Source organism: Acipenser ruthenus, chromosome 5 (assembly GCF_902713425.1).
Source record: "Acipenser ruthenus chromosome 5, fAciRut3.2 maternal haplotype, whole genome shotgun sequence".
Lineage (NCBI taxonomy): Eukaryota > Metazoa > Chordata > Actinopteri > Acipenseriformes > Acipenseridae > Acipenser > Acipenser ruthenus.
In genome coordinates this window covers 13,133,563-13,205,651 of record NC_081193.1, presented here as the reverse complement: position 1 = coordinate 13,205,651, position 72,089 = coordinate 13,133,563, and the positions used below count along the sequence as shown (strand labels likewise).

Genomic DNA, 72,089 nt, shown 5'->3' with positions numbered 1-72,089 from the left:
CAGAAGGATTGTGGCTTGTCAATATGCATTTCAACAAATTCCAGTCTGGCTTTTTTATGTTTTTCTTTCAAAAGTGGAGTCCTCCTGGGTCTTCTTCCATGGAGCCCACTTTCGCTCAAAAAGCGATGGATGGCGCGATCAGAAACTGACGTACCTTCACCTTGGAGTTCAGCTTGTATCTCTTTGGCAGTTATCCTTGGTTCTTTTTCTACCATTCACACAATCCTTCTGTTCAATCTGGGGTCGATTTTCCTCTTGCGACTGCGCCCAGGGAGGTTGGCTACAGTTCCATGGACCTTAAACTTCTTAATAATATTTGCAACTGTTGTCACAGGAACATCAAGCTGCTTGGAGATGGTCTTGTAGCCTTTACCTTTACCATGCTTGTCTATTATTTTCTTTCTGATCTCCTCAGACAACTCTCTCCTTTGCTTTCTCTGGTCCATGTTCAGTGTGGTGCACACAATGATACCAAACAGCACAGTGACTACTTTTCTCCATTTAAATAGGCTGAATGACTGATTACAAAATTGGAGACATGTGTGATACTAATCAAAGAAACTAATTAGTTTGAAATATTACTATAATCCAATTATTTATTATATTTTCTAAGGGGTACCAACAAATGTGTCCAGGCCATTTTAGAATATCTTTGTAGAATAAGCAATAATTCATCTCTTTTCACAGCTTCTTTGCTTTATTCTATGACATACCAAAGGCATGCAAGTATACATGATAAAATAGCTTTTAATTTCATCACTTTTCAGGAGGAATGAAGCATTATTTCAATGAGCTGTAAGGGTACCAACAAATTTGAGCACGTCTGTATATATATATATAACAGTATTAAAATAGGTCAAATGAAGACAAAACAAAATGCATTGTACAGATGACGTTTACATTTAAAAGAAAAAATGTTATTTTGATTATTGCACCCTTGCATGTATAGGCGTTATCCTTCGGGCACCCACTGCTGCAGCAAACCACAACTCAACTCCCACTATTTATTTGAACAATGTCGCATGACTCTCACAATCCTAGAGATCTCGCTGAGAAGACACAACAAATATTTAAATTAGTATATAGCAGCTCTTTTCATGAACATATATTGGGTGGCAGGGAAGGAGTTAAAAAAAAAAAAAAAAAAAAAAAAGTGTTTTGGAGTTAATGTTGGTGCTGGAGAGAGGGTATGTGTTGTTCGTGTTCTGTGCTGTGACATTCATCTGTGTGTGTTTACGTGCGTGACTTTTGTATAGACCTTTTGTTTTTTGTGCCTGTTATTTTGTTATTGTGTTTTGTTTGGTTTATTATTTACAATTAAACAAAGCGCATTTGCGACTCCCCCATAGTACCGTGTCTGCGTTTACTCTTTTCTCTGTGACGTCACTAGACCATCCTGTCACAGACCTTTTTTATGTTTCGATTCCATTTAGTATACAGTAGTACAGCAGACACCAAGTTAAGATTCCGGAGCAGTGAATGAACAATTAATTTAAGAGGCAATAAATATATTCCTGCTGAAGAACTGAGTGTTCATACTATGCATTGCATGTTTTTCTTTTCTTTTAAGGAAATGACTCATCCTGATTAAGGTAGACTGGTTAAAGTGATTAAATGCTTACTGCATCTAGTTCTACCATCTAATCACTTAATGAACAGTTAAGTCTAATGGCACTTTTGTCAGTAGTATTTGTAGTTTTTTTTTTTTACTTATAACCCAGAAAAAAAAACAAAAGATTATAGTCCTGATTTACACAATACACAATACCTGTGAAAAGGTAACTAATAAACTTTAACAATATTACTAAAAATATCCCCCACGTATATAGATGTTTCTTCTAAACTGTCAGAATACCAAAAAATAAATACTTAAATGGAGTTCCTTTATTGTTAATTTGTTCATATTTTTATGTTTTGCTTCTATGAATTACAGCTGGGGTTTCAGATGATACTAAAAAGCTAGCGCTGGTACAGATCTGTTGATAAGAGTGTCTGTTCAGTTCACAGAGTGAACAGGAAGGGGACAGCTCAGTGTTCCTACAGCTGAAACTATACTTTTTTGGAGAATAAAACTGAACATGTTAGTGGGCAATACCTAATGATGATGTCCTCTTTATTTTGCAGGGTCCTGTAGTAGGAGGATGGTACAAGGTCCTTGATCGACTTGTTCCTGGAGGAAACAAAACTGTGTGGCTTTAAAGAAGATGCTGCTTGATCAGGGCAGTCGCGCTGACCTATTGTTCACATTAGCTTTACAATATTGAATATTGATGTTGAAAATGTAGCATTTAAAATATGGGGGTGAATTACATTAAATTCAATATGCTGGATCATGCTCAAAGTCACATCTAAGTATTCCAGCTCTGCCAGATCATTCTCACCCATGCAGGCAAGACCCACATCTCTCAAGAGATAATTCATCTTATCCTCACTAGGGAGAATGTGTTATCCTACTTTATTAAGAATTATTAGTATTTTTCACACTGCACTGAAAATAATTATGCTTAAGTAGAGAAAACAGCTGCTAATTACTGATAGTCAACAGAAGATACACTAAAATCTGTTTAAGAATATGTATTAGGTAATTTCCAAAATTAGCAGTTTGTATGCATTCATGTGTTTGAGTAGTTATTGCTTTTTATCATATTATGCCCTACAGGGCTGGTATAATGTCACTTTTGACTTGGGGTGTACCCACACATGCCGTGGCTTATCAAGTTGATACAGTGTGCAGCATTTTGGTATTGGCACAGAAAAAGCCTTGGGAAGACAGTGATGGAACAAAAAACTACCCACAGGGGGTGAAGTTGAAATACATATGTGCTTATTACAGGGTTGCTTAACTCCTTTGTTTCACTCTGTTAACAAACAGTATGAACCATGTGGTATGGTCTTCAGCAGTGCGTCATTGTGTGATCTTGATTCTATGCCAGTACCAAAATCAGCACTCAACATGAAAATCAATGAACGTGAAACACCTTCATGAGAGGAACACTGGATCTAAACCAATATGATGCAGACATTAAAACAAAGTATTTAGCTATATACATATATAATGAGAGAAAACCCTTGAAATCATATAGAGATCAAAGAAATGTGCTTCAGTAAATGTAAGCTCCTTGCCCACATTTACACCTCCAGTGAAAACTTCCTTGCCATGTCATGTGTTCATTATATTGATAGGTGTGTAGACTAACTGGGGTTTGGGATTATATGTGAACATTATGCGTTGAATACACAGGATTGAAAATCAACCTTTCAAAACAAACAGCACTCTATTATTGACAAGGGAAGGATTACTTGAAAATAGCTTTTTAACTGTTAGGCAGAATTTTGCTTGGTTCATAGTTTGTATAATGGGATTCAAGATTATTTTGCTTTTAGTCCACAAGCTAATTTTAGAACCATGCCTTTCTTTACATTATTCAAAAGCAGCTTTTAATTTATGAAATGTGGTCTTTCCCTATACTTTCTGGCATAAGGACACTGTGGGGTTCTGGCTGGTGTGATGTAACTGGAGCCAGAATCCAGGCAATAAAACTGGTCTTGGGTGTACAGGAGGTGTCAGTAGTGAAGACTCCATTGATTTGTGGAAGATTTCATGGCCACTGAGCTGTAAAGCCGTTGGGGTGTAAAGCTGATTAATCTGCTAGAGGAAAACAAGGCATCTCTACAAAATAATTCAATCAGCAAGACTAAGGAGACTCATGGGTGAAGAGATCACACCAAGAACTGGGATGGGTGGCACTAACGCTGTCAGAGTCATGGTCTTGTACATTGGTTTTATTGCTATTGCAGCACTGCTTATCATTCTGTCTGTGATCTTTTCAGTCAACCAGGGACAATCTTGTAAATGTCCTGCTTAAAATAAAAATAAAAAACTGAGCCATTGCAAAGCTGTCAAGTAGCTCACAAATTAGGAAATAATGTTTGTATAACTTTAAACTTTGAATCAATTTTTCTAGCTTGTCCCATTTTACCTTGTAACCTTGTCCGATTTGATGGTGCAAGGTCATTTAATGCATTATAAGTTAAAAGCAACACCTTAAAATCTATCCTGAATCAGACTGGAAGCCAGTGCAGAGCTGCTAGCACAGGAGTAATGTGATCTGGTCTCTTAGTCCTGGTTAAAATTCTAGCTGCAGCTCCTGAGTGGCGCATCCGGTAAAGGCACTGCGTGGTACAGGATGCGCCCTATAGCCTGGAGATTGCTGGTTTGAGTCCAGGCTATTCCACTGCCACAATTGGTCGAGCGCCACCCGGGTGGGGAGGGCTTAGGTCGGCCAGGGTGCCCTCAGCTCACCGCGCATCAGCGACCCCTGTAGACTGGCCGGGCGCTTTCGGGCCTGCCTGTAAGTTGCCCAGAGCTGCATGGTCCTCCAACGCTGTTGCTCTGAGGTGGCTGCATGGCGGGCCTGCAGAGTGAAAAGAACCGGACGGCTGACGACTCACGTTTCAGAGGACACGTGTGTCCATCTTCGTCTCTCCCAAGTCAGCGCAGGGGTGGTAGCGGTGAGCTGGATTGAAATAAAAAAATAATTGGGCTTTCCAAATTTGGGAGAAAAAATGAGAAAAAATAATTGCAGATTCCAACTTAAAAAGAAGAAAAAAATTCTAGCTGCAGCATTTTGTATAATTGCAGTTGAGATATAACATGGCTGTGAGTACTAGAGAATAGGGCATTACAATAATCAATTCTAGAAGCATGCATCAATCTCTCAGTATTTGAGTGGGAAAGAATACTTCTCAATTTGGCGATATTTCTTAGATAAAAATACATTTTAGTAATATTCCTGATGTGTGTCTGTGGCGGAGTGTCCCGCCCCTATATATATATATTATTATTTGTATTTTTGTTTGCGGTGCAGATCAAAGCGCCGTGTATTTGTTATTGTTTTTATAATTTAAAAACCCCATGAGGATGCGTGACTGATCAGCTAGTGATTTATTTAGCTAGCTGACAGTCACGCATCCTTACTAAACTCATGCAGACTGTGGCCGAGGGGTAATAAGATAATTAACAGCTAGTTAACCCCTCGGCCAGAATATAAGAACCTGCAGCTGTCCGCACTGGAGGGGAGAGTGTCAGACTCAGAGGCGTTTTGAGAGAGAGAGGAGAATAAGATAAACAACTGCAAAGTATCGTGCTCGGGTAAAACCAGCACGCTTATTTGTTTATTTCTATTTGTTTGGCCAACGTGCCCTTTTGTTTTGTTGTTTGTTTAAATCTTTTGTTTTGATTTATTATTTAATAAAACACTGAGCACCGTTGCGTTCAGCTTCACCATCGCCATTCATTGCCTTTGTTTACTACTCCTTCCTGGTCCATGACGTCACCACAGCAACAGCTCGACCACAGTGTCTCAAAAGAAAGATTTGGGTCGAAGATCACATTTCGTCTGCAAGTTCATAAGACAAGCCACCAAAGAGTAAATCAGACGTATTACTTTGTTGCTTCTGAGATCTCAGAATCATCACTTCTGTTTTATCTGAGTTTAGCATTAAAACGTTTTCAAGGATCCATTTTTTTATCTTAGCACGGCACGTACACAAAATATTTACAGCCGAGGTGTCACCCTGTTTCAGGGATAGATATAGCCGATTATCATCAGTGTACCAATTAATATTAATCCCATAGCTACGCATAATATTGCCCAGAGGCAGCATATACAAAGAGTTGGGCCAGGAATTGAGCTCTGTGGGACCCTGCATGAAACAAAAAAGAGGTCTCCTCTGTTTTAACAAATTGTGACCTGTTCGAGCGAAAGGATCGAAACCAAGACAGAACCTGACAGTCCTACCAGATTATCAAGGCGATCAATTAAAACAGAATGTCAATTGTGTCAAACGCAGCACTTCAATCTAATAGTATAAGAAGGTGTGTCTGTGTCAGAGGATGCAGAGGAACAGCATGTCATTAACCACAAATAAGTGCTGTTTTGGTGCTATGATAAGCCCGAAACCCAGACTGAAATTTCTTATATATGTTATGAACTGCAAGAAATCTGTTAAGTTGCTCGGCAACTACTCTTTCTAAAACTTTAGACAGAAATGGAAGATTTGAAATAGGCCTGTAGTTATTAGAACATTGTGATCTAAGGTTGATTTCTTGAGCAGTGGTTTTAGTATTGCAGTCTTGAAAGAGTTAGGAACAATACTTGATGAAAGGGAGCTATTAACAATATGTAATGCCGTGATATTTATTTTGGAGAATACTTTAAAAAGTGGAGTAGGGATAGGATCTAACACACATGTAGTGGATTTCATCTTCTTAACTATATTAGCCAGATCCATTTGACTAATCGAAGAAATATGCTCAAAAATGTGGATTGGTGTAGTGCAAGTGGCATAGTTTGATGACACATCTAAACTTGGTACGCTGTTGAATATTTGATTCCTAATGCCAGTAATTTTTTTATTAAAGTGATTAATGAAGTCATTACAACTTACAGAGTGTTTGATTGGACAGACACTGGAGGAGGATTAGTAAACTTAGCTGTAGACTGAAATAGAAATGTAGGATTATTTGATTGAGATTTGAATAATACACTGATCTTGCTGAGGATAGTGCAGCCCTATATTTCAAAATATTATCTTTCCAAATTAAATAATGGACCTGAAGTCTAGTAACTCTCCATCTTCGTTCTAGTTTGCGACACATGCATTTATTCATATGTGTCATTAAACCATGGGGAGAATCATTTTATACCCACTTTCTTAATTTTATAAGGTGCAATAGTATCTAAGGTGTTTGTTAGAATATCGTTATAATTTTCCAACTAGCTCTTCAACTGATCCTGACTGAGTAAAATATGAAGCGGACAATGCTTCCAAGAACTTGTCAGTAGTTGATGAATAGAGAGATCAAGTTTTAATGCATCGTGCCAGGAGTTATATAGAACCGGGTATTAATACTTCAAAAATAATGGCAAAGTCATCTGAAACGGTAAAATCAGCGATGGCCAAGTTCTGAATGTTTAGGCCACAAGAGCTAACTAAATCTAGATGGCCATGAATATGACTAGGGCCAGTAACATGATGAGTGAAAACGAGGGACTCAAGCAGTATCATAAAATCTCTTCCAAGGGGATCTCGTTCTGCATCAACATGTACGTTAAAATCACCTAACACCACAATCTTATCATGGTTAACATCAAGTGTCAATAAAAGTTCACCAAATTTAGATAAAAAAAGACAATTAAATGTTGGAGGAAGATATATAACTACAATCTGAATAGGAATTTGGCTACAAACCACAAACGCTACAATTTCGAATGATGAATAACCGTCCATATTCTCATTGTTAAGAGCAAACTCCTGACCAAAAATGGCAGGAAGACAAATGCTCAGGGTCACAGCGGATGAAATCTGTGCAACAGAAAATGGCTGCAATCACTTTATAACACGCCCCTATAATGACATCATTTAAGACCCTTCCCCACTACCTGTGTACGTGGCAAGTTTCCAAGACTCAAACATTCCTTTGCATCTGTTATCTCTGAGATTCTCCCATCCCCCCATGCAACCAAACAGAGCAGAGCTGTAAAACACCCTTCTCAAATGCCCATAAATGGTCATATTTGCTCTCCCTCTAGTCAGTCTGCAATTTATTGAGACAGACCCTGCATTCCAAAATACCCCACCTAAACTCTGCTCAATATCTCTCCATTGAAAGTACCATACATTCCAAATATTCTAACAATATGAATATGAACTATCACATTTCCTTACAGTGGTGTTATTATGTATTGCCAAATATAGCAGAAATACTGGTCGAAGGACTTCTTCAATATCTTGCCTTGCAGTTAGGGGTCGGCAAATGACCTGCAAATGTGTACGCTGGTGGTAGCACTACAACAACATTGCACTCCTATAGCGCCTTTAAAGACCAGGTCCTCCTATACCGCTGAACACATTTTAGCAAAACAAATAGGATTAAAAACTTGAGTTGTTAACCAGCTATTTAATGTAAATTCAAAACCCAATTTAAAACCCAGAGGCAATGTACCAAGAAATGCCTTTTCAAAGAGGTATGTTTTTAAATGAGATTTAAAAACAGGAACAGTATCTGCTTGTCTGACCAAAGGTGGTAAGCAATTCCAAAGGCTAGGAGCGAGGTAAGAGAATGTCCTTTCACCCCAGGTATGCATTTTAAACCATGGAAGTCTCAACAGACTGGCATCATGTGAGTGTAGTGTATGGCCAGGGATGTAGGAAGACAATAATTCAGTGAGATAAAACATCTCTCCCTGTTAAGGTAAAGGTTTCCAAAACCCCTGTGGTGACAATGACGGACTGTTCTGTGTCTGTCATCAACAGACTGGTAACTTAGACTTAGGGTTACACTTTATTCAGTCATGCATGACCTATTGGTGCAGCTAATGTATTACAGGAAATTAGATTTCAGTAATAAGATGATGCTGAATGAAAAGCTCATATACCAAAATTAATTGATCATATTGTGCCCTATATCTCGCACATTTCTTTTTGTTTTTTGGTCAGTATATTGTTGCTGATAATATTTAAAAGATGAAGCTGTTTGGATGAATACATTTACCCCATGCTGATTTTTTTTTTTTTTTCTTACACAGTTATAAATACACAGCCTGAGTCACATTCACTGTTAACAGCTGTGCTATCTAATTTATGGGTTATGTGGTATGCTTAACCTTAAGAAAGCAGTCACATCTCCTAACTCCATAATGTAGCTTTTATCTATATAAATTGCTCTGGTGAACAGTATGGAGACCTGTAATTATATCACTTTAGACTATTCTTTTTTATCACCCTTTTGTCTAAAAAGCTAGGCTGTGCACACAAAGAATACCAGTCAATCTGTGTTCAGTAAGCAGTTTAAATAAATTCATCCCCATCCCCAATAGCTGTGGTTATTTCAAATACAGTTCAGTATGTAAAGTCTGTGGACTATATGTTGGTAGGATAAACAATATTTCTGAAATGACATTGGCACAAAGGTGGTGGAAATATTAGACCTGTGCATATTGCAATACACCCACAACTTTTTGGAGATAGAACATATATTTCTGAAATGCCTAATTAGGTGTGAATGGCCTTTACTACACCGCAAACCATTGTTTGAGGTTAACAGAGGGCAGGGTAAAGCCTCAGTGGAATATAATGGAATATCTATCAGTGAAGGCTATCTTTTATTTATCTGTTTTTCTATGAACATCCCACTTCTGATACATTGCATGCCTTAGGTACCATAACACACTTGAGACATGTGGGGACCCCTCTAGCAGACAGGGTCGGGAATGTTTCAGCGCCAAAATACAGCATTTTTTGTGGCCTTGTACATGTATAATAATGTATGCATACAATAAGGCACTGAATGGTGTCAATTTTTATTGACTTGATTTGGTTCTGCAGACAAATGTCAAATACTTCCTATCAAAACTCTACGAAAGTAAAATATAGTAGAATATCTGAATTTGAAGCTCAATACTCTTTAGAACATACTTACAGAATGCACATTCGGTTGCTAACCCAGCCAATAGTATAGAGAAGACAATAAATAAGAGTGTGTGTGTTTTTCCCCACAGTGAATGGACTGACGATGGAGGAAAACTGGAACAAGTTAAAGAGGGTAAGCTTGTTCATTTTTAATATTATTTTTATATCAAGATGTAATGCTAATTGAGATTCAAAAAGACCATTGTGTTTTCTCAACATTCCCTTGTTGGCAACTTGGTGGTTTTAACTAAGCTCTGTGACAAGCAGAAACTAAAGATTTAAGTGTTTCCTGGTATGTAAAGCATTGTTATGTTTCACACATTTGCACTACTCCACCATACAACTCCCTGGCAATCTTTCTTGCTTTGTCAGACACATTGTTAGACACATTGTCTGTTGCAATTGTGAAAGCAAAGGTGCCTCCTGAGCAATCCAGCTATGTACTTTGTATAAATTGGCAAACCGTATTGAAGAGCCTGCATTGAGATTAGATTGACAAGAATAGGAAGGGATCAATAAAGCAGTGTGTAGCATCAAGTATAAGGTATAAAGTACCTTAAGTGTATAGACTCTGGAGGACTGGGCAGCACCACGGCAGGAATCATCTTAACTGCATCACAGCAAAACCTTTGCCAATAAACCTTACCAAGCCGCCTCTGCTCTTTCATCCTTATACTGGCACTCTGCTGGCTCATGCATTTGTCTTTGCTTGTTTTTGGTTTCTAAATGTCATTTTATGGTTTGTTTTATCTGCAATTCATTAAATTGTAGAAGTATTAATACTGTAAAATTCCTTTGGCTGTAGTTTATTTGAAAATACATAATTTACATTTGGCTCTGTACACCTACATTGGGATTGATCATGTTAGAATTACTATTTTAAAAATAAATAAGCAATGACTTGCAACAGGGTGCTTTAAATATGGTCCAATATCCACACACACACACAGGGAGTTTAAATATGGTGCAATATCCACACACAGGGTGTTGTACGTGCCATTTAACAGCCTGTAGCCAGTTGCATAAAACACCTTAAGTTAAATTTCTTCTTAGTTTGTCCCTTAAGTGTTCCTTGAGTTTGTGTGTTGCAGAAGGCAGCTGAACAGATGTAAGTCAATACCCTAGTTAAAAGAAAATGTATCCTTAAGTGTAACACTTAAAGTTGATACTTAAGATGTTTTATGCAACCAGCACCTGTGCATTTAGATATTGTGCCATATCAAATCAACTAGGAACAAAAAAAATCCATTGTTTCATTTAAAAGTTTGATAGCTAGTCATGAGTTACCAGGCCTCCAACACAGTGTTCTTCTTAACAGGACATGGCATACTGATAAATGATCCAATGAATGAAGTGACGACATGTCATTCATAAGCCAAAGATTGAGTCTCGCTGGATCATTTATCAGCATGCATCGGTCTCAAACAGTATATCTTTCTTCGCCCACTCATCTTATTTGTCATGACGAAGTGTTGGGTGCCTGTACTATGGATACTATGGATGAAAGAAAACCAGGACTGACTGAAAAAGGATCCACAAATTGGAAGGGAATATTTTTGAGGACGCAAGTCCTGCTTTGTATGATATATAAAACTAGAATTCCTTCTGCTTTGCAAAAGGTAAAGCAGTTAGAATTTCTCATGCTGAAAGAGGCATTTGGCTACAGATAGTAATACCTTGCTATATAACTTCTAAAACACAGATATGTTATCTAACTGTAGTGGCCTGCATTATGCTCAGCTGTTCTTTAAAGTATACATTATAGCTGGAAATTCTTCAAGCTTATTAAGTAAGGGTGATGCTCCAAATTTATTAATATCACGTAAAGCATTTTTATGTTCCGTTCCATTCACAAGTTATATTATTTCAGCCTCTGGAACATGGTCAGGATATAATTGTAATGTCTGCAGAGTAATGTAGTGGTAATTACTTGGATTGCTAGTGATTTTAGTGTCAGAAATACATCTTCATATGACATTTTAGGAAAGACATGTTCATATAAGGCTCAGTGTACTTCTTAAATTAATACTGTGATGGTAAATTACATTTATAATTAAAGTTTGGGGGAGGGTCAGACACCAATCTCCGCGTCACCAAATTGAATCATTCAATTTACACATTAGCTAATTAAGCTTGTTAGCACTATAAATACCCTCTTCACTTTTTGATTTCATCGTAAATGCACGCATCATGGTCAGTATTCTGGATTTTGTCCGGATAATGAGTGTCTTTTCTTCTCCTTGCCTTGGCACTTCCTGTCAACAGAGCGGTTTTCTGACCTGCTTGTACACTGGACAGCTCGCCTCCAGCCCACATACTTTTGGCCTCCAATTGGCCAGCGCAGTGCCTTCTCCCCAAGGGCTCTCCTGCTAGTCCACACGGTACCATTTTGTACTACTGGCCACACCTCCATCAAGCCATTCCCGCCAACTGTTAATCAATTGTGCTATTGACATAATAGGTTTTTGATATCAGTGTAGCCTGCAGCACCTGAGTGTCTGACCTTCCCAAGATGGCCAACACAACCAGACTCTGTACTTAAGGTATTCTCCATCTTGGTGAGGTCACACAGGTTCCTCCCTCTAGCGCAGTGGTGCACAACTCGGTCCTGGAGGGCCGGTGTCCCTGCAGGTTTTTATTCCAACTGCACCCTAAAGTACTTTTATTGGACCTTATTAGAAGCTTAATTGGACCAATTAACTAATTTAGGGTATGGTTAGAACAAAAACCAGGAGGGACACTGGCCCTCCATGATCTGAGTTGTGCACCACTGCTCTAGCGTCTCCACCTGTCAGGAGGCCAAATTTGACTCCTTACATCACCCTTCACCTTGCCACGACGACTTTTTTAGACTTGTAATGGTAACTTGATTGGTCAGATGCATTGCCCTGTGTCCTGGATTAGTAAATGTGTTCACTTCTGTTTTTGAATTGCTCATTGTTAAAATAGCTGTCAGTTTAATCCCATGGTTGTTGAGAACTCCAGCAGAGTTAAGGTTTTAAATGACAGTACCGGTAACAGTGGGAGATCTGCCAGTTTAAAGATCAAATGTCTGATCATTTTCATTCTTCATTTAAAAATGTTTGCACTAGGATTGACCATTAAAACTCAGTATCATCATTTGCAAGGCAGCAACAGGAAACAACAAGTTAAATGTTCAGTCACACGAACAAGATATTTACTTAAAAATGTAACAGCAGCATCTCAAAATATTTGTTTAAAATATCTGTGAACATCTGCAAATTTGGCAGACATGCAGAATGTTCCAGGTGGAGGGAGGAGGTGAGGTCGATTGAATGTAAAAGTGTCTACAAATGTATTTTTCTACCCCTAGTAAATCAATTGTAGGGGCAGTGTAATGTGTGTGGGGAATATTGGGTCAGCAGGGAAGGAGTAAAATTCCTCCCGTAACACGTGGGAATGTGGCTGGAGTCGTAAATTGAATAAGTGATAATTAATTAGGCTCCAGTCACAGGTGTATAAAAATGGTAATCACAGGTGTTAATTTTAGAATTAATGTTGGTGTCAGAGTGGGTGTAGGTATTGTTGAAGTGTGCTGCGTGTTATGTGTCGTAATTTTGTGTATAAACCTTTTATTTTGGCCCTTGTGCCTATTTGTTTTGTAGTGTTAGTTTTTCTGGAAGCTTGGGAGCACATTGGTCAATATGCAATATCCAATGTCACCATTGGATGTCTTTCTGTCCATTGCAGAATTTTTCCTTTAAAGACTGGATGGACAGATTATGTTGTTAGCCTAAGGATGAATGCTAGCTTGGGGCATGATATTTTGCACTAAGAGTGTCCAGGGTCTCATGCTGTTTGTAGCTATTGGATGATATATATACACAGATTAAGGTGAGTTTAATTATTTGTCTTTTTAAAGAAAATATCTGGCCAAACTCACTGATTTCACTTACACACAGTACTGCACACACACACACTCTTCTCAGTTCAGCCATTCGTATGATTCATTTTAATCATTCAGAGCACTGCTGTATTATGACTCATAATGAGCATGTTACTTAGCAGGATCGCAGGACAAGAAGACACTGTCAGGTAGAGAAGCGAGAGTGATGATTTATCACTCCAAAACCTGCAACACCACAAACCACTGACATACCTTAGCAATCAGCCAAATGGCAGAGAGAAGTACTAACGAAAGGAGGAAGCAGTTATCATGTTTGTTTCAGCCGACAGCTTTTAGAGTGGAAATGCATATTAAAGAGCATGGAAAGTAAGAATGCTTTATTTAGCCAGTGATGTATGTCCTGCTTGTCTGTTCTGCATTTGCCGGGAGGCCAGTAGGTCACCTGAATTTTGCATTAAGAGGGTCCATGGTCTGAATAGCTGCAGTTTGCAGCTATTGATACACACACACGTTGCAGTACTGGCCATGCAATATTCTTTGACTACAGCTTTCCTTGTGATAGAGCTATTATTTGAGCTCTTATTTCACTGGTCAATTTGCAGTTCTGCTGTTGTTTTTGTGGTAAAGGTGACCGGTAAGATATAAAATAACTCTGTTCTTGACCAACTAGTCAATAGCTTTTTTTCCCCTTAATTTATCAGCTGTATCAGTAGGTATTTTTTTCAAAGTTCAATGGTAATTAGCTAGCAAAAGGTTGTGGTCCTTATTTCTACCAGGCTTCCAACAAATGTAATCTATTAGATATAGGAATTCCTCAATTAAGAGCAATATTTGTAATCTGGATCAAAGTGATCCGGATTTTGTAATCCTATGATTTTAAATTCATAATTCTATCAGTATGATAAACAAAAGCTCTAAAATACCTCTGATCTACCCCAGTAATGTATCTGGTGAGGCAGCAGATTTATGTGCAGTTTGTAAACCTGTAATATTGTCAAGACACACTGGGATAACTGTAATTAACACCTGCAAACGCATTGCTTTAACTTTCATTTGAACACACACACAACCTCTTAGATTGCATTGCAGTGTAAAAGCTGAAACAAGCCGTTTGTATGTCAATTTTATTGCCTCCATGTCAAGTTTCATTTCTATTGATCATAAAACCGTGGTGGTGGCCAGTGGGGGCTCTATATTAAGTTATGACCAATTATTTTGGCAGGAAAATAACAAAAGAAGATAAGACCTTTTAAAAATGGTGCGAGTATTGAATTTGTTCATTCAAGATCTGTATTAGCTGATAAAAGGCTGGCAGCCTCATTGTTGGGAGATTAATGAGTGCAGTTTGCCAGGGAGCATCGATAAGATGCTGAGTGGAGCCTCATATTGACACATTCAGTGTGAATGTCCAGCTGAGATTATCAGTCAGTCTATAAAGGACCACATCCTTCAGCTGATGGACCCATTGGCTGTTGTATCTCTTGGGTGTATTCTTCATTCATTAAAACTCAGACAGGAAGTTCTAGCCGTGTAACAATGAAACAATCACAACACTTCCTTTGCATGACAAATCATATCATGGTGGAGGTGTGTATCATGATACAAGATAAAATCACTGCAGTGCATATCTACTGATAGTCGCCCAAACGTTCCTTGAATGAAGAATAAATGTGATTTATACAGTAGTTAGTATGTGTACTGTACAGTACATGCTCTTGCTTAAATTATGCTTTTTAACAAAATAGTCTGTCATTGAGGATCATTTAATTAGATGAAACAGAATCCCCATTGGGACCATAACATAATATCAGATTTTCCCAGATAATATAAAAGCAATACCTAACATACAACAGGGTGATTAAATATTGTCCAATATCCACATGCCCAGGAGTATTGTTTGTTAAACAGCCTAGGCATGTGAATTTTGGACTATATTTAAACACCCTGGAGTGTTAATGCGATTATAAAATGCCCCCCCCCCCCCCCCACACACACACACCCTATCCTACCCTACCCCACACCTCCCAAAGTAAATTGGTGAACGTTCCAAGCTGTGCTGGTATCGTGAAATATCTGTACAGGTTGGAACGCTTGCTAGCCAACGGGATTACTCCCTCTATTCTTGCCATTTTATAAAATATAATATACCAATAATCTCTTACCTGGACTTGCATATTGCGATGCTTATCATACCATGGTCTTAGTGTATTGTTACTCCCCTAGCATATGACTGAGTAAATGACGATGCTCCATTACAATGTGTTGCCAGTCAATGATTATATGAGGGCCCAGAAGGCTTTTTCCAGTAAGGAAACATTTGTAAATGCTTCTTATTAAAATGTCTGCAGCAATATTAATACAGGTGGGAGGCTTTCTGAACGAGGGACTTTCACTTCTATATTCACGGGCTATCAACAGGTGTTATTATGAAAAGGCAATAACCAAGGGACTAAAAGTCTACTTTCTCAGTGTTCCGCGAGTACAGAGATCTGAACCAGTGCAAAGTGTCACGACATTCACATCAAGGGTCAGACTGCAAGGAAATGCCTTGACTTCTTCACCCTCCCTATGGGGTCTTTCAACACTAAATCGATTTAGCTACTGAAATCACACAATTTGTGATGGAGGTGGCAGCTAAGCAATAAAATATCTCTGTTCTTGACTAGCTTTTTCCTTCATTTATCAGCTGTATCAGCTGTCTGGTACTTTAATATACAATAAATGACAGACACAGAGAAACCAGACAGCAGGTTAACAAGCTCCAATTAGACAAGAGGAGCAGACTGATGTTTGCTTTTCAGAATATTGGCTTTTTTTGTAGGCAATAATACTCTATATACACTGAGTGTACAAAACATTAGGAACACCTGCTCTTTCCATGAAATAGACTGACGAGGTGAATCCAGGTGAAAGCTATGATCCCTTAATGATGTAACCTGTTAAATCCACTTCAATCAGTGTAGATGAAGGGGAGACAGGTTAAAGAAGGATTTTTAAGCCTTGACACAATTGAGACATGGATTGTGTATGTGTGCCATTCAGAGGGTAAATGGGCAAGACAAAAGATTTAAGTGCCTTTGAACGGAGTATGGTAGTAGGTGCCAGGCACGCCGGTTTGAGTGTGTCAAGAACTGTAACACTGCAGGGTTTTTCACGCTCAACAGTTTCCCGTGTGTATCAAGGATGGTCCACCACCCAAAGGACTTTCAGCCAATGGCAGGCCAGTGGTCGAAAATGGCTCATTGATGAAAGAGGCCAAAGGAGGCTGACACGAATTGTGCAGAGCAACAGACGGGCTACAGTTAGTCATCTGACAGTCCAGTACAACATTGGTGCCGAAAGACCCATAAAAGAATGCACAACTCGTCGTACCTGGACACGAATGGGGTATGGCAGCCGATGACCTAACAGAGTTCCACTTCTTTAAGCAAAACACAAGAAACTGCGGTTGCAGTGGGCTAAGGAACAAAAACACTGGACACTGGAGGATTGGAAAAACCGGTTCCTGCTGTTTCATGCTGATGGGAAGACTAGGGTATGGAGAAAACCACATGAGTACATGTGTCAACATTGCAGGCTGGTGGTGGTGGTGGTGTGATGGTGTGGGGTCTGTTTTCATGGCACACATTGGGCCCCTTGATAAAAGTGGAGCAACATTTGAATGCCACAGGATATCTGAACATCATTGCCAATCAGGTGCATCCCTTCATGGCAGCAGTGTATCCATCTGCTAATGGATTTTTTCAGCAGGATAATGCCCCATGCCACAAGGCTAGGATTGTCCAGGAATGGTTCCACAAACATGACAGTGAATTCAGCTTACTGCAGTGGCCTGCCCAGTCACCAGATCTCAATCCAATTGAGCATCTGTGGGATGAGATGGAACGAGCTATTTGGAGTAGAGATCAACTACCAGCCAACTTGACACAACTGTGGGAAGCATTGGAGTCAACATGGGCCAACATCCCTGTGGAACGCTTTCGACACCTTGTAGAGTCCATGCCCCGATGAATTGAGGCTGTTCTGAGGGCAAAAGGGGGTGCAACTCAATATTAGGAAGGTGTTCCCAATGTTTTGTACACTCAGTGTGTGTATATATATATATACTGTATATATATACAGTGCCTTGCAAAAGTATTCAGACCCTTGACCAATTCTCTCATATTACTGAATTACAAATGGTACATTGAAATTTCGTTCTGTTTGATATTTTATTTTAAAACACTGAAACTCAAAATCAATTATTGTAAGGTGACATTGGTTTTATGTTGGGAAATATTTTTAAGAAAAATAAAAAACTGAAATATCTTGCTTGCACAAGTATTCAACCCCTGTGCTGTGGAAGCTCCCAATTTACACCGATGAAAGAAATTGCCCTAGCGAGGACACAATTACATTACCATCGGCCTCCACCTGTGAACCATTAAAGTTGCTGTCACATTTTCTGGATAAAAACCCCACTGTTGAAGGATCATTGGTCAGGCTGTGAATCTGAAGGAAAATGAAGACCAAAGAGCATTCTACAGAAGTTAGAGATAAAGTAATACAAATGCATAGATTAGGGAAAGGGTACAAAGTAATATCCAAGTGTTTGGATATCCCAGTGAGCACAGTTGGATCAATAATCAGGAAGTGGAAGCTGCATCACATCACCCAGGCACTGCCAAGAAAAGGCCGTCCCTCAAAACTCAGAGCTCAAACAAGAAGGAGACCTGTGAGAGAAGCCACAGAGAGGCCAACAATCACTTTGAAGGATCTACAGAGTTCAGTGGCTGGGAGTGGAGTAATGGTGCACCAGTCAACCATATCAAGAGCTCTGCATAACACTGGCCTGTATGGGAGGGTGGCAAGAAAGAAGCCGTTACTCAAAAAGTAACATCTGAAAGCACGTCTGGAGTTTGCCAGAAAGCATGAGAGTGACCCAGCTGCGATGTGGGAAAAGGTTTTGTGGTCAGATGAGACCAAGATAGAGCTTTTTGGCCAAAACTCAAAGCACTATGTGTGGTGCAAACCTAACACTGCCCATGCCTCAAGACACACCATCCCTACAGTGAAGTATGGTGGTGGCAGCATCATGCTGTGGGGATGCTTCTCATCAGCAGGGACTGGGCATCTTGTTAAAATTGAAGGAAGAATGGATGGAGCAAAATACAGGGAAATACTGCAAGAGAACCTGCTTCAGTCCGCTAAAAAACTGAAGCTTGGGAGGAAATTCACCTTTCAGCAGGACAATGATCCCAAGCACTTTTGCAGCAAAAGTTGGCTCTACCAAATATGAATGTGTGGGGGTTGAATACTTATGCAAGCAAGATATTTCAGTTTTTTATTTTTCTTAAAAATATTTCCCAACATAAAACCAATGTCACCTTACAATAATTGATTTTGAGTTTCAGTGTTTTAAAATAAAATATCAAACAGAACGAAATTTCAATGTACCATTTGTAATTCAGTAATATGAGGGAATTGGTCAGGGGTCTGAATACTTTTGCAAGGCACTGTATATATATATATATATATATATATATATATATATATATATATATATATATATACATACACACACTGCTGTGCAAAAGTCTTAGACATGTTGCATTTTTCTACTCTGATGCATTATGAGCATCAACAATTTACTCAAAGCCTCCACTAGTATTTTATACTATTATAACAATGTTGACTTGCATAAAGAAGGAAAAACATTGAGTGAAATAGCTCGCATCACTTGATTTTCAAGGTGTCGTATCCAAAGCATAATCAACAAGTACAGAGAAACATCTGTAATTGACAAACCCGGGACTGGAAGACCCAAAAAGCTGTCTAACAAGGATGAGCAATACTTGAAGATAATATCCTTAAGGAATAGAAAGAAGATAAGCGTTGAATTGACAACAGAACTGGCAGAAGGCACAGGTGTCCTTGTCCATCCATCAACAGTCCAAAGCACCTTTGACCATTGTTCCATAGTCCAATTTCTGTGTTCTTGTGCATATTTTAGCCTTTTAGTCGTGTTCCCCTTTCTTAATAGAGGTATTCTTACTGCAACACATCCTTTAAGTCCTGATATTAAGAGTGACCTTTGTACGTTTGATTTGATGGACAAAACGACACCTGTGCCTTCTGCCAGTTTTGTTGGCAATTCAGCGCTTGTCTTCTTTATAGTCCTTAAGGATATTATCTTCAAGTATTGTGCACAGCCTTCTTCAACTCATACCAAAGATTCTCAATCGGAAATAAAGTAACATTTTTCCTTTTTTTATTTTTTTATTATTATTTCTTGCAGGATTTCATTGATGCCTTGATAGCAAGCTATTATGTAAGTTGTATGTTAATAATTTGTGGTTTTGTCATATTATTAATCATGTACAGTAGTTATACAGCTAAATGTGTACCAGTTTTATAGCCATGTACGGTACTACAGCCCCAGATGATCTTGCATTACAGTTGAATTAGATGTTATAGATGTGCAGTGGTGTAGTTCAAACCCAGCACATCTTGTCTATTGTGCCATTTTAAATTAATCAAGTAGCCAAGTATTTCTATTTTATACCACTAAATCACAGGTAAAAAATATGTTTAATTAGATTAAAGCAATTACTATACTGTATCTAGGAGGGGTGTATTTGTGTTTGCATGCACGTTCTTATACAGCATGTTAAATAGTAAGTGGCCTAAAATGTAATTTGAATAGGTTTTTAATACGCCCCTTACTGTTTTATGGAGTTTGCAATCGTTCCACTGCCAAATCATATGACAATGTGACCATTCAATTCTGCCAGCCCCATCAACTCAACATTTACATAGACAGAGAGTAGATGAGACTGGCTGCAAAGACAGATTTAGAGAAAAATGATAAAACTCAATATGGTTAGCTGGAGCATGATTTGGTAATATTTTTAACTTAATTATACTGGACTGGCAAAAGAAATGTGTTATGTGAAACTATGTTGGATTCCTACTGTATACCATGAGTAAAGTTTATAGATATATTCCTCCTTTATGTTACCCAACATTGAAATTAAAAGTGATCCCACTGTCCCGTCCTTTCACTTCTTATTAAAGCCTTGTCCTTTGTGAAAGCAGATTGATGCTTTCATGATTTTCTTTTTGTCTTCTCATTTAGATTGACAGTGCTCCAAGTCATTGCTATAGTGTGGAATACCTACCTCTCTTGGGAGGCCAATAAGATGTAATGGATTTCTTCAGAAACCCTTCTTACCTCATTAACTGAAAAACTCTAACTAACAGCTCTAACGCTTAGTTTGGTCGATAAGTGTTTATTTCTCATTGTTTATTTGCTTCTTTAGGTTTTATTTTTCTTCAATATGGCCACTTCCTACCTATAGGCATTGCTTTTTTAGAAAGGGAGAGTGGGTGTAATAAAGCAAAGATTCGCCAGCTAGTCCTTCCAACTCCCAGTAGTCTTGCTTACTTATTCTAAGAATAGTAAGAATTTGAAATAGAAAACTATTAAATATTTTTACATCCTGATGTTATGGTCATACAATCAACCTGTGTGGGATTTTAAACTGTTGGATAGCTGTCATTGGTTTTACAACCCGATGTACTGTATTTGACTGTTGAATTTACCTACCTTGTACCCGCATTTGCAAGTTTTATTAATACTAAATAAAATGTCTGGCATTCAGGATCATGATCTGGTAGTTTAATGCTGGAGGGCAGGTAGAGTACTCTTATAAAACAACACATAGCGGTCCTTGTGTTTTAATGTTCTGGCCTTTGAAAAAATAGTACACTTCAGCAATCATATGAGTTAAAAAAGATTATTTTTAAACTGTCTGTGTCTCCATTTCTACTACTATTTGTTTTTTAACCTATGCTATACATCTTTAAAACGCAGGCAATTTGCAGTTATTAAAAAAGCTTTATTCTTCTATCATTTTACTTGTTAACCAATATAGATTGTTCAACAAGGGATGGGGTCAGATATGTAGATAAAAGGAGGGGAGGATATCAAGACATTTTTTTCAGGCTGGTTTGAAATGAATACGGTTTCATTTTAGACTCTTATACAGACAGCACCCCATTTTGTATACATACACCCAACACATGATCTGCTTACATTATTCACATACCTATACAGACATTCCAGCCAATGCACTTCATGTCTGTGAATCATTCCTGCATACGGCATGCATCTGAAATTCGTTAACTTATTCAACAGTGCTGATTGCAGAGCAGGAGCTCTGCACCTTTCCAGATGGTGCATCCCCTACACAATGTATTACACCTGTTACAGGGGTCTTGTGATTTTACTATCTCGTGCCAATGATAAGAGATCTCGTCGTAAATATATTGTTAAAAAATAAGGACTGTATAGTCTCTTTAAAGTCCTGTTGGGAAGTTGTAATCTTTTAAGCTGTATGACAGAAAGTAGAACACTTTTCTAAAATCGTCCTTCTTACAATGGAGTTTTTTTATCTACTTGTTTGTAAGAGATTGTGATTTGCCAGCGCTATTTCTGAATCTGAATACTGATAGAGTTGTTTTGTAAATCCCCTCCATAATCTTAGTGATTATCAATAATTTAATGTAGTGTGTTTGTAAAATGATTCAAGGTTTTAATAAAACAATGTAAAACTGCAGCAGCACTGGAAAAGCGCATACATTCTATCTGCGTGTCAATCAAAAGGTTAAGACAATACAGAGTGACTTTAAAATGCCTGTAATTATTACATTTGGAAAATGAGCGCTGTAGTAACGTGTGAGATTTTTCCAAATCTGGGATACTGAGGTAGATTCCCACCTCATTTTTACACATAGATAAATGACTTCTACACAACGTTTGAATACATGAGTTAATTAAAGAATATTAAGTCTGTTTTTATAACCAAAATAAATATATATATATATATATATATATATATATATATATATATATATATATATATATATATATATATATATATATATATATATAACTTATTTAAATTACTAGAAACCATCCACCTTATAAAACGGGAACAATGTAAGTGAGTTTAGTTGGCATGGACTTCCCAAACCTGGTTTCAAGTGACATAAGAACTTGTATCTAAAGAGCCACTTATATGAATTGTGATAAAAGTTACTGAGTATTGGGTAAATATGAAGGAACCTGTACATTTTGACATGTGCTTACAGTGGATTTTAAATATTTATCAAATCTTGCCTTTAGATGAACATTACTCCCTATCAAAGTTATATATTTATTTATTTTTAGAGAGTTGTGATGAGCAGCAGGGTAAACAAGTTGTATAACAATCGAAACTGTGCCTTCAAAATAAAAGTGCCTTGAAAGAAGAAGCCTTGTCTCCCTAATAGTTATTCATAAAGCTCCTCCACAGATTACTGCATTACCTTTACACATGTTTTTCACATGTGCGGCTCATAACTTGGTACCCCCAAAACGTTACTACATTTTAGTCAAAAAGCACACTATTTAAATGCCCTAACTGAAGTGTGTATTTACTGTTCAATTTATCTAGCTAATGTGAAAATGATCAACGAGCATATTATCTGAAAAAAAAATCTTAGAGATCATAGATAATTTGCACGCAATATAATGTAATATCTTCTACTCCTATAGCATTGTATATTACTGATGAATTGCCCTAGATTGCATCCCCCTACAGTAAAAATAAGAGGTTTATGCAATCTGGGGGGATTCCCTGGTGCTTTAAATAAATATCCATCCGGGGGGTATCCCGTCAAGGTATATGTAGGATAATTAAACCAGACCCTATACGTACATTTACAGAAAGACTACCCTAACTTCAAATATTTCTATTACACCATCCTTTCATCTTTTGTCAAATGCTTCCTGTAACCATAAAACGATAGATTACTTAAAGAAAACACAGAACTGTGTATTTATCATTAAAAACTGTGGATACAGTAGTTTTCAGAATGTAAGGATGCATTTTGTTGAAAAGATTTGAACTGTACTTTATATCAGTCCCTTCCAGATGTAAGAGTCCCTGCATTCACCTGCTACTCTGAACCTGTTTCCTCAAGCAAGGGACCTCTCAGTGGGGATTAAGATCTCTGTTGAGAAGAGAAGAGCAGCATGAAATGATACATAGCTTTGCCCTTTTTAACACATGACTGGAGGTATTCATGCGGTTTGCATAATGGAAACAAGACACAGAGATAATGTGTATAAAATGAAATGTTATTTTAGATAGAAGCTAATTTACTATGAAATGCAATTTGGATTTGCTCTCTTGTTCTCTTTTATTATTTATATTATTAATTATTATTTATTTATTAGCAGACACTCTTATCCAGGGTGACTTACAATTGTTACAAGATATCACATTATTTTTACATACAATTACCCATTTATACAGTTGGGTTTTTATTGGAGCAATTTAGGTAAAGCACCTTGCTCAAGGGTACAGCAGTGTCCCCCACCTGGGATTGAACCCACGATCCTCTGGTCAAGAGTCCAGAGCCCTAACCACTACTCCACGCTGCTGCTAGAATACGTGTTTATAAAGTAGCATTAAGTAAGAGATTTATAGTAGCGTTTAACACAAAATTCATTTTTTGTATTTCTTGTATTCATTCAAATCCAATTTCAGACTGACCAGACGAATCACATTGTTCCAAAGTAGGTATCTTAATCAGATGTTTATGTTTTAAAGATGAGAACATCATCTAGTTCAGCAGCTCTTGATTCTATAACATTATAACCCTTTTTGAGGCGGGCTGTTCATTGTTACCAAAGTCCCATTATGCATTGGGCCTTCCTATAAACAGAATACTATTGTATTATTTTCCATTCAATCTTTTTGCCATTGTTGTTTTATAAATGTTTTTGGCTCACACACCCCCACCTATCTAATACAAGTTTATTTTTTTTAATTTGGGCAATCCAATTATGGGACACATCTTAAGCAGATCAATGATCTATAGTAATTGAATAGCCTTGTTTCGAGATCCAAAGAATGGGTAACTGGGGACTATACTGTGCCAAAAATAGAAGCAGTTTGTAACCCATAAAGTTCAAATGAAAATTGTTATGATTAGCCATATTGGTCCTGAGATAAAAACAAAGACACAATGCTCAAGATCATATATTTTAGTAGATCAACATACTGTAGGAGTGGAAATGAAGTATAAATAAATGTATGAGGTGGACAGAAAGCTGAGAAGATTGAGGTGATGCAATGACAAAAGACTTGATCATTTCTGTACAAGCATAAATACACATTTCACATGTCTAATGTCATGTCTAACACACTAGTTACAAATTACTATTTAAAAAAACAATCCCCCAAAATCCCCTACAAAATCCCCCTCATTTATGTTGACTTATTTCTGTCTGGTGCAAGAAATATCAGTATCTTATTTCTTATGTGTGTATCCAAGTGAGCTGGCTAGAAATACACATTAATATATTGTATGGTCATCATAGAAAAAAACTGTATCTGAAAGTTTGCAGAGTACTATTGTTATTCTTTCTTAGCAGATGCCCTGGGCGACTTACAATTGCTACAAGATATCACATTGTTTTTACATACAATTACATTATTTTTTTTTTTTACATACAATTACCCATTTATAGAGTTGGGTTTTTACTGGAGCAATCTAGGTAAAGTACCTTGCTCAAGGGTACAGCAGCAGTGTCCCCCACCTGGGATTGAACCCACAACCCTCTGGTCAAGAATCCAGAGCCCTAACCACTACTCCACACTGCTACACAACTACACATGTTGATTACTCTATCATTTTATTTGCTGGCCTCCCATTTAATCACTTGTCATGGATTGATCCTGACCCAGCTACATCGATAAGGAGGAAGGACTTTTTGGAGCTGGAAAACTGGAGTCAGGAATTGGTATAATAAATGTTTGTCTTAAGGGAATAGAGAAAATAATACACTAAATTGGCTGCCACTTCACTTGTGATGTAAGAAAGTCCATCTGTGCTTTTTACCTGTATGTTGTGACTTTTACAGTCATTTTTTCTCACTCTTGTTGATCTAGATTCCATCTTAAGTTATACAAATGCAACACAAAACTATCTTAAAAATATATGCTTTGTGGATGTACTGTAACTTATTGCCTTCCTGCGCACAAGCATGCATTGACAAATAAAAAAGATACAAATAAGGTATTTATGTTATCTTTAAAACAACCACTAATCCAGTCCTACTGGCGCTCTAATATGGTTTTTCGAACCCAAAAGATTTGAAAACACTTACTTTTAGTCCCCTTCAGAGTCAGATCTACTCATCAATTTGAAGGTTACTGAAACTGTTTTATAACAGGACATGCAGTTTTATACTGTATGTGACAGAATACATGTCATTTTTATTGATAAGTTATGATTGGATCAAACGTTGTTGGGCAAAGGCCACTCTCTGCAGCACAGTCACGATTTTGTAACTGGTGTGCTTTTAGTCCCTCTGGCCACAGTGCGTATTCCAACCCTTCTCCTTGTTATGTATGGGGACTCGTGTTTAGAGCTGTAGGGTCGTTTATGGCTCGAAGTCAACATGACTCATAAAATACAATTTTTTGTGTGTGTGTGAAAATGCGGGTCAAAGAAATCATGAAAAAATAGCAAGTAAAACGAAATTGATTTTCACCAATATGAGTGATGTATTGTAGAAAAGAACAAATATTACATTCATTGAAATGTTATGCGTTTTTTTTTAACCCCACTATAAAGGTTTACTGTTGAAAATCCATTCTGAATGATTTATTGTTGTAACAAGTCATCTTCTAACAGCGTTGTATATTTTTAGCAGCTCAGTTCATTCTTTGGTCAAGTTTTAAAGTCAATTCAAACAGTCTATGAGTGAATGCAAAGTGAGTTATAACATTCTTGTAATATCTCACATGTTCCCATTTCAAACAGAGCATAAACTGCTGCTGCATTCCTTACTTAACTATAATGTGATATTTACTTCAACAACAAAAACAGTTTGTTTTTGGCTACAAACTGAAGTATGGAGTACTGTATAACTTTGACATTAAACTGTGTGGACAGTACACTGACAGTAAAATTACTAAAGGTCATGTTGTGTAAATAAATGTAAATGCTGTGGTAAACATGTGTCACATACACTGCAGTCAGTTCATATCAAATTTACATCTCTTAAACTGCGTTATATATATATATATATATATATATATATATATATATATATATATATATATATATATATATACAGACGTGCTCAAATTTGTTGGTACCCCTCCACAAAAAACGAAGAATGCACAATATTCTCTGAAATAACTTGAAACTGACAAAAGTAATTGGCATCCACCATTGTTTATTCCATATTTAATAGAAATCAGACTTTGCTTTTGATTTTTTATTCAACATAATATTGTAAATAAGAAAACAAATGAAAATGGCATGGACAAAAATGATGGGACCGCTAACCTAATATTTTGTTGCACAACCTTTAGAGGCAATCATTGCAATCAAACGTTTTCTGTAGCTCTCAATGAGACTTCTGCACCTGTTAACAGGTAGTTTGGCCCATTCTTCCTGAGCAAACTGCTCCAGCTGTCTCAGGTTTGATGGGTGCCTTTTCCAGACTGCAAGTTTCAGCTCTTTCCATAGATGTTCGATAGGATTCAGATCAGGACTCATAGAAGGCCACTTCAGAATAGTCCAATGTTTTGTTCTTATCCATTCTTGGGTGCTTTTAGCTGTGTGTTTTGGGTCATTATCCTGTTGGAGGACCCATGACCTGCGACTGAGACAGAGCTTTCTGACACTTGGCAGTACATTTCGCTCCAGAATGCCTTGATAGTCTTGAGATTTCATTGTGCCCTGCACAGATTCAAGGCACCCTGTGCCAGGCGCAGCAAAGCAGCCCCAAAACATAACCGAGCCTCCTCCATGTTTCACTGTAGGTATGGTGTTCTTTTCTTTGAAAGCTTCATTTTTTCGTCTGTGAACATAGAGCTGATGTGACTTGCCAAAAAGCTCCAGTTTTGACTCATCTGTCCAAAGGACATTCTCCCAGAAGGATTGTGGCTTGTCAATATGCATTTTAACAAATTCCAGTCTGGCTTTTTTATGTTTTTCTTTCAAAAGTGGAGTCCTCCTGGGTCTTCTTCCATGGAGCCCACTTTCGCTCAAAAAGCGACGGATGGTGCGATCAGAAACTGACGTACCTTCACCTTGGAGTTCAGCTTGTATCTCTTTGGCAGTTATCCTTGGTTCTTTTTCTACCATTCGCACTATCCTTCTGTTCAATCTGGGGTCGATTTTCCTCTTGCGGCTGCGCCCAGGGAGGTTGGCTACAGTTCCATGGACCTTAAACTTCTTAATAATATTTGCAACTGTTGTCACAGGAACATCAAGCTGCTTGGAGATGGTCTTGTAGCCTTTACCTTTACCATGCTTGTCTATTATTTTCTTTCTGATCTCCTCAGACAACTCTCTCCTTTGCTTTCTCTGGTCCATGTTCAGTGTGGTGCACACAATGATACCAAACAGCACAGTGACTACTTTTCTCCATTTAAATAGGCTGAATGACTGATTACAAGATTGGAGACATGTGTGATACTAATTAAAGAAACTAATTAGTTTGAAATATCACTATAATCCAATTATTTATGATCTTTTCTAAGGGGTACCAACAAATGTGTCCAGGCCATTTTAGAATATCTTTGTAGAATAAGCAATAATTCATCTCTTTTCACAGCTTCTTTGCTTTATTCTATGACATACCAAAGGCATGCAAGTATACATGATAAAATAGCTTTTAATTTCATCACTTTTCAGGAGGAATGAAGCATTATTTCAATGAGCTGTAAGGGTACCAACAAATTTGAGCATGTCTGTATATATATATATATATAGTTTTAAAACACTATGCATTGAAACAGGAACGGTGAACGTGAAATAAATCATTAGACATATTTAAACAGGTCATTTGGATAGCTATCTGTCAGTCAATACTGAATTTGTTAATAAGAAACAATAGGGAGACAATACGTCCAATTATCACATTCACCTTAGGGGCGAATCTACATCTGATCCACAGTCTCAATGTAGCCTAATAATTATGTTCATGCACGCACGTCAAGAAAATGAACAGTTAAACGTGTGTAGATAAGCAATACATGCATGTAACTGACAGCAAAGCAAATACATACATACATACATACATACATACATACATACATACATACATACATACATACATACATACATACATACATACATACATACATACATACATTCAATATAAAATGACTCAATAAAAATAACTTAACCATAAATGGGCTCGCTCTGTTACTAAAATAATGTTATGATAATGAAGGATTATATCATTAGGAAATAGACTGGGAGAGAGGGAAAGCAGGGAGCAGTCCAGAGTGCTGAAGCGGATACTGCACTATCTATTGGGGGGGAAAGTAGTACAGCTTTTTACCATATATATATATATATATATATATATATATATATATATATATATATATATATATATATATATAATCCTTACATTATTATTAGGATTTTTTTAGTGATGCATTTTGTTCTATCAATAGCATGTTTTAACTTATTACAGACTGCCTGTGACTTGACTTTTTCTAGCCCACGGCAAAGTTTTGGATGATTCATTTATTTTTGCCACCCTAACCTTCCAAAAATAACCAATAGCCCATCCCTATTTAACTGTCGTTTTTTGATGGTCCAAGTGTTTGCAACCTCTGATATCACCCTTATTTACGTTGTGTTCAAAAGTACTGTTTCAATTTACAAGCAGTACATGCACTTCCACTGACGTCAATGGAGCTGTCTTGGATGTATATAAACATTCTGCAAGGAGCGATCGAGTCAAATCTCCATCAAGCAGGACTTTTCTGATATTCTGGGTTCTTCCTTCCAAGCTTGTGTGGAAAACGTTGTGATATTCTTCTACGGATAATTTAGTAAGTCGATACTTTCTATTGTGACTCTCTACGAGGTTGAACTTATGTACATTTAGCAGTCTGCAAGAGGGACTTTGTACATAAGTTGTGTTTTAGAAGTCTATAATTTTTTAAAATCGTCAAATACATGTAAATATCAGTTTATAGATATATATATCTCATATTTATTGTATCATGAACACACATCCTAAGCTGGAATGTAAGATTGCTTATAGACTATAATTATCATGATTACATTCCAACCAGTGTGAATTGGTTTATTACATTTGCTTTGTAAAGAATTATAACTTTGAGTTGTTTTAGAAACAACTGTGATTGATGTTTATTAGTTTAAATGATGGCTTTCACCGGGATACTTCATTACAGCAGATGCAGTAAAACGTGTAATGCACTGAAACTAATCCTGTTTCACTTTCAGTGTTTAGTGTTCCCGGATCAGTTTATTGCAATTCTCTAACTGTAGAGTTCTATATATAAACATGTATAATGTATCCTGAATTCTTCTTCTTCTTCTTCTTTTACCTTAATTTTTTTCAGTTTTTAGTATTATTATTAGTGTAAAATACTTTTAAAAATACCTTTAATAATATGGAAATATACACTATAATTAATCTACAAATACAGTTTTATTAAGTCAATATGAAGGTAAATGTACTGGAAATATACAGTAAGAATTTATTTGGACTTGATTCTCAAATTAAAACTTTTATTTAGGCTACATATGTCTGACAGAGGAAGACTCGTATGTTTTATGTTGTTAATTACTGGTCCTCCTGAATAAAGTTTCTACTCTGAAAAGCAATGGGGGATAAGTGTTCCACATTAATACGTCGATATATTATGAACGCTTTCATCTTACCCTGGCTTGCAAACTCTCAGTTAATTTATATTGTAGTTTATAACCAAATTCCGGTCTTTTGCGTTAAATGTTAATTTGCTTTGTGTTTTGCTTTGTTTTCTCTTCAGACCTAGAGTATTTTAAAGCATCCAGCATGAAGACAACTCTTTTGGTTTTGCTAACAGTCAGTATATTACTTGTGTCTCATATTCCACCCAGTGTCTGCCGTCCTATGGGCACGAACACCTTTAACCGTCATGGTTACAGGCTCCAGGACCACCACGTCTTGGTAAATGCTGGTGATAATGCTATGTCCTACCTCGTGGGAGAAAAGCTGCTTAGGTATTTGGAAAAAAACCCTAGATTTCAGAAAAACCTCTCTCAACTACCTCCCGACAACGTTCAGTTTGTGAAAACGCTGTCCACAAAAGGCTTGGCTCATCCCGCGTACAACATACAGGTGGTCGACGGAGGGGAGCCCTCGAGGGAGGAGGTCATCAGCCTCAAAGACTTATCAGAGCTCTCGAAGAGGGCCGAAGACCCTCCCATCTCTATCGATCTCACATTCCACCTCTTGAGAAACATGATCGAGATGGCAAGGATCGAAAATCAGAAGGAACAGGCGGGTCTGAACCGCAAATATTTGAATGAGGTTGGCAAATGATAGCGTCAACATAGGAAAAAAAACGGTTCTCACCAACGAGCGATTAACAACGGCACTGCCATGTACATGCCCATGTTATCAATCAATCAATCTTTATTTTATATAGCGCCTTTCATAGTGGACCACCATCACAAAGCACTTTACAAGATGCAGTAACAACAAGAAAATCCATAATACTTTAAATACAGAGAAATGCATAATACATGATATACAGTAAAATAAAACAATGCATAATACATTAAATACAGTGGAAAGTTCGTAATAGTAGCATAATATATGAAATAGTACATGACATTTCTTCATGTTAACCCTATTACTAAGCCTAACAATTTACACCACGTTCATTACACTAGCTTCACTGAAGCTATTGTGGACATTTGTGTTCACTGGGATGGGCTTTGATTTTGGGGGTGGATGTGAAACACATCTTGTGTTAAATATGTTATTTGGCTTTATTTTAGAGGGGAAAATTGTAGGTTTTATTAAAAACTTAATTATGTAAACATGCATTAGAGGTTACGCTAAGAATTAAGCAACTTGTTTGGCAAGATTTACAATGTTGGAGAATTATAGGTTATGATCCAATGTATGAAATGCAAATAGGCACGTCACACAAAAGTAAAATATGCTCATATGTAAATTAATTAATTAATTACCCTTTTTTGTTGTTTTTTTTTCTTGTCGTAAAGTTTCAATCACTGTAATTGAAAGCTAGCCCCAGGTAGAAAATGCAGTATAAGTAAAATACAAACTACAATACTTTAAATTATAATGTGTATACATTTTCTAGGAAATATGTTACTATCCCATGAAAAATGGTATCCAGACAAGAACATTTTTAGTCTGTATTTTATATACAACTACATAGTAAAAAATGATTTTCCCAGTCCTATAGATGGTAGCTATTGTGAAACTATGTATGTCCTCACTTTTTCTGTTGAATTTTGATTAACAATCCTAACCTTTGCATCTGGTTGTACATTGGAGTATAATTTTGGGCAGGTTTCACAATGTATACACCATATATTTAAGATTGGCTTTCTTTTTAAAGAGTAAAATCATGTTTTAAAACAGCAATACAGTTTCAAGGTGGTGCACACCTATGTAATGGTTCTTTTGTGTTTTCCTTACCCCTCAGTTTTACCTCTCTCTATAGCATACTGTGTACTATAGCATACTGTTTACATATTGGGAGGTGGTATACTTGAAAGATATGTGTTAAAAAGTAAGGACAACAGATGTGCTTTCCTTAATCAAACACACAATGTATACAGAACCTATGAACATTATTCAAGAGGTGGTAGAGTTACAAGACCCTTAATTATTACATTTGTAAAGCGATAACTAAAGGATGTTTAAACACAAATTAAGTAATTTACTGCTTACTACAACCACTGGGCAGCTTGAAAAGTCCTTATTTTGTCATTGCTAACCTCACAGGGTTGCACATTTGGACTGTGGTAAGACTGGACTGAATGCATGGACTGATTCTTTCTAGAAGTGTAAATGGGTATGATGTTCAGCAGTGCGCATGGCTTCTTGGTGAGATATATTTTTCTTGAACAAATTAATTTCAAATTCCACATCCATCCCTTTGCCCTAAGCCACTACCTTTCCACCAAACCAATACACTATTCAGATGTCTTTAAAAGCATGCTAGTATAAAAAAAGTTGTACAATTTGTGAATTGTTTTACTGAAACACAATAAACATTCATAAACAACTGTTTAGCAGTAAAGAAAAGCTTTTTTGCCATTTATATTTTGTAATAAAAAAATCTGAATGAAATGTCTGTCGACTCTGTCAAAATTGCTTATATTGGGGCACTGTAATAAAGATAATTATTTCTGTTTTACTGATCAGGATATATGCATGTCATCTACAAAGCAAATAAAAATGACACATTTCTCTTACAGCTAGTTGAAATTATTATACATGATTAAGATAGCATGTATGATGATTGTTTGGGATCATTAACACTAAGAGTACACAGCACAAATACCTTATTGTGCAACACATCTGTGAATTGTTTAATCTCAATGTCTCATCTTTAATAATAGTGTGTTGATAGGCCAGTATCATGAAAGAGCTTCTCCTTTGCCTCTTATTCTGAATTAAGTGATCTGTCAGAAATTTAGTCTCGCCTGTGACCGGTTAGTTTTACAAAACTGTTCACAAAATGCAGACTATTTGGGTGTTCACAATAGTTATTTGTTTAGTTATGGAAAATGACTGGTTTCTTTGAAAAAAATGAATGGTGCAAACCTTGCACATTTATTGATATTGCGTGTTAAGCACAAGTGTAATTTGCTAGAATGCTGTTTTGGTGTTATCTTTCCTTATATACAGTACCTGTCTGCAGTTTTCAGTGGAGCTCTTTCCTAGCTCTCTATACAGGTCAATAGTGTTCTGGTTAAATGCTCACCTCTACACAGCTGAGCTGTGATGACAAAGACATCACAGCATAGGATTTTTCTTAATTATAAGTCCCAGCAGGCAATAACACCCAAATATCATACTCTGGGTTTTAAAAACGAATAACTGTATGGAGAGTGCTAAGGTGCATGTGCAAGAAGCCACTGTAGGGGAAAAACAGCAGCTTTGTATCCATAGTGTAAGGCAACTAATTTGATGTCTGTCAATGAGTGTGCACGTTACCAATTGCTATGTTGGTAAATTTCCATTTATTGATTCCAGTATTCGCAAGTCATACACTTACAGCTTAAACATTATCGATAGATAAAACAAAATGTAGCAACTTGTTATGAACAGAAATCAGATAGTGATCAATTACCTAATTTTCTGGAAGAAAGCTCAAGTATGGAGGTGGTCTGTTATCAGGAAATGATTCAGGTACTCACTGGCACTAATGAGTGCCTGTCTTATATATCTTGCCTAACTGTGTGTGTGTGTGTGTGTGTGAAGCTGAACTTTGTGAACTCTGCTGACACTTCGTATTTCCTAACAATATCTAAACAACTATCAATTTTATTGCAGACACAGAACATACATCTCTTCTACAGAAGGTCAAATGTACCCCACTTTATCAGCTCCTTGTTCCTCTGTATCCTGTTAGCTGAGTTTGGAAACATCCTTCCACCTTGCAGCTGTGTGGAGCCACAGTGTGCTCACAATATTTGTTTAACCTTTGTTGACCTTTCAATAGCATCTAAAGGGCTCAGCACTTGCCCAACATATCTTGCAGTATGGTTGGCAAGATGATACACATTCACCATTGTGCACATCTTCCGCTTTGTATAACTGAAAGAGTAAGTAGCTTCATATTAAATGTTCTTATTATTTTTCACTGCTCCCTTACATTCTATGACATTTTAGGTGTTTAGGTGCTTGGACTAGGAGTGCTTTCTGTAGGCTAGATGTCTTTATAGAAGTATAGCACCAGCACCATCTAGTGCAAAGCTGTGTATTGCCAGAAAATCAAAAGGATACTTGTGGCAGATGATGACTAGATTCTACTTCAATAAAGACACTTTGGGTGATATTCCAATGTTACATATAATCTATGGCAGGCACCTAGAAGTAAAATTATTGCAAATGATTTGGAACTACGTACTCTTGAAATATCCCAGTTAAATTGTATTTACAAAACAGGTAATGATAGCATCATTTGTTAACATTACTAAATTAAACAAGTCATGTCTTATCATTACAGCACAGTGATCCGACAATGCCAGGATTGGTAGACTTATGTGTGCTGGGTCTAATTGTAATATTTTTTGCCTGTGGTGAGCAAACTCATTTGTTAGCCATTATATAATGACAGGAATGGCAATGTTTTAAGACTTGTCGATGGTTCATTAGGAAGTGCATATGCCTTAAGGATAGGAGGACTCAGTTTAAAAACATTAACTATTGCAATACTTCAGACCTCTGAACTGATGCTCAAAATGGTAAAATGCTAATCTAGGAAAAATAACATCATTCAACACAGTAGATGAGTTATACAGTCTCAGTCCTAGGTTGGGGTTTACCTCTATATCATTTTTGCATGTTTTAATTATTTCCAGACACTGAAACTATTTGCTTATTTAGTTATATAGTGTAGCTTTCCTTCTACTACTGTATCCCAAACCAAAAGAACAAGCACTGTTTGAACCTATAAACTGAAACCCCTCTGCACAACACTTAATATGTTGTTGTACCTGAATGGATATCATTCTACTATGCATGAATAGTAATGCCTATACACTTCTGAAACACTAACCTGTGTAACATTTCATTCTGAAGACTGTTACAAACCCAGCAATGTCAGCAATTGAGTTCTGCTTAAACAAACTCATTAGGCTTCAGTTGTGACTTTGGCGTGATCAGACGTGTACAGCTTTATAGACGGGTGTCTAACCTTAAATACAATCAGATTCATTTATACTAGTCTTGATGGACAAAAATAGCTGGGGTACAACTGCATTTGTAGTACAGGATACTCATTAGAAGGTTTTGTAATGACTGGACAAATGGAAACTGATGGTAATTTGTTAAACATGTCATAACGGCTTATACCCTTGCTTCTCTTAACGGAAGATCTTCTGGTGTATGGTGGAGAATATAGCAGTAATACTTCAAAAGTAGTTGCTGCACACAATGCTTAAGGTTGTCACAGAGCATGTACTGCATTTCACTTTTCTGCAGCATTAAGTAGTCATAGATGCCTGTGCTCTTCCACCTCTCTCTGATCTATTCATGACCTCTTGCTATTATTAAGCACATCTATTTTCCCTGTTTTATTCTAATGTTAACTCACATTATTATTCCTTCACTGGTGTCACACATTTTGCTATGCTTTTACTATGGTACCACAGTTAATGTTTTTAAAGGGTAGGACAAACCAGAAAACAAAAACAAGAGTATAATCTGCACAGAATTTTCTTGAAATGTTTCCCCTTAAAACCAATGTTCAAATGTTGGAGTCAAACACAATAATCTGAAGTGAAGGCAGACAGTCGACTATATTGACCTTTTCAGAATCATAAACCAAAAGACCACATTTCAGGAACAGTTTCACTATAACTGCATGCTAAAGTGTGTCCAAGTCCATCATGAACACAGGAGTCGCTGGGAGGTCACGTTTCAACCCAGACTGGGTTCGGACACCCCAGCTATACAGGATGTAAAAATAATCAGGGTAGCAAAGACAATTATGGACACATAATTCTGTTTTTTTTCAGTTTTTATTTATAACGATTATTTTGTTTTACTATTTTAAAGATATGTACAATTACAGTGTATTCAGAAATAAATGTTGTACATGGAAATCATCAGTATTTTTTGGATGGTTAACATCAAACATGTGAATCAGTGGCTTCTAAACTCAAGAGCATACTGCAGATCACCTTGTTTAAATAAGCACGTGTGCATCATTATAAATAACAGCAAGTGATATAAACCACAAAAAGGGAAGGTAACATGAATAAATAACAAGAACTTCTAAAGCTGGGCAGTGTTTTAGGAGACAGAGACAACCACAGCTTTTTTTTTTCAAACTCTTCAACCTGTTCAATTAACTTTTTTGTTTCTTATCCGTTTCTTTCCAATATCCAACCATTCTGAATCTTTACCTACTAAACCTACCAGCACTTACTGTCTGTTTCAAGCAACACCTGCCCCACCACCACCACCACCAGCATGTGGCAGGTTCTCTCTTTCTGGGAGTTTCACTACCGTATTCTTTAGTCTGCAGTTCTCACCAGCAGACTTTTGAATATGGGTTTCACCAATACCACTTTGGCCAACTCCCTCATATTACATATTGTCAATTCAACTGAACGGGACTTAAACTATTTTCGTACACAATCTTAACCACGCTGGTTGTCTGTGTCCATTAACAACCACTAATGACAGTAAAGATTCAGAATGAGTGGATATTGGAAAGAAACGGATGAGAGTTTACTGTTATTGGTGAAATAATAAACCAATCATGGGTAACTTTTTATACTTATTTGGGATAGAGAATGATAACCCAACAGTTACTATCTCACTCCAGCAAATGATGCTATTCCTTTACAGGTATTTCCTTCAGCTGCCCCTCTGCAGACATGTCTAGAAGAGATTGTACCTGCTCTGCTGGTAAGTATAAAACAGCACAGCAGTTTGAGCTATTTAAACTTATAGAGTGAGCTTAACTAGACACAGCACACAACACAGGTCATATTAACACTGGAATAGGTCAAACTAAGAGATACGAGTGTGAAATTATTACCTGGTATGCCTGGGAAATATGTGTGTGAAAGAGCAGCTTCTGTAAAGTTACACTGCTTTGGCTTTCTAACCTAAAACATCATAATGCCTTTGACAACATACTGTATTCAATTCATAAAATCCAATTGCATGTACAGAATATCACCCATCATCTCTAACATGTTATTAGTTTGTACAGTTGTTGACATCACTGTGAATTGTCCATGTCACAGACCACATATAGAACTGTAACAGTGTCATAATTATGGGTGGGCAAAACCAACTGCAGACTTGCATTGTCTATGCTAATGATAGGTTGCAACTGGGGCTATAAAGCAAACAATCTCTTCTCTTCATTCTTCACTGGACCTGGGCTGAAAAACAATAATTTAATATGCAAATATGACATCTGAATTCACAATATAAATCCAAATTCAATCTGATATCTGGAGGGAAATTGTACAGTTTAAGTAAGAAGTGCACAGGAAGACAAACAAGCATGCACTAATGGAGAGATAAGTAGCTAAACCATTTTCAAGAAAAGACAGTTTAACCACAGTGTACAATTCATTCCAAACATAAGCAGTAATAATTACACATGACTGTCAATCCTAAACAGTAATTAGCAGTAGAGAAGCATTGCTTTCCCCTGAGGCTCACCACAGGCCCGGAGCTGCTTTGTTTTTACAGCTTTGTTTGGGTTCTTGTGATGGCAACAGTTGTTCAATTTGAACTTTTTGGCTTTTCTTCTGAAAGCAAGGTTGGCAAGTTTTAATTAATTCATATAAAACAGCGAAAATGTGATTATAACCAGGAAAACGTTACATGTTCTGGACAACTCAATATGCCTACAGAAGCCCCAGAATATATGTTGTGCATTTGCATATCTGTGCTCTGGGTGCTCATTGAGAATCTTTATTGATTTACAATGTTTCTCTATCAGCAAAATTAAAACACAGCCCTGTTGCTTTGCCCTCACACGGCCCCTGTAAATCAATCAGAGGGTTTCAGAAAAACATGACAAGATCAGACCCTCTCCGCACAGATCTCTCTATATATCCTCAGGAGGAATGGCACAGCCATGTATATTTTTACGATCATGAAGCTTAAGAGAGTGGCGGGAAGCAGCATTAACTAATGAGCAGGTATGGTAACACAGCCCAAGTGTGTGGCAGTGATGGAAGGGAGGCAACAGACTATTAATCAAACAGAGGTCTTATGACCAACTGAGTAATGTGGTTTTGGGTTCAAAAGGTGAAAAAGGCATCCCATAGGCTGTCTATTTTGAGGGTGATTTTTATTCATGGAGACACTTCGCTTTGACTGTCTTATATAAGAAATGAAAGAACTTAACTTACTATTAAATATTACCTGCTTATGCCGTAATGTGGTGTGGCTGCTGACCTTTGGTAAAGGAACAAACACTGCCTCAGACATGAGAGCTACAAAGGTGGTGGGGAGCTTTATTTAATCAGTTTATGCCATATCATAGCAAGATGACACGGAAAAAACTGTCTATCAAATAAATCCTGTGGAACTTGTATGTGTATGACTAATATCGAGGAGTGGGCTAGTGTAGTTTTCACTGGTTTACTGGCTTTCAAATGTAATAATTTGGAAATATATACTGTAACTATAAATTAAGAACATAAGAAAGTTTACAAACGAGAGGAGGCCATTCAGCCCATCTTGCTTGTTTGGTTGTTAGTAGCTTATTGATCCCAGAATCTCATCAAGCAGCTTCTTGAAGGATTCCAGGGTGTCAGCTTCAACATTACTGGGGAGTTGGTTCCAGACTCCCACAATTCTCTGTGTAAAAAAGTGCCTCCTATTTTCTGTTCTGAATGCCCCTTTATCTAATCTTCTTTGTTCAAGACTGAATAGATTAAATTATTTTAGCCTGTCTGCATATGACATGCCTTTTAAACCAGGAATAATTCTGGTTGTTCTTCTTTGCACTCTTTCTAGAGCAGCAATATCCTTTCTGTAGCGAGGTGACCAGAACTGGACACAATATTCTAGATGAGGTCTTACTAATGCATTGTAAAGTTTTAACATTACTTCCCTTGATTTAAATTCAACACTTTTCACTATATATCCAAGCATTTTGTTGGCCTTTTTTTATAGTTTCCTCACATTGTCTAGATGAAGACATTTCTGAATCAACATAAACTCCTAGGTCTTCTTCACAGATTCCTTCTTCAATTTCAGTATCTCCCATATGGTATTTATAATGCACATTTTTATTGCCTGCGTGCAGCACCTTACACTTTTCTCTATTAAATGTAATTTGTGTCTGCCGAGTTGATGGGCATCATCTCAAAGCTGAAAATGCAAACACATCTTTCAGCACATAAAAAAAGTAGTTCTTAGTATTTAACAAAGTTGTTCACAACTGCTTGGTTTTTCCCAGCTTTGGAGGCAGCTGCAACTAAAATGATAACCTAGGGTGTGAGTCACAAAGCTGCCCCACTGTTTACCACCTGCACTCAGCAATTGCATCTGGGGACTGCACCTTTCTGACCCACACACCTGATATTCAATTTATTTGTTTATACAGGGTATTCCACTGGGATTTTACAACCCTCATTACCAGGTACACCCTGCCAGGAAGAGCAGCAGGGTTAACCCATTGTAATACAATTACGTAAAACAATCCCAAATTAACAAATGGAAGAGTGCTATAGCAATCTATTGGAATGGATGATCTTAAATACATGTTCACCATGGTAGCCTAGCCACAGTCGCAGTGGATAACATATTCAGCATTGGCCTCCTACAGATCGGGGGTTAGATTCTTTGGAGAAGGTATTTCATTTAATGACACAGCACAGTGTGCAGAAAACTGACTGCTTTAAATGCAATCATTTTTTTTTTTACTTTTATTAATGGAAGATAGTAGCAGTCCTCAGGTAGCAGTTAATAGAGAATAGAAACTATATAAGATATTACCACATTCTGTTCATTTTTTGTGAATGGTCAATACTGTAAATAACCTATTTATTTAAAATGTTGAGCAAACACAGTTTATATCATTGAAAGGTGGTTACATTTGTTTAAAGATGGCACTGTATTGATGTTTAGCAAATCATTTCAGGCTTAATTTCATAATATCATCCATCACTATTGTTAATGCACAGCTCAGTATATCGCTGGAACTACCCGCAGCCATCAGATTAGCACAACATAAATATATCTGCGAGGCAATGGTAGTCCAGACCCACTCCAGTCTCACTGCATTTCAATCAACATGACCACCATTTCAAACTGCACGCATGCACAGCTTTATATGCAACCAAAACGCTCAATGAAAGAGAGAACAGAGAGCAAGAAGAAACAGCACAACTAGTAACTGGTTCAGAATTAATCAAATAGCACCACTGTATCAGAAAATATTTCCCACTTAGAGCTCACACTATCTATGATCCTCTCCCACCCTCTCATCTTTTTTATTTTTATTGTATTCCCCTCTTGTACCAACGTCTTTATTTCTACGTATTTCTTTTATTTTCTTCCCTTTTGCATTCTTGTCTAAGTGACATACACTCCACACTCCAAATGAGTATATAGTGGAGCTCAAACCATTCCAATATTTGAAGACAATGAAAACAACTTCTCTTTGTCATTGAATTTAAGTTTCTATCAGTATTTCTAAATGTATTTTAGAATCCCTTTTTATTTGTTAATACCATAAATAGTTAATATATTTAAACTAATTAGTAACAGAAAATGCATAGCTGGATAAGGGCATCTGCTAAGAAATAAATAATAATAATAACAGCATTTCTTCATGTATAGCATTTCTTCATGTATAGCATTTCTTAATGTACGTTTGTTGTTAACAGTTAATAAACTAAAAAGGTGGCCCTTAAAAGTGTGACTGAACTCGACACTATTTAGAGCGACTGGAAACATTATGCATGTAATAGAAAGGTAGACGATATCTGAGAGATAACAAGACTTCTGAATGTATTAAGGTTTGATACTAGAGAGGAAAACGGTTGTCTTAAGTACTGCTATTATCACTTTTTGTCAAGATTATAAACAGCTCATGCCCCACCTTTTTGGGGTAGGAGTTAAGCGATCAATATTAGGTCCTGATAGCCTTAGTGCTAGTGTAAAGTCCAAAAAAGAGGAATGTACATTTTTCGAACTATTAATCCACATGTATACACAACCCCCTTGAAGTATTAAGAATCTGTTCAGTAGAGCATACTCAATGAATGTACATGGAGTACAGTACAGAGGTTATTCAGTCGAGTCGAGTGTCCTCACAAGTGTCGTTATAAATAACGTATATGTTTCTTTATAGAAGCTTGTTTTTAATTTATACTGACACATTTTCGACTCACAACCAATGCTGAGCTGTGTTTCATGCTTGTGTTATGCAGCTATGCTTAATTAGAGCTTCCAGTAATGACTCCTGTGTCTGTTCTGTGACAGTCTGCTGTTCGAGAATCACAGCTTCTCACATTAGAAATGTGTTGCCTTATGAGGAAAAAGTTCAAGTAAAAATAAAAAGTTATTCCACAAAGATTTACCTTGTAGATATGAATCTGTTAGTTATTAGTCACTCTCCAAGTTATCTATGTTTTATAACAATTACAAACTTATTCAGGGGTCTATTTAATGATGTAAACAGTGGAGGATATAACTACTGTTGCCTTTTTAAATCCTGATTTTTCACTTACCACATTTCACTGTATTTTTATTGTACACAGTAATGCTATTAAATTGGTCAATCAGCCTGTGGTGGTGGTGGTGGTGGTGGTGGTGAGGGGGGGGGGGGGGATACATCAGCAGGATTAATACAGAGTTAAAAGCCTAGGCGCTTCGTCACTAGGCCATAGACCGCCACTGTTTTGGTCATAGTTCCTATATTTCTATTGCACATGCATTTGTAATGTGTTTTAGTTAGGTACTACGTCCATCAAGTACAGCAAGGTCTGCTTGTCTCACTTTGCTAACCATTGGTGCTTTGCTGGGCCACTTCTTCTTCTTCCTCAGCCTCATATACCGGTTCATTGTCACCTCCCTGGGACACTTAAAAAAAAAACAAAAAAAAAAACAGGACTGATTAAATTGAGAATCAATTCCCACGAAAGCACCAATCATGTTGCCTTCTCAAGTGCACTGTAACTCATTCTAACCAGCAGAGGGCCAACTACATTAATCAGATGCCAATAATTAATTAATTAATTAATTAATTAATTAATTAATTAATTAATTAATTAATTAATTCCAGCAGCAGTTGAAACAGTGCTAGTAGTGATGATTCAACTCAGGTCAACTCAAATTGGACTACTTACACGAAGCACCAACCCAAATCAGCATGATTTACAAGTGTGGCTAAATCTTTACTAACCACCTAATTATCTCCAGGTTAAATGGGGAGCTGTCACACTTTTTTTTTTTTGTAAGCTGCTCAATGAAATTGTGATGGAAACTTGGTGTTTTACTGAGCACACGTTCTTGAAGATTTCAGAATATAGGTTATTGTCACCAAATCAGTAGTAGGTGTGACAAACTCATAGATACTTAATTAGAATATAATGCATAACTGAAGAGTTCTACCAGCTGTCTGTGCTTGTGTGCTGTTGTACCTTGTTGGAAGTCTATGGTTCTCAGCATGCCGCTAACATCTTCAGTGTTGATTATGAAATGATCCATGTTCTCGTACCCTGGCTCAGTCCTCTCCATGTTCGATGCTTTGGCAGTGTCTGTCATCCTGAAGTGGGAACAGCATAATAGTCAGAATCGGACATTGGCAATGAGAGATCAGGGGGACTTTGAAAAGTAATTTACTAAATAAAATAAATCACTTATAAATTATTAAATGAAATTATCTCATTGACACCATTTCTGAAAATCTGCTGACTCGTTTGATAAATGATATTTAGAATTGCAATAAATTACACTCAATTAATAAGAATTACTTGCAGGATAAACATAATATTTTGTAATTATCTGCTTTATATGAGATGTGTTTGTTACTATAAATGTAAAAAAAACACAACAGTGAAACTGTGAAACAAAAGGTTATCAGGGATGTCAGGGAATAAATACTACAAATGGTGCCCTGACAAATCTAAAAAGTCAATACCAGGACACTGTAGACCTGTCACCCAACAGGAAATAGGAATAGAAACGTAATATCAGTGTAGCTAAAAGAAAAGTAAAAAATAAAATGTGATTGGGTGACTGTGGAGTTCACTTACTTTTTAATCAATTCCTTAGCATGCTGTGTGAAATGAGAGAAAAGCAAGTTAAATTCAATGTGTGATTTAAAAACACAAGATAATCTTTATATGCTGCTCTAGAAGCGAGTTTCTGTAGTTAACTAACTGTTAACACAAAATGAACAACTGTTAATGCATTAGTAAACGAGCTGTTAACAGTTAATAAACTGAAAAAGTGTCCATAGAACAAAGCATGACCAACATGGGTCTAAAGAAATTAATAATATGCATTAATGTTCCTTTAAAGCACACTTCAACATTTTAATTGCTTTTAATTGCTGGTCAGTGTTTCATTGCTATGCCCTACATCTCAATGACGTGATCACAGCAAGAGTCTCCATCACTGGTCATTGACCTGATTAAAGGCTCTTACCCTGCCACCTGATCCCATATGTTACTGCCCACTCACTGGCAAGGGCAGGGGGAGTGCAAAATGATCTCCCAGACAGGTCAACTAGCCAATATTTTGAAATATACTGCAGACGCCGAGACATTTGACGAATAAAAATAACAACATACTGATGTAACTCCAACAATATATATATATACACACACAGTACAACATTTTTTGTGAAGGTTTATATGCATGACAAATTTATAGTATGTAAAATAATTCCAAGACAAAATTGAAATATTTAAATCAAAATATTTGAGCAGTGAACACAAAATCAAGCGCAAGAAAAAAATATTTAAGGGGAGAATAAGACTCACCTGTAGGAAAGCGGCCATCTGCTGCTCCTCCATGGACTGGATGCATGTCTCCACCAGCTTGGATGCTCCCTCCAGATAGTCCCCGTACTGCCGGCTCAGAGCCCTGACATGGCCCAGCTTCTCATCCTGCTCCCGGGTAATACACAGCAGGAGCTCCTTCTTCCTCTCCTCCAGCACGCTGTAGAGAGCGTCAAACTTCTCACACAGGTGCTGCTTCTGCCGCTGCCCATTGTCCTGCAATCAAAAACAAAACTGATAAAGGCAAGGGTCAAAATGAAAACTGCAGCAGTCGTCCATTTCAAGTGCTCCTGTTCTGCCATGTTAGATGTTGGTAAGATACCAAACCAGAACCTCTCTTGTCAATTGCCCAAGGCTATGATAAGCCTAAGGCTATGCACACATTAATATAGCATGGAGCAGTCTCAAAAGTAAATAATTTATCGTCCATTTTAAATAACAGACTTCACTACTGATGTCCTCTCCTTGACTTTCATGAAGAGGCACTAATCACTGAGGAATTGGTCACATATGCCTTCAGGACAATTTCACTGATTTGCAGACTTGTCACTTCAAGTCAGGGCTGTCATGGCTGCATTGTGGCACAGCTGCATATTTACAGTGTTCTGGCAGGTGTCTCTTTTTAAATGTTTAACCTCTTTCTGCTGTTTGGTTTGTACATCAGTGATGAACTGCTACATACAGATGTGGTTAGTTGTACATATAGCATGTAGTCTGCTCTGCTTACCTCAATAGTTTTACAAATTCCCTCCAGTTGGGAGATCATAGCCTGGATTCGGTCATTTCCCGCCACCAGCACAGCAATGCCATCACTCAGTTCAGTCTGAAAGGTAAGAATCCCTGGTATTACATTAAAGGTTGTGAGCTTTTCATAATATATCAGAGAGACTGCTGTCTCTACAAGCCTCCAGTCATTCCTTGGCTGAGAGATGTGTGGGCTATAACCTATAAGTCTACATAAACAACAAACACTGACTTTATTAAATATAAGGTTTAAATCCTGTGGCAAAGGTATACAAATCACCCAGTGGCAAAATGCATGATCACAACCTGGTTTCCTATTTCATCTTCTCAAATAACGCTAGCAGAATAGACCAGCTTAGATGCCACAGTTCTGGCTAGGTCTTGATTCACATTTAAGAATAATAGAATTTCCATGAATAGATACTCATCTCCTCTTTAAATATGTGCTAATATCTGAATGTGCAACCTGTCCCAAAAATACAGTGGTACCCCAAAAACCATTTACTGCACAATGACTGGATTTCTGAAATGGGGACTTCTATGACTGGTACAACATTCAGGTTCCTATTCACAAAGGGATTCTTCCAGTGTACAGTTCTTGCCATTATCACATAATAGCTAAAACAATGCTAATGTTACAGATTTAGATTTAGACCGCAATAACTAATAAGGTTCACAAGGAAGCTCTTAAATTAGCCTCCTGAGTTATGTATCTGAAGCTTCTATGAATAACCCTACATTGTCATACCAGTCTTGGTTGTCAGACTCCATGGCAAAACTCATTTCCTGCACCTGTCATACACATCTGTACCTTTTGCTGTTGATAAACGTTCTGTAGAGGAGCCACTTCACAGTCCTTATGAGCTCCGAACACCTTGCACATGGAGCAGGTGGGCGTCTCGCAGGTCAGGCAGTAGATGTTAATCTTCTCTTCCTCATGTTCCTCACACATCAGCTGCTGCTCCAACTTGGTGTGGATGGGCCTGAAAGAGGGGGAATTTATACTATGACAGCTTAATCTGCAGAGCTTTACATCAGACTCAACAAGCCAGGATGGGATGATTCCTGTGTGTTATTTACTTGTTAGGGTTACATACAAGGTGAGTAGAATACTATAGGGTATACCATGGTGTTTTTGAGAGGTCTGTACAGCTATCGTGAAAAGTTTTGCACCACCTAGAACTTTAGGACTGACCCTTTTTTTAAAACTATATGAACATAATTTAGATATTTTATTTAACACCATGTAATGAAAGAAACTACAAAATGATATTGCAAAAGTCTACTGGAAGCCATAATAGTAGTACAATATTTCATGTTAGATTTAAAAATGTCGCATTTTTCAATTTTTGTCAGTTTTTCGTTAAGTATATGGAAAACTACAAAGCACTATGTAAAGTGTTTGCAATAGTGTGTGCCCAGATTCTTTTCATTTTCATTATCATTGTGCATGTTTGTATTTCACTACGCCATGTTCACAAAATACGGCATGCCCACATTGAAGCATGCATTTTCTAGCTTTCAAATGCATTCTAAATATGTCACAGTGTGTCCAGTCATTGCTTCATCCTCTGAATGGTTTACTTTATTGGTCATATCTACAGAAATTAAATTACAGTGCTGTTGTGAATTTTTTTTTTCAAGCTGGAACATACTTGGTTTCTGTTCCTATCAATCAAACATCTCATACAGTGATATTCAAAATAATAAAGCTGAAGTTTCAGATGTCCACAACACAGGTCATTTAGATACAGATTTTATACAGGATTACATATGAACACTATCTGGTGGTTCTCCTTGGAAAGTGCCTGTACAGGTAAGGTTATGGGATTTGTAAAGTCCATGCTTCAAATCCAATCATTCATACCAGTGGCTGCTTAGGATGACTGAAATAATGAACTACTCTTGGACATGGGTAGCTGTTTAATTGGTTGAACTAAACAATTGCGAACATGGGGAGACTACTGGCTGGGCCAACTTTGCCCACTTCTGATTTAATTAATGTATGGGTTAAATTAATGTATGCCCTGTTTTATTTGTTGCCGACAGTATGTTTACTTTTTCATGGAAAAACTCCAAATTGCAGTCTTTCTTGCTGATTTGTATTTCTTCAATAATACATTATTTGCTAATATTTTTATTTTTTGTATGAAAAAAAACACAAATAGAAGATTTTATTTGATATATTTACTATGTTTGTGAGTTCACACCAGAGTCAAATTATTTCAGAAATGCACCACTAGGTGCTTGATTACCAGTGCTCTTCAGATTTCCTGAACTGGAATTTAAGCCAGCCAAAACACAAGCCCTTGTCATCAAGGCAGGAGATATTGGGATCCCGAGAGGCCCTCTCTGACTGACAGCTTGAAAGGTGTTAAGCAATGTGTTTGCTACACACATGGAATGGAGTACAGAAATGCACTGCATGTCTACATAGTTACAGTTGTAACTGGATTCCAAAAGCAGGGCAAAAGTAAACACATGTGTTCTATGGGAGACATCTTGTAAATAGAACCACCACCATTCAAAATGCATTTGTTTGCATCAGCGACGTAGCTATGGGTAAATGAATATGCCGCACTGTACTGTTCTTGTTTCAACAAAATTAGTTAATTGTCTGCATTGGTCTAGCATTTGGTCTTTTTAACACCTTGATATATTGAATAATTTCTGACCCTTAGCTATGTGGCTATGCGATATCCATTCTATGCAATAGCCATACTTTACAAAGTTTTTTTTTTGTTTTTTTTTTTACTTTGATGTAATAAACATTGCTATGCTTTTACCATGTCATTATACGACACTAAACTTGTATAAATGATGTCACAAAGGATATCCTGGTGTGCAATCACAACCAATACAAAACCATAACTGACCTGGAGGACTCCTGTTTGTAGATATCGATGATGTTTTCCACAAGGAGGTTCCTCTGCAGTCCGTAGACACCATGCCGGTCCAGGATCACTTCATGTCGGCAGGAAGGGCAACGGAAACGCCCCCCCGAGGACGCAGTTGTGGAGCCTCGCGACTGCCACAGCGGGTTAGAAGCCTGGGAAGCAGAAAAATAGACGCTAAAAGAGGGGCCTAATAGCCTAAATTACAACGTGTCACTATCATTCTCAGTCCCAACAAGTTGCAGGGTTTCACTTACTGTGCCACCTACTGTACTTAAGCAATAAAATGCTACAAGGTGTGCATTGTTGTGGAACTACTGCACAGCTAGGTGCGTTGTAAGAGACGAGCAGAAGATAAAGAGCCATATTGTCAAATCGTTTCCTCTATTCTTTAATTAACTCCTAGTTTTGTAAGGAGAAAAAAAAAGTTATTGTTACAAAATGAAAAACTAAACACATTGAGAGTGCTAAAGAGGACTTGAAATATATAACTTGTTAGGTTCTATATTTGTAAAATGATCAGGTGTTTTACCTGGAGTCTGGAGTAAACGCTTTGAAAATAAGACCCATGGTCCTTACTGGTAATTGACAGCAAACCATGTGGTAGTACTTTGTAAAAACCTAGATTATAATCCCCTAATACCCACAATGCTTCTGATAAAGAAAGTTCGTAGAACGTTTTTCAGCTATTGGATGAGTGAAAAAATTCAGACTGGCGCTTTCAGTATACTGCCATCAAAAATACGATTTCACATCTATCGGCATATTGTACACTCATAAATACTGTCTATTATGAGTGTCCTATAAAACTAGTTTTGCATCGATAATTTGAACTGTTTATCTAAATCACTTCCCTGTAAACAAAGCCAGCAGGTTATTATCTTATTTAGCATAACATTGTACTACTGGTCAGCCTCTAAGGATGCAGCATCTGAGCCTCTCACTACTGAGTAGTAGAGGAATTATTTGACCTCATAACCTACTAGCATACAGAAAAAGCAGCATCCTATTTATACATTCTGTATACAGGAGACATTCTGCTATTGTTCTTTATAATAATAGAATATTTCTACTGTATACTTGACTTATTTGTTAGTTATGTAATTTGGCTGAAGTATGCAATAGCATGCAGTTGTGCTAAAGTACTTGTTTTGTCTAGGCCATTTGTGATGATGAGGAGTATGTAATGATATGATTTTCATTTCCCGTCATTTTCCAGGTTTGAGAGAAACATACACACTTCATATCTTCCCATGGAAAAAAGATGCAGGCATTCAAGTACCTAGCTTGCTAGGGTAGTGCTAGCATTCAATCATATGTAATACTGTGTAGTAGTGGTATGAAGAGTCTACAGGACATTTTTCCTGGTGTCAAACCAGCTGCTGTGAAAGTGTGGCTCGCTGCTCGGAAATACATCACACTGAATAGAAAAGTCTTTTAACAGTTGGTAAGTTAGAGAAGACCAAGTTAGTTTGACAACCAAAGTGTTAGCATAGGGGTACAGGAATAATTTGTACCCACTGAACTTCCATTACTCTTAATTTTGTATCTGGTGATTCTCCCGTAATGTGTGTTTTAAATCATCATGCACTCATTAGTCAATTTAATACTGACTGCATTGCATCTCAGGCATGCTCAGAGAGGCTACACACCCATACATAAATCAAGTTGTAAACACTATGTTAAAACTAGGCAGTGTGAAAAGTTGTGCAAAACTGAAAACAAAGGCCATTTGGTCTCAGATATAACAAGCAGCAGTGTGAAACTGTAGTTTGGACTGGCAAAAGGAAAATACTTATATTGCCCTATATTGTGGTGCGAGGCAAACTTACATCTAATTCCATGGAGACCCCTCCAATGGTTGTGTCTGCTTTTGACACGAGGAAATATCTCCTGTAGAATACCTCAGACTTCATACCATACTAGCCAAACAACCAAAGCAAAAACAACCTACACCTTTTTCCATGGGCAGATGCAACATATAACTGAGTATGCTTCTGTAATAATATGCAGGTCGTCTTGAACTTTTTGAACCCTCTCTTAGTTATGCCCATCCTGACATCTAGAAGAGATGCAGGGCAATCCTTGAGAGACCGCAGGAAATCTCAATCAAATGTGCTGGTTATTGCTGATTCCAGGCCATTAGATATGCTTTTTATATAATGAGTGACGACAGAGGAAAATGATATCCAATTTTACTACTTGCTATTTTATCTCATTTTTTCAGCTGAGGTTTCATCAATACAAAGTTCTCACTCTGTACCATGACCCACCCTTAAGACCATCAAAAACAATGACAGCTGACTGTAGCCTTGTTCTGAACAAGTACATTCACTGCATTCTGGAAAGAAGAAATTAAAGGTATATAATGGGCTAGTGGACAATATATGATACAACAGGATTAAGTGCATTTTTACAGAAAACTGTGAACCTAGTTGTGTAATTAGATGCAGTAGTGCTAACAGAGTTGAAAGGTAAAAGTACTACACAACATGTAGAATATGTTACAGGCTTATAGATGTGGTTATTTGGTTAAAATTTGAAGCCCTCTAGTTAACGTGTTAGAGGAATAGCACTCCAACTGTTTTTTGCAACACAAGCATACTGCGTTTTATAACATTTTTAGAACAGAAAAAAACTAACGGACCACAGAAGCAGCTCTTTGATTAAAACAGATTCTCAATGCTGAGGGAAGGGCACTCACACTAGTTTGGATGACATTTCAAGTGGTCCGTTATCCCCCCTCCATACACACACGGTTTATTAAACAAACAACAGAAAACATGTTAAAATAACAGTCCAACTGAAAACCTGAATACAAGATGAATGCTGAGTAATATCCAAACATTGATCAGGCAAGTGTATGTGTTCCTAAATCAGCAAGGGATATGATGTCGACCTTGAAAATGTTAAGCAAACAAACAGGCCCCTACCTGGAAGACGTCGTTGGCACACTTCCTGCAGAGATTGTGTTGGCAGGGCAGGATCACCACGGGCTTGGTGAACATCTCCAAGCAGATGGGGCAGATGAGCTGCTTCTCCAGGTTATCCATCGTGTTCGAGTCCCCCAGCATCGGTTTGTAGCCTACTGCAAAGTTCATCCCCTCTTCAGCGCACAGCAAAACTCTTTGAAAGTTGTTAAAATAACAATCTTCCCTTTCTCTCTCTATCTGCTCTCTCCCTTTTCCTCCCTCACACTCTCTAGCCTTCTGCTCTGCTGCTTCTCCCAGGAGCTGCCTCCAGCCGAATGATCCCAGATAATTTTAGCAACACTTTGTTCAGGGTAGAGTTACTGTTATAAACTTCTGATCACACAGGGAATTGGACTGGGGGGGCAGGGGGGCTGCGTGCATTCCTCATTCTATTTATACCTCCTGAAATGTGAGTGATGGGGACCATTTGTCCATACTGGATCAGATGTTCTTTAGTCATAGAGCCATGAAAGACTGCTGGAACTGCAGATGCTGATTACATAGACTGCTAAAACTGTAAACACAGTCAGGACTGCACTGACTAAAACACTGCCTGGGAAACATAAGCAGCACTCCACATTTGGACATTTTTACAATTTAGTCAAATAAAATTATATTAGTATTAACTGTAATTTGTAGAGTACATCTAACAAAGAAACCAAAAAATACCTTCCTGAATTTGCCACTCATCTTGAGCCATGGGGCGCTATTATCCTTGTCAGTATTATTCACTTATATTCAGTGCAAATACAGTATGAGAAACCAAAGGACTAACTATGTTTTCACAAAAAACAGTGCATAACCAAGTATACACTTGGGCACCTAATTGCACAGTACAAATATAGTTTTGTTCAAAGCCATTGGATCTAACAGTGTTGAAATGTAACAACTGTATTTCACAACACTCTGGAATGAGGAAAGACTTGGCAAACAATAAAGGAAACTGATTAAAACTAATAACTGAAGCAACACAATACAGAACCACTGATGCAAACATCAGAAGGCTAGGGACAAAACACCAACAACCTGTTAAGATAAGTGTAACATAGTATTAAAGCAGTGATACCCCTTGCTGTACCATATGAATTTACTGTGTTAGTGTTCTCAATCAAAGTACGGTTCTTTGTAAAAAGTGTTTTGCATTTCAGTTAAATTTGCCCTCACTAGCACTGTTTTTTTTGGTTGCTGTGAAGTTTTATTTTCTTTCATATATATATATATATATATATATATATATATATATATATATATATATATAAATAAATAAAAATCAAGATTGTCTGCTGTAACAATGCAGTGAACTAACCATATTTTTTTTGTGAATCTTTTGCTGGCTTCTTGGTTTAACAGGGCACCAAGCATGCCATTTGAGTGACTCTGCTGAAACATGCCCTGAGTGTGCCAGTTGTACCCTTTCTCAATTGCTTCTGTTCCCCTAGAGCAGTAGTTCCCAACCCTAGTCCTGGGGACCCACTGCTTAGACATTTTTTAAATTGTTTTCAGCTCTTAAACAGTTGCAGAGTTCAAGTTACTTAAAATGTTACAGCTAACTTGAAACATGCAACTGTTAAGAGCTGAAAACAATTTTAAAAAATTTTAATTATGCAAATTATCAGTTCAGTTAAGGGTCTAGTTAAGTAATTGAGAGCTCAGTTGGAATGAAAACCAGCAGACACAGTGGGTCATAAGGACCGGTTTGGGAACCACTGCTCTAGAGGTCAAAACCACCTGTTGCCAGGGTGAAGAAGTTCTCTCCAGTCACTCTATTTTGGCTCTGGTCAAGAACTGTTTTATTGCATCAGTGATGATTTTTATGTTTTGATTATGTAGATTCCATAGTACCTTTCTCTCTCACTCTGTGTGTGTGTAGCACTGGTGAGATCCATTATTTACAGCTTCTGATGGGCTCAAGGATGAGTGGATAATCAGGAAGCTTAAGGATTCATTTATAGTACATGGAGTGGTTGTGTGGAGTTAGGCCATATGAGGGTCAGCTGTGATCCCCCCATGATGTGACATCTTCCTTCACATCAGCTTTGTACTGCACTGAATTCAGACAGTTAGAGACAGCCTTTACTCTTTGGATGTCATCACAGATAACAGCTAGAACTCTGGAAGGCAAGGTTGAAGGTAACTAAAACAAGCCATGTACCCTAAATCCAGGATTGTCTGAAGCAGACAGACCATACAGACCACATTCACCCTCAACCAAAGCTGCTGGTCAGTACCCAGTGGCAATGTTCACACTGAGCTGCTGGGAATCCATCTACTATACTGTAAAAGGGCAACTGGGCTTATTCTAATTAACTTGGCACATGAATGTATATATAGAGTTTAGATCTTGAAGTCTAATTACAAAGACGTCATCCATTATCAGCCAATTGAAGCCTATATATATATATATATATATATATATATATATATATATATATATATATATATACACACACACACTATAGAATGATCATTCATAACTACATATTAAATTCTCAAGCATTTAAACACTCTTGTACTAGCCTACAGATGCCTTGACCAGACTGCACCCAGCTACCTCCAGACCCTCATCTCTCCCTACACCCCCACTCGACCTCTCCGCTCCGCCTGCACTAGAAGACTAGCTCTACCTCTGCTACGCTCCCCTGCCTCCAGAGCCCGCTCCTTCTCCACCCTTGCTCCGCAGTGGTGGAATGACCTTCCTACAGATGTCAGGACTGCCCAGTCCGTGACCACATTCCGGCACCTCCTTAAGACTCACCTCTTCAAAGAGCACCTGTAGAACTCCTCTGTTTGTATCCTGGGACACTATCACCCTTCATGTAAATGTGCTTTATTTTTCTCTTATCTGCCCCTATTTTACTGCATTTAATCCTGTACTTCAGAATACTGTAATCTGCCAAGTGTTTAACCTGCAGTACTTTGTATTTAATCATATCCTGATGTAACTATCACTATTTAATCATACCCTGATGTAACTATCACTATTATCTGCTGTATTATTGAATTGTGGTTTGTCACACTTATACTTTGCTTGAACAAAAGTTATTGTATTTCTTGCTCTTATTGTATTACCTGTATTGTAACACTTGAAATGTATTTGCTTACGATTGTAAGTCGCCCTGGATAAGGGCGTCTGCTAAGAAATAAATAATAATAATAATAATAATATGATATGCAGCAATACAAAAAGAAACTAGTAACATTCTTTGACAAACATTTAAACTAGTCAGTTAGAAGACTTCCTCTTTCGGCTTGTTTCACAGACCGATTAGCACAAATCTGAGAATACTCAATGTTAATTTAGGTAGAGTAATCCAAGATAAGAGCTAATGCGGGTCTGTGAAACTAGCCAACAGAAAGTCTTGGATTGTCAAAGTAAATGTCTTATCCAGGGTTAGAAACTCACACTCATCCTGCATCCAGTCTTTGGTTTCAGAACTCCCCTGGTTCATCTATTGTTGAAATTACCAGGTGCCAGGAATTCAAGCTGTCATGCCTAAATCTACTATAAACGGTTTGCATTTACCACTGCATAAAAATCTACCTAAAATAACCTAATCTAAGATAACAAGATAAGAAAAGTTTGGGAATGAGAAGAGGTCGTTCGGCCCATAAAGACTTATCCTTTATTATCTCATCATTCTAATTTAATAGGACAGAAACTATGTTTCTTAAATGTTCTGTGTTTTAGATCCTACGTCACCTTGCAGGCGATTCCATGCATTTATAACACTGTAAAACAGTGCTTTATTTTAGTCCTTGTCATTTACAGTCGCAGACAAAAGTATTTGGGCAGTTAAAAAATGAAAGAAAAATACAAAGAAAGTGATTTCTGTAATTTCTAATTGTTCTATTGAAAGATATACATTAGAGATTCAGCTTTATAATAAAACAACACATTATTACATAACATGTCTAAAATTAAAAAGAACATGCAAAAACTAATTTCATACTTTGACAAAAGTATTTGGGCACCTTTATATTAGTATTTTGTGTGCCCACCCTTTGCTTCCTTTACAGCTTGCAGTCATTTTATTTTGAAACCAGTTCCTGACATCTTTCTGGAGATATTTTTGCCCATTCAACATGTACAGTTTTGAGTTCTGCAATCGACTTTGGTTTTTCCTTTTTGCAAAAGCAACCTTCAAGTCAATCCACAACATCTCGATGGGATTCAAGTCTGGGGACTGAGATGGCCAATCCATACCTGTAATCTTCCTTTTTTCAGAAATTCCTTTGTAGACCTTGTAGAATGCTTAGGGTCCAATAAGCCAAATTTATTGATATTTTGCAGCATTCATTGATTCTTCTATAATACAAAGGTCGCCAATGCCTGAGGAAGAAAAACAAGCCCATACCATCACACAACCTCCACCATGTTTAACACTGGGCATGAACTTTTCTTTAAATTCTTCTCATCTCTTCCTCCAAACATTGTTGCTTTCTTGGTGAAAAAAGTTATATTTTGGATTTGTCTGGCCATAAAATTTGGTTGAAGAAATCATCAGGCTTCTTCAAGTATTCAGTGGAAAACTCCAAGTTTTTTCTTTTGTGTATTGTTTTTAACAAAGGTTTACATCTTTGTTTTCGCCCATGGATATTCATCTTGTTAAGGTATCGTTGACTTGTTCGCTCGTGAATTTCTTGACTATCTGCTCTCAATTCTTGTGTCAAATCTTTTGCAGTAATCCAAGGATTTTGCAGGGCTGCTCGAAAGATTCTGCTTCCAGATTTTGCAGGAATCTTTCTTGGTCTTCCACACCTGGAGCTAGTTGCAGTGGTTTCTTTTCTTCTGTATTTGTCAATAATAGCCCACACAGTGCTTTTCTGCTATTTTTCTGGTAGTTTCTCCTTTTTAATTTAGTTGTATCACTACCATTTTGAGATTGTTACTGTACTCTTTAGTTTTAACCATTTTTGTTACTTTCTTAAATCACAAATTTTCAATTTATTTTTCAGCACTTGATGATTATGTATTTATTTATTCTATAATTACTGTCTGGTGTTGGTTTTCAATCATATTTGTCAATAATTAGCAACAAATGGGATTAATACGAATTATGTTGATTGTCCAATACGTTTTTGCATGTTATTTTTCATTTTATGCATGTTATGTAATAATTATTTTATTATAAAGCTGAATATCTACTTCAGTTTACACCTTTCAATAGAACAATTAGAAATTATAGAAATCACTTTATGTGTTTTTTCTAATTTTTTTTTTTTTTAACTGCCCAAATACATTGGTCTGCGACTGAATATAAATAAGGAACAGTAAAGGATCACACTGGGATCGTTCAAGAAGCTGCTTGATGAGATTCTGGGATCAATAAGCTACTAACGACCAAACGAGCAAGATGGGCCAAATAGCCTCCTCTCGTTTGTAAACTTTCTTATGTTCTATATACAAACCTTTTTGGTACCGCCCCAGAGCACATCCCCTCAATCTGATTTTACACCTCTCACAATGACTCTCTGCTTTCTGTTTTTTAACCGGTTTTGTATCCAATTAAATGTCCTCCCTGTATTCCTCTTAATTAAAATATATGTCTCACTTTCATGTGGGACCTTATCATAGGCAAATTGTATCGTAATTACTGACATTATCTACATTCGTTGTAACATCCTCCAAGTCAAGTATGCTAGTTAAGTATGACCTCTCTCTTTTGAATCACGCTGGCTATCCCCTAGAATATTGTCAATGTACAAATAGTCTTTAAGGTTACCCTTTAATATTGCTTCCATTATTTTGCATGTTACGTAAGTTTAACCAATAGGTCTATAATTACCTGGGTCCGTCTTACCTGGGACTCTTTATACATCTGCAAGCTTCCAGTCCACAGGTATCTCACGCTTCTATATTGCTTTTTAATGCTCTTTCATTTTACGGACACTAGTAAACTCTGTGCCAGAGAAAAAGTTGATATGCAGAGCATGGTCCTGGGAGTATTTTAGCCAAGTACTGTACAGTATGCAGACTAAGCATTCTGAAAATATCAATGACAGAATGAGAAACAGAACTTGATATAAACTCCCCTTTTTATTATTATTTAGATCTAATGGTTTACAAATATACATGTTTACAGCTAAGTTTTCATCAGAAACATCTTGGAACAAAAAATAAAACAGTAATTTGTAACAAAAGCAAACACTGGTCATTTACAGCAGCCTTAACAAAGAATGATCCACTTACTTTTTAAAAAAGGTTTCACAGTACCTTACCTTAATGACAACGTTTTGTGACTAGGGCAAGATATATTGACTCAGTATTGTTATCAACATAACTGTGGTTAATATCTTTAACCACAAACATGACATTTCTTTATTTTCTATAGTTATATTTTGGCTATGGTCAAAGTTCCAAAACTGTCTATAAACATGTTACATCCATTTAAAAACAAAATATTTATTATGGTAAGCATCAGAATAATAATAAAAAAAAGTACACACTTCATAAAACATTTGTATACACATTAGAATCTGTCAAACAATTATTTTAAATGAAGGGAAGGGAGGAAACACAGTATTTTCTAATCATGGAGTATTTAAAGATATATATAGATTGCTGGTATAAAATAGTGGCCATTTCCTCAAAAAACATAATCTTATTAGTAAGTATTTCATGTTGCACAATGAATGCACCAATTGTAAAAAATAGTTCAGAAGGTATTTTTGTCAGTACAAAATTAGTTAACCTACATTCAGTGATTTGGGGTAGATTCAGTGTGTATTTTTAAAACAGATTTTATATGCAACAATAATTAATAACCCTAACTAGTGCTTTAACCAAGGTCCCTTCAGTTACCATCCAAAAGCAAAGCCAACTCAGCCACCAGGTCTTCTACAGCCAAAACTATTGATGCTGTTTGCATGCTGCAAAGCAAGTGGAGTTCTCAGGTGAGCTGTTTTCATCATTACCATCCAAAGAATTGGATGGTAATCAAAGTGCAATTTCTTTGTCTGTGGCTATAGAAAGTGTTTATGGGGAGGTTGGGCAGTCCAATAGGGAAATAGTCATTTGGAGCATGAAGAGAAGCTGCATGTTTGGAATGAATGGTTTTTAAAAGCGTATTGATAAACCAGCAGGAGGTAAAGTGACGAGGATGAGAAAAGGATACATAGGCCTAATCTTCATACAGAAAATGTATCTGTACAGTGCAAGGGCATTCCAAATCTCTCCAACTGTGCAAATAACATAATAGTAACAGTTCAATATTTTATTTTATTTTTGTACTGCAAGGGTAAACTGTATATACAATTTACCTGTGGTTTACCAATACAAACTGTCTTAATTTTTTTATTAACAACTTGAGAACTTCTTACTAAGAACAAATGATGGCTGGCAAACTGTAGTGTAGATAAGAAAAAATGCATCTACAAAATCATACATGGTAGGTGCTCTGAAATGCCTGTGTTTGTAACCTACAGCATATGATAACTTGTAAATGATGCTGTAATCACAGAGAAAAGTCTTAGAACAACAGCACAAACCCAGGGTGGAATGAGCTACCATATTCAATGACTGGAGTCTTATTATTCAAGAAACCCAGTGCTTGGTAGGCTTTGCATGATGTTTTGTGTTAAGGGTTCAAGCACTTTAATTCAGTCTAATAGCATTAAAAAAATAAAATTATTTTTTTCTATTCTTCCAACAGCCAATATTTTATGCAAGAGCAGAAACAAAAAAAAAAGGTTTTGTGAACGCAAAAGTGTGGTGGTGCAATGTCAGCAAAGCCACATGTTCTGAACACCAGTAAACTTATGTGGTAGGAATCATCTAGGAGCACAGAAAGCAACATTTGGCAAAGCAATTCTTTTTTTTTTTTGCTGTCTAGGTAACATAGCTGCTTGCTCCCGGTTACCTTACGTGTACTTAAGCCTTTGCTTGTTCAGAACGAACAGAAAATATCTTTCTGGACCGTCACAAATTTTACACTTTTATAAAGCATGTTGAAGAGTGTTTGGAAAAAAAAAAATTCTCTGATGTTTGAAACACTGAGAACAAACTCCAAACCCTCTTTAGAAATAGCTCTGATAGAAAACATTTTACCAATAAGCTACCAAGCCAAAAAAAAATAATACAATCATACCAGTAAATCTTTAGGAGTCTGTATGACTATAAATGTTTTGAAGTGGGACACATGCTTAGTTCTCATGGTGAGGGCAGATATGAATGTGTCTAGTTAGTTTGGGATGTTGCCTTATGGTGCTGGTTTCACTAAACATCTCAATAAAAGACCCTAATAGTCCTATTTGGTTACTATCAAGTGAACAGAATGCAGGAGCAAGCGGGTGGAGGTTGTGACATCACAGTGGCATGCATGTGCTACCATTTCTGTACACCATCTACTCCAGACAACATCTCCACTCTATAAAGAGCGATGGTCCAGGGGCTGCATACTGTACACGGCAAGACTTCTTATTATACAGCATCAAGTACACATGTCAAGGGCAATTTAAACAGGTACATGAATATATCACATGGTAATATCCTGCAATCCATGCAATACAATCAGGATGACACTAGCCCCAAAATACAGGGTGGTTATAAAGTGGTGACTCTGCAGGTTTTATAGGCGTCATTAAATAATTACTAAATAACTAAGATCTAGAGTTTTAGTTGGTTAAGTAAAGTGTAATATCTGGGCTAGATGAACCACTGCTGTGCACCTCAATATAAAATCACTCAACCACTTTATACAAAAAAAAAAAAAAACACTCCCTGAAGAGCAAAAAGACTGTAGCCAATGCCTATTGCAATATACTATTGATTTAATATGGCCACAGTTCCTCTCAAGAACATTGTCTATTTTTGAGATAAAATCAACATGCAGACGAGTCAATTCAGTTCAGAATGGTTTTCCACAGGAGAAGCACAAAGTATAACCACCCTGTACTTGCAATATTACAAATCACCACTCCAGGCTTGTAAGAACTGTGGTACCAATCTATTTGTAATCTTAGGACTAGAAAACATCCATGCATAGTACAACACATACAGGTGTTTGTGTGGCACAGCAAGTAGCACAAGCACATTCATTTCCTTTAGCATTGTTTTGGCAAATTTTACACAGTAATTCACTTAATCCAGCATACATAGATATCACGTCATGGTAGTCTTGACATATACAATTCTAAAAATAAATATTGGCAACGGTGAGCTAGATTTTAAACCCGTTGATGATGTCCTCAGAACTGTGTGGCTTTGCTTTGCTACTTATCAGTTTTATAGGAGGCTTTCTGGTCCATAGAAAGCTGGCTGAACTCCGAAGTGCTGGTAGCAGCCTGTGGCTGGATCACGATAGGGATTCTAGAAGCTAAAAAAAGAACAAATAGAGACTGAATCAGGAAGTGTGCAATAAAGACAAGTGAAAGACACCCAATACATGCCATTTATTGGCAACTCATACAGATCAAATAACAATCTTTTGCAGCCTGTACTGTACTTCATGGGATCAGAGTGACAGTATCAGATAAGGAGTAAAGGACTGCAAGAAACCAAAATATCAATGACTCCAGGGGGTTATGTATGGCGAAACCATGTCACAGCCAGTCCCCAATGCCTTCTAATCACTGTATGATTTTACAAACTAGCAGACATTATTACAGGGCAGAGCTATTAAAATAGCAGTGATCCACAGTAAAGTGCAAGGATTAGCAAATTTACAACTTACAGTACTTTAGTATCATATTAAACGCTCTTGTTGTGTGGGCATGATCCGTCATACTTCTCTAATACATACAGTGCCATCAACATGACCCTCCTTGGAATAAGAAGTCCAAGTCCATCCAAAGAAAACATTACCTGACCCATAACACTGCCACCAGCACTGGACAGTTGGCATTACACAAACCAGCCTAGGTGTAATCCTTCATTAAGGTTTCTATACTCATCAACCAACCAACCAACCAACCAACATCATATTTATCAAGTCTTCTATAGTCTTTTGATCTATTTTCACAATCAGAGCATTAATTATGCATCTTGAAATAGGGTGCAGTAGCAAGTTTCCCTTCTTAAACACTTTAGCTACATTAGAATTAAAAGGTGTACCTATGACTTCTATTTTTTTATTTTCAAACTTGCCTTATGGAAAGTATGTCTTTTTTGTGAATAAACAATATCAGCCATAATATGTCAGTAGAGCTTTACAAAAACAAGGGATGAAATGTGTACAAAGTGACTTATTGCTTTCAGATCCCAAATGTGCATTCAGAAACACTGTGTGCCACTACAGTACCTACAGCTTATGTCTAGTGTATATGCTCATTCATTTATTCAGTAAGTAAGGGCAAGTCCTGAAAAACATAAAATCTACAGAGCCTACCTCCCTTGTTCCGAAGCAGCTCTTCCGAACTGTCACTTGGATCCTTTCCCCAGAAAGCCAAATGAAGCAAGGAGTAAAATAAGAAATAATCGTAATTCCAAACACTGCTAGACCCTGGTACACCAGACTACTCATTGGCTTCTCCCTTATCATAATCTTAGCCAATTAGTTTACTTCACCAAAAAGAAAAATGGACTTTCTTAGGACAGTCCAAAAGAGGTACTGTCTCAGACTCCCACTACCTAGTCTGTTAAAAAGGCTATGTGATCAATACAGTCAGTACCTTGAATGGAATGGAGTTAACTGACTGGCATGGTAGAACATGCCTTTTAATATAAACCAGATATACGTTGGCTTGTTGAATAGCTTCCACATTGAAAATGACAGAAAAGCATGACTGCATTTAAAAAACAAACCATATTGCACCCCTTTCGCCACACTTGTAGTCCTCCCTGATAGTCAGGTGGTGTGGACTTTGTATTGACTCAATAAATTCTTCGGTCCACAAAAAACATTTTGACATCATTTTTCATTATCAGACAAGGACATTACAACAGGCCTTAGCATTAGCTTGCAATACGATCAGAAAATGAAGGTGCTGAAATTAATCACGTTGGAGGTGAAATTCTGGTAAATTACACAAACATGAAACAAAACAGTGATTGACAGTGGAATGAATTAATGAAGCGCTTGTTGCCATGCAGCGGGTGTGTGAAATTGCAGAGCGACGATCACAGGCACAGACAAACGTATGAGTGTAGGATGCTTACGAGTCACTTTGACTGCTGCGGAGTTTCACCTGAGTTTTCTGGATCTGGACTAGGGGCAGGCTGTATAATTATAACATGGTCACCTGATAAATTAAACAAAACGTCATTGAAAAACATGTAAAGATTGTAAGAGTTATAAGAAAAATAAAAAGCAAGGGTAACTTCTTTGGCTTATGACTTCACAGTGGTTAAAGCCCTGAATATAAAAAGTGGTAAAACCCTGAATGTAAATGCCATCTTGCAATCTTAAAATGAACTTACCTGAACTGGTCAGTATTTATAAAGTACCAGTTTAAAAGTCCTGGTTAATGTAAAAGTTAAAAAAAAATAATAAATAAGAAAATACTGTAAATGGGCAATGTTGCTTTGGCAGTTACTTTGACTGTTGACTCTGCATATTATTTTGCTGTCTGGAGTTGAATTGAAGGTTTGCAGGAGAACAGCATCTTAAATACAATTAGAGAACATGCTGCCGAGACAATCTGCTCACTGAGAAAATATCCCACTGTCTCTCCTGAGGTCCCCCCTTAAACATTTGACTAACTTTTCTTCAGGGCCACTTATCTAAAAGCAAAATTTACTTCAATTTTGAATTAAATTCCAATCCCAGTAATGCAAAAACAATACAATACTCAGATACACTTTAAAATGTACTGAAGTCTGCATACGGCCAACTTTTGCTGAATATGACCCTCTTCCTATTTTGTTATGAACATTTTAATATTTCTCATTAAATGTATCCCGAGTAGGGAACAGCTTGACTTTTTAATAATCTAATAAAACAGTGTGCTTCCACTCTTAAGTGAGGTTTTTCTTTATTTAATTTGTTAAAACAAATTAAAGTGGCTCTGTACACTAATGGGCAGAGAGATATTTCCCTGCTGTACCTGCACTATGCTCCTGCAGTTCCTTGTAAGAAACATGCCCATTGTTGTTCCTGGTGACAGCAATCACTGGGAGCAGCCAGCTGCCATTTCTGAAGCTCCTGATTTCCTCATAATAGGAATTATCAAGGCCCTGCCCCCAGCCCTCGTTTTATTAAATATATTTATTTTATTTACAGCACTCAAGTACACGGGATCTATGCAGAAAAACAAACACACTTACAGCAACTTGCTGGACCTGTTATATCCAATTTTATAAAATTAGCAGTTGGTTATCCTGAACACCACTTACTGATGAATGTTCCCTTAGCTGTTCAAACACAACCTGCCACGAGTCAAACACTGACTCATACTCCATTCACCCGTCTATTAATACCATCAAGGACAGAAAAGTTGTTCCCTGAAATATGAATACATTTACAGGATCATCGGTTAGGCTGACGAAGCCCTCTAACATTGAAGCAACATTCATTTTGCTATACCTAATTTTTTTCTTAACAACAATGGAAATGCCTTCAAGCTAAATCTAAAAAAATAAAGGATCCAATAAAATGTTTTCAATATAGCTGCACACAAGACTTCTCTCTTTATAACACTGACCTAAAGCTAGGCAATCTGTGGAGTAGTAATGGCTTAAATATCCTTTTTCAAATATCTTTGTTCATAACATCTTGGATAAAGCAGCTTTTCCTGCTAATTTGTTTATATAGATTGTTAAGTCACACATTCATTTTTGTTATTGGATTGCCTGTAAGTTTTTTTTATTTTTTATTATCAAGGGTTTCTTAATATGTTCCTTTAGCCTTTCCCACTGAACAGCAAATGTAACCTGAAGTACTTTTAATAAAGTAAATTAAATAATACTGTTTCTTTTTGTGTGTATGCAGTTTTCAAGCTGGGTTATGCATTGGTTACTGCAGTCTGTTTTAAATTGGAACCTTAGTTTTGTTTTTCAGAAGCATAACCTGTTTTTGGACTCTTAATTTGGACTCGTTTCAGCAAACTTACTGGAGTCTGGATTTTGTAATAATTTTACACGGCATTTTTAGTTGGTGAATTTGCACCGTGGTTAACTAATTGTATTTTATTTCATTTGTTGTTAACAGCAGTTTTCCATTTTCAGTACTTAATCTAGTAATTAAAAAAGTTTTTTTTTCCTGTTTTCATAGGTAAATTATGACCCTGTCTCAGATGGGAGTACGCAGTAGACTACATTATTTGGAGTATTGGGCCTGGGGCCTAAAGTTTGAAAACCACTGCCCTTAAGGATGGGAAAAAATAAACAAGAGCATTTTATTTTGCTGATTGTTGTGCCCCCTAGTGGTACAAATAAGAGTGTAAGCATTACTTACATTGCCGGTACTTCCTGACACAAGCATGTTAGTACTTTATCATATACATTCCCAATATACTTAGAGCCATTCAGGTGTTTTTTATTTCTTCAGAACTTCTTATTTATTTATTTATTTTAATATGAATGCACTTCAGTATTGAAAAATCTTGACATTCGGCAACCTATTTGTGAAGGGTACTCCACCATTGTTATTTCATAAATTGACATACCAATACACCGGGTATTTGGTTTGAACACATTTTTCAGCATTCCTCATCAATACATTGCCTAATACAATAACAGAAATAAGTGCTGGTCCAAAGGCATGTTCTGTTGTCTTTAAAGAAGTGAACATTTCCTGTACAATTATCTAAATGTGCTATTGAAAAAAAAAAAAAAAAAATAAGGAATCCAAACTGAGCAAAATTATCTACCTGCTTCTTGTTCTGCTTTGATCTGTGCCTCTAGGTCCTCTGGGTCCACATACTGGTAGTTTTCATCCTCTACTGGTGGTTTGCATTTTCCACAGCAGAAACAGCAACAGCAGCAGCAACAGCAGCAAGTGAAAAGACCACAGCAGAAAACCAGACCCTGGACCATTACCAAAAAAAACATGTGTTAAAAATCATTCAAACACAGCAAAGACATAGTCTAACGCAATGCAAGACCAGAGCCTGGTGTTTCAGGCTCCTACTCAAGGTGCAAGGCTATTAACTGAGAATACCTTTAACAAGAGACGTTTTGATAATCTCCAGGAGAAAGAGGAAACCTGCCATTGAAACCCAGATTCTGGTTTAAGGGTTATCCTTGGTGAATGTGGAGTGCACTAAACTGAATAGTGTCTATTTAAGTAAGTGAGGCACCTTACTCTCGTAAAAATAGAACAACACTGATGGGGCGATGCTGCTTTCACTGTCCTTTTCCTGTTATTTCATCCTGCTTGGGTCAACACAGCGGTTTGGTAAAATTGCTTCACTGATTGACAGTCTAGTAAAAGATAGAACTGTCCCCCAGTTTCTAAAAGCATTCTGTGGAAGGATTTACCATTTCATCTTTACAACTTGACGTTTTCTGGTTATTTCCTCACGCTGCTAACCAATACAGGCTGGCCCTGCCTGAACTAGCCGAAAAAAAGCACTTTTATGAATGTTTTTTGGTTTTGTTTTTTGAGCTGAATATATATATATATATATATATATATATATTATATATATATATATATATATATATATATATATATATATAAACATGCTTCTAATGTAACATGTTGAAAGTAGCCAGCAGGATGAAAACTGATGGCACCTAGCAGAGCAAATCAAAGGGTGAATGGGATTATGATCTTGTTCTTATACAAATGTATTACCAAGCTGAAATAGAGACATGTATTCATTAAATACATTTTTACTCAATTGTTTCTGTATAACTTGCTCTACCTCGGCAACAGACTCTCTGCTTTCATTCTTCGAGCCAAACTGCATTTTCCATGAGGGAGTCACTGTAAACATCTATAAATCGTCTATCTGAAAAATCTCCCATCCATAGACGAAGACGCTTTATAATACACTCTGATGATAAGTCACTTCTCACAAAAAGATACCCAGAAATGTTAGCAAACACAAACACTCTCGGAACAAACTAATGAACATAAAAATGGCAAAATAGTTGCATAGAAAAAATGTTAAAGTGCGTAATTTCAACACGCTACCTAACCTTTTTCCCAGCCTCCTCGAGAAAAAAACACGTTGCCACGGAAGTCTGACGGCAAAAAAACAACAGAACTCACTCGCTGAACTGTCTCACATAATGCAAAACTCATTTTACATTTTGTTCAAGTTATCAAAGTTGTTACTATTTTAAATACAATTCTTTATGCAGGTCACCCTCTATAATAACTCACTGACATAAACTAAGTAGAGTAAACTCCCCCACAACAAGCAACACAGAACTTTAGAACTGGCAGGAAAAAAATTGCTCACACACACACACACACTGCTGTGCAAAATTCTTAAACATGGTGCATTTTTCTACTCTGATGCATTATGAGCATCAACAATTTACTCAAAGCCTCCACTAGTGTTTTCTACTATTATAACAACCTTCACTTGCATAAAGGAAAAACATTGAGTGAATTATCTTGCATCACTCGATTTTCAAGGTGTGGTATCCAAAGCATAAATCAACAAGTACAGAGAAACATCATCTGTAATTGACAAACCCAGGACTGGAACACCCAAAAAGCTGTCTAACAAGGATGAGCAATACTTGAAAATAATATCCTTAAGGGACAGAAAGAAGACAAGCATTGAATTGACAACAGAACTGGCAGAAGGCACAGGTGTCGTTGTCCATCCATCAACAGTCCAAAGCACCTTTGACGATTGTTCCATAGTCCAATTTCTGTGTTCTTGTGCATAGTTTAGCCTTTTAGTCTTGTTCCCCTTTCTTAATAGAGGTATTCTTATTGCAACACATCCTTTATGTCCTGCTGTCAAGAGTGACCTTCGTACTGTTGTTAGATTTCACTTTTTTGCAGATACCACCAGAGGGAGTTGTCTCACTAACCCAACCAGGAAAAGAACCATGCCAGCAGGGTTCTGGCTCCAGTCCTACTTTCGTGTAGTCCAGCAGCACAAAATCACTGAAAACCAATATACATTTTTATTTTATTCCTACAAAATGTTTGGGCATTTACTAACCGGGCTGTTGTGCGCTAGGATGTCAATAAGTAAATACAAACATACTGGTAGGAAGGGTTAGATACACCTTGCCTTTACACACCTGGCACAGTGAAACAAACGTTTGCTTTCTGTAAAGACTACCCACCTTAAACCACCATTTGGACATCAAGAAGTAATATTTTACACTCTCCTCTCCAAACTGGTCAGACACATACAGTCCCATAGAACCGTATTCATCGTAGATTTTCCTTTTGGTGTCATCATTAAGGATCGCGTTGGCGTTGTTTATGTCTTTGAACTTGTCTGCTGCTTCTGGGTTATCTGGGTTTTTGTCAGGATGATACTTCAGAGCAAGTTTTCTGTAAGTTAATAGTTAAAAAAAAAAGTTTATAAAAACAGCTGCCTTTATTGAACACTTGAATACATCACGCAGACCTGATAATGCAACTACTATGCACACTGTGCTAGTTGAACTCACATTAGTAGCTGGGGTTTAGAGCAGCATTTCCAAAGCTGGGGTTCACAGCACTTACCGTATTAGGCCGTCCATGATAAATACAGCACTCAATGTTTAGGTCTTAAAATGTACATTATATATAAACTCTGAGGGTATTCTGAGATTTATTCAGCCTTTTAAAAGTATAAAATGTTTGTAAAAGTTCAACTCTTTATCAATGTTTTATTTTGCCCTGGTAAGTAATTTAAATAAATATTTATGTACAAAATATGGTTCCCCTTTTTATTTTCTGCAATTGTTTACTAAAACCCCCCATGTATGGCATTCTATTACTTTGGACAAAGTAGGGGGTCCATGTCTTATTTTATACATAAGAGGGCTCTAAGACAGATAGCGTGAAAGCAATTTGCTTTCAGTTACTGTATGGAACTGACTCTTGGCAATTTACTTTTTGTTGTGAAATGCTCGCCAAAAAGTTTCCTCTATACTGTACCTGTAAGCTTTTTTGATTTCTTCTGCCGATGCCCCTTTCTCAAGTCCTAAAGTCTTGTACAGGGTTTCACCCGTCGTGGACATCTTTCTCTGTGGTTTGTTGGGATCTGCCATGATTTGATGCTGCAAGAAACAAAATAAATTCTGGTCGTTTCTAATTTTCCAGACAGAATTCACACAAGTCACAATACAAGGCGGTAAACCAGTAACAGGTGCAATGAACAATTCTTTAGTCCCTTTTTGTATTGCTTTTCCTCCTCTTACTGTTCAGACATTATCTTTTCATTTTCAACACCACTATACAGCAAGGCTGGTTTTCCCCATGTACTTCCTGGCCTCACATACACTACAGTATTTTTGTGTAAGCATTGTAGAATGAGTGCTATTAGTTGTACATTCACATATTTCTTGAGGGGTTAGCAGGTTAACACCAGAGAGATGTTAGGACACATGAGGATGACACAGGCCTGTTGAATTTTTTTTTTTTTTTCTTTAATCTAAAAATAAGTCATCCTGCTCTACTTAGAAAGCCTGGGACAGGAACACCATGTTACTTCAAGAAAGGGGAAAATACAAGTATTCACTGCACCTGAGAATTAAAAGTTTGGTGGAATAAACTTATTTTAAGGCCAGTTGCGCATAATAGCAATAATACACCTAGCTTACCGGATCTCGTTTTGGACTCTGTAGTGCTGTTACTTCCCTCATGAGGTTTGCCATAAACAACCCACTCCTCAGGAGGGCAATAACTATATCAACGTATTTGTTTTAATGAACTCTTCAAAGTTTTTAAAGTTTATTAAGTTTTAGCATACACTGCGATAAGAACCTGAGGTTCACTATACAATGTTGGAATTGTTTTGTTATTTAAGACTGTTCGATCATACTCTAAGATGTACACAAAAGTCTGGTGTGTATATGTGACAAGGATGACTGGTGGAGTGACGTCAGGCCAGGAAATGAATGTAACACAACACAGGTAATTGTGGGGCCAAACAGACTCCACTTTTATTAAACAAAAATAAACAAACGGCATGTGGGCCAAAACAAAACAAACAAACAAATAATAACTACAACGAGTAGCGAGTGTTTTCTTCTAGTTATTACATTACTAGGGCTGTGTTCGAAGGTTCGAAGGTTCGTTCGCTAGCCAGGAATTCAAAGTTAGTTTTAAACCTTCAAAGGTTCGTCAGACGCCATTCACAGACTGTGTGTGTTTTTTTTTTCTTGTTAACAGAAATCATTTGACAATGTGTGAATACTATAAATCACACATTAAACGTCACTCACATGCAAAATTATATCTTTTTATTTGTATAATGCATATTACTTAAACAAAAGTTGTTGTATTAAAATTCAACCAAATCGTAGCAACTCTATATGGCGCAGCTGCCATGTATTGGAGCAGGGTACAGTATCCAAAGCATTGGTGGGTACCTATAGAGGTTGTAGTGCTTCAGTGAAACATGTACTGAATACCTAGTGTACAGGACAGTGCAAGATAAGTGCTATGGTAGAATATGTTTGAAACATACAAAATATATTCTAAAACTAATCATTTTAATTTCGAAAAAACTGAGCACCGTCCGTCCCTCCCCCCTCCAGCTCTTGTTAACCAGAGGCACATTTCTTCATTCAACATCTCGACAGCAAAGCGCTGTACTACATAAGCTGTATTGAAAGAAATGTCTCGAAACCCCACTGCTGTTTGGGATTTTTTTTGTTAAATGCCCAGGCGACCAAAAAAAAGGTTGAATGCAAACTGTGCAAGCGTTTGTTGATGTATCATGGAGGCACATCCAATCTCTGGGGTCACTTTACAATCATAAGTTCCTATTATTATTATTATTATTATTATTATTATTATTATTATTATTTAGTAGTAGTAGTAGTAGTAGTAGTAAAATGCGACTGTGACTGATGACCTGCTTGGAATGGTGACTGTTAAATAAAGCTTTGTTTTGCCTCAGTCCGCTGCAGTTGGTGCTGCTGCAATGCAAGCTCACTGTATATATCACAAGCAGCATCAATTACATGTAAATAAACAATGTGTATTTTTATTTAAATTATAAAAACATGACTACTGTTCTATATAATGTAATTTTAAACTACATATGAATGTTTTATTCCATTTATATGGCTTACCTGTAAAATAATAGGATTTTCAATCAAATATAAACAAGTAGTTATGGTGACGTCACCAACAAATTATGCAAATGAGTACCATTGAAGGTTCGAACCTTCAAAGGTGAAAATGTACACTTCATTGCAGCCCTATACTTTACATCTCCTCTCTACTCCCGTTCTCCACTTCCTGAACACTCCACCTGTGCAGCCAAACTGCAGGTCTTTTATATCATGGCCGAGGGGTTAACTAGCTAGTAATTATCTTATTATCCCTCGGCTATAGTCTGCACAAGTTTCGTAATCTGTGTGACTGTCAGACAGTTAAACAATCAGTAGCTGACAGTCACACATTCTCAAGAGGTAATTAAAACAACAACAAATAATGGCGAACGACACCTTGCTCATCCTGCCAAACAATAATACATAATAACACTGCCTTTTCACTGTCATATATAAAATACATAAAATACAAAACATGCACAGGGGCGGGGCGCACCGCGTCACATTATATCACTTCGGAGGATTGTTACATTAAAAATAAACAGTGTTTTTTGGGGGTTTTTTTGTTATTAAATGATTGATCTTTACAGTCATCAGTATGGAAATTACCTTTATTGCACACAACAGGCTTGAAACTCACACTAACCCTGCACCCAGTCTGTGGTTACAGAGCTTTCTTTCTTTAGGTACAGTATAATATTGAAATGACCAGGTGCCAGGATTGTGAACAATAAGGCCTAAATCAGCTTGAACTGATCATACACTACTTATCAGACGATGAATACGTCACACTCTGTAGGTTTACTAATAGGAGTTGATCAAGTAGTTACTGTACAAGGTAGGAACAGTTTATTTAACATCAAACTCTTGATGTTAAATAAATTGAGCTCTGAAACCCAGGACTGTGTGCAGGGCTAGTGCGAGTTTCAGTGAGCATCACTAGAGCATCCTGAAATAAAACACTTGGATAATTAGGGGCCCATGGTTTTAGTTTTTTTGCATGTTGTTTTGCATGGTGTTGATGAATGAAATGACTATTATCAACCTCCAGGTCACTCATTACTTCTCAGTAGCACCTTGATAATACAAGTAAAGACATGATCTCCAAAACACAAATATAGTACAGTACATGATTAGACAAAGGGTAATTAACAGGAATAAGTAACCAGGACAGGCCATTGAAGCAGTGGATAAGAGAGTTCTAGAGGGAAATTAAGTGCTTTTCGAGGTCGCTAGTGCCTAATGGCTTTTTCTTGTTTTTGCCTGTTCTAACTTTCTTACAATTAAATGTTATATATGGTCTACTGCAGAACTTTTCAATTGCACTAGCCTCTAGAAGGTTAGAGCAGTCTGACATACAAATGGAATTCTTCCTTAGCATGTCAAGTTAAATATCCACAGTTAAGATTTTAAATTAAATTCACTTTACAAATCAACAAATGCTTAAAATGAGAGAACTTTGTAAACAGAAGGACTTACTCCAAAATCCTCTCACTTCGGAAAAATGCAGTCCAATGTACTTCTTCTTAGTAATTAAAAACAAATATTAACATTCTCCCCCCCGGCTCCCTCCTTCCTATTTACCTTTATTCTCTCGGACTGTGGGAAGACACTTGTGCCTATTAAAAGGCCTACAACTCTGCTGGACTGTACCACATATAAGACAGTAGTACTGGACTCAATACAGGGATTAAGAAGATTATCTATCTGTTTTGCTGAGCCCTCCGATTACACTCCAAGTCAATTAGAACCAGTCTACACTGCATGTCACAGTGACCAGGCAAACTAAGCAAAACCCTTTAACTACAGGTCAATGCAAACTATTGTATAGCCATAGTGAATACTTTGTGTTTACAATGCGTCAGAGCTTGGCTTTAAGTGCATCCACACATGCTATACTGCACCTTGCTGATGTACTGTACAATGCAAAATTGTACACTGGCACAGAACAAGCCACAGGCAATGCAATATGAGCAATTGCAAAACTCACTGTAATTTGGCCTATTTAACCATGACACATGATGGAATTCAGCAGTGCCCTAACATGGAATTGTTTTGTTGTTGCGTCATTGTGTTTGTTGGCTTTCTAGCAAGCAGCATTGCTGGTTCAAAACTTTACCTATATACAGCAAGTCCCCAAAAATCTGCCTCAGGGATCTTTGTCTCTGGATATGATTGTGGTCAGAGAGGTGGAACTGATGAATCAAATACATTTTACATTACAGATCCAATTTCTGGTTTCAAGAGTGTAGAAAAATGTGCAAGCAAAAACCCCAAATTGCTGGCTTATCTTCCTCTGACTTGGCACAGAATATATCATGTTGAACCACGAAACACGCTGATAGGATTAGGGGTTCAATGACAGATCATACTTACAGTATTTTGAATGGGTTACAAATACGTAATTTCTAATGAACCATCTGCTTCAGGATGTAGTGTCCTTAATGAAAATCTGTGCTAAAGGATTATCAAAAACAAATCATCCACTGGTCTCAAACAAACAC

At 37.1% G+C, this 72,089-nt stretch overlaps 3 protein-coding genes across 10 annotated transcripts in view; 1 reads left to right on the top strand and 2 right to left on the bottom strand.

Moving 5' to 3' along the window:
* Positions 1-29,129: 29,129 nt before the first annotated feature.
* Positions 29,130-32,627, top strand: LOC117402780 (UI-like). Its single transcript, XM_034004228.3, has 2 exons — positions 29,130-29,244; positions 30,211-32,627. The coding sequence occupies exon 2, from the start codon at positions 30,237-30,239 to the stop codon at positions 30,744-30,746; it is 510 nt and encodes a 169-aa protein (XP_033860119.2). The 5' UTR covers positions 29,130-29,244; positions 30,211-30,236; the 3' UTR covers positions 30,747-32,627.
* A 3,295-nt stretch (positions 32,628-35,922) lies between these two features.
* Positions 35,923-50,808, bottom strand: LOC117402387 (tripartite motif-containing protein 54-like). Of its 2 annotated transcripts, none has more exons than XM_034921166.2 (9): positions 50,481-50,808; positions 47,530-47,702; positions 45,465-45,636; positions 44,637-44,732; positions 43,892-44,125; positions 43,160-43,182; positions 42,545-42,669; positions 41,901-41,984; positions 35,923-37,315 (listed from the first exon to the last, which is right to left on the bottom strand). In XM_034921166.2, exons 1-8 carry the CDS (start codon positions 50,646-50,648, stop codon positions 41,905-41,907), a joined length of 1,071 nt encoding a protein of 356 aa, XP_034777057.1. In that variant the 5' UTR covers positions 50,649-50,808; the 3' UTR covers positions 35,923-37,315; positions 41,901-41,904. The 2 variants fall into 2 exon arrangements, with proteins under 2 accessions (XP_034777057.1, XP_033859359.2); XM_034003468.3 differs by having other exon boundaries at positions 41,910-41,984.
* Positions 50,809-56,537: 5,729 nt separating this feature from the next.
* Positions 56,538-72,089, bottom strand: part of LOC117402973 (dnaJ homolog subfamily C member 5-like) — a 21,533-nt gene continuing 5,981 nt past the window's right edge. For 2 of the 7 annotated variants that reach the window (XM_034004728.3, XM_059023670.1), the window contains exons 2-5: positions 67,460-67,581; positions 66,655-66,868; positions 64,266-64,422; positions 56,538-59,833 (exon numbers count right to left, since the gene is read on the bottom strand). In XM_034004728.3, coding sequence (XP_033860619.1) covers positions 59,730-59,833; positions 64,266-64,422; positions 66,655-66,868; positions 67,460-67,572 — 588 coding nt within the window. In that variant the 5' untranslated portion in view covers positions 67,573-67,581 and the 3' untranslated portion in view covers positions 56,538-59,729. Of the gene's footprint in view, positions 59,834-60,844; positions 60,888-61,614; positions 61,698-64,265; positions 64,423-66,654; positions 66,869-67,459; positions 67,582-71,064; positions 71,200-72,089 lie in introns of those variants that run through there. The other 5 variants (XM_034004730.3, XM_034004731.3, XM_034004729.3 and 2 more) reach the window with 5 other exon arrangements.

Bases quoted from the DNA above. Each gene is read 5' to 3' on its own strand.
- LOC117402780 (XM_034004228.3), top strand. From the start codon at position 30,237: ATGAAGACAACTCTTTTGGTTTTGCTAACAGTCAGTATATTACTTGTG.
- LOC117402387 (XM_034003468.3), bottom strand. From the start codon at position 50,648: ATGAACTTTGCAGTAGGCTACAAACCGATGCTGGGGGACTCGAACACG. The intron at 44,126-44,636 runs GTAAGCAGAGCA...TTTTGATTGCAG, and splicing joins GAATTTGTAAAACTATTGAG to GACAATGGGCAGCGGCAGAA. The intron at 41,985-42,544 runs GTACAACAGCAC...TTTTTTTTTAAG, and splicing joins AACCATAGACTTCCAACAAG to TGTCCCAGGGAGGTGACAAT.